The sequence below is a fragment of the Dama dama genome, chromosome 8 (assembly GCF_033118175.1).
Source record: "Dama dama isolate Ldn47 chromosome 8, ASM3311817v1, whole genome shotgun sequence".
NCBI classification, from domain to species: Eukaryota; Metazoa; Chordata; class Mammalia; order Artiodactyla; family Cervidae; genus Dama; species Dama dama.
The window spans coordinates 3,822,638-3,893,167 of record NC_083688.1 but is presented as its reverse complement, the minus strand read 5'-3'; the positions used below and the strand labels follow the sequence as shown (position 1 = coordinate 3,893,167).

Sequence of the window (70,530 nt, the reverse complement as noted above, 5' to 3'; positions counted from 1 at the left end):
TGGATTTCTCAGAGTACTCCCCCTTCCTCTTTTGTAAGCACAGAACACCTGTCTCTTAGAACACACCCACTTTTGAAGGTCATAGTCTGAGACATACTAATTTGAGATTAGTCACTGTTTTGAGACCATGGTGACTGAGGTAGAGGGAGAAAGCACTATCTGAGTCACCCGAGAGATCTGAAGTCACCCCCAGCTTTACCCTACCAGCCACAGGGCTCAATAAATGTCACGATGAGGCTCAGAGAGGACACGTGGCCTGCCCAAGGCTGTACATTGGCTGGAGGGAGGCCCGAGGCTCATACGCAGGACTCCCAGCCCAGGACTCCTCCACGTCTTCCATCCCTGCTCTCTCATTGTCAAGTAGAAGCGTGAGATCTTTTCCAGGGGGAGGAGTGAGTGTCCCTCATCCCTGAGATTGATGTGGTCCCCTCTGCCCCACTTCCATTAGCTTTTCATGCCCTTCAAGTGTTAGGCCACAGTGGCCATAAAGAATATATGCTTTCCTCCCCCCCTCCCAGGGAGAGGGAGGAGGTGAGAAGTTCCCTCTCTTCTCCCTGCTACCAAAGAAGGTAAAAGCTTAACTTACCCCCACCCCGCCCACCCGCAACAGGCAGAGTGACCAGGAACCTCTGAGAGCCAATGAATGTGTCACTGTCCCTGGTGCTGAAATATGGCTGGCACCTGGGCAGGGGTCCTCAACTCCAGACCTGGCTGGAGAATGGCTGTTGCAAAATCTCCTGAGGCAGAATCCATCATTATTGTGATTCCCAGGCCTTGCCTCTCACTCACTGAATCAGAATCTCCCGGGGTCAGTGCTCAGCTTCTGTACGTTTGAGAATCTTCTACGAGTGTCGTTTCGTATCCCACTTCTTTGGGGAATATTTGTGTATCCCAACCCTAGCCCACCTCTCCCGTGGATCATTGTTTTTCAGTTAAATTATTCTCTGATTTTTCTTAATAAATTTGTAGTTTTCATACCCTCACAGAAAAGCAAATCATTTTATATGTTTCATTTTCACAGAGCAGATTTTATGGGTGGTTGGCCATTCAATTACTTTTATAGCAGTAGCAACCATTTTTCTACTCTGGGAGTTTGAGGGTGCACACTTCTTCCTGATCCAATACTTGCGGTCCTCTGAACTCCACTCCGTTCTTTCCCTCTGCCTCCAGGCCTGGAGATTTAGGGAGCTGGAGTGGTTTTAATTATGTTCATGTGCTCTCCATCCCCACATTGAACTGCTCCAGGCAGAGATGAGATGCCTTTATTGTGGTATTTACTCTTCTAGATACTTCTCTTTCCCTGTGAGACCCTGAAGAGAAAATTGTCAGTGGAGGAATAGTCACACCAGACATTCTACCAAGACAGATGCCAGCAGGATGGGGCCAGAGAGCTTCACCAGCCTCTGACAGCCCCCTTGGGGAGGAGGGTGGGTTGGACCCTTGTAAGCTGCATTACCCTCTTATTTGATTTCCAGATTCCAAAGCGGCTAGCTTTGAGGTTGTCAGGAGGTACAGAATAGTGATCGCAAGCACAGGCTTTGGAGTCACATCCGGACTCAAAAGTTGGTTCTGCCTTTTGCTAGCTGTGCCATCTAGGACAAGCTGCTCCTACTTCCTGGCCCTCAGTTGCCTGGTGTGTGAAATATGGACATCACTATCCATGCCTCGACAGGGTTGATGGCAAGAGCACATGAGAAAATGCACATCAGAGTGTCATCCTGTAAGTCACCATGGGAACGTGAGAGTTTTAGTCACTCAATCGTGTCTGACTCTTTGCAACCCTATGGACTATAGCCCGCCAGGCTCCTTTGTCCATGACTTTCTCCAGGCAAGAATACTGGAGTGGGTTGCCATTTCCTTCTTTAGGGGGTCTTCCTGACCCAAGAATCGAACCTGTATCTCCTGCATCACAGGTGGATTTTTCACCATCTGAGCCCCCAGGGAAGCCCCCCATACATTATTATAATCATACAAAGGAATCTGAACCCAGATGATGGCTGCAAACTTAAGGGGGACATTTATCTGCATTTTATTATGATATTTTTCGTGTCTTGCAAACTTCCATTTCTCTCCCCCTTCTCTGGAGACCAGGGTCTAAAAATGAAGTTGAAGGTAGATGTTTGGGGTCATGGAAGGGCAAGGGTGTGTGTCCAGATCAGTGCTGGTCATTGTCCCTTCTGAGGCATCTTCTTGAGGTGCCTCCAAAGGGTCATTCAACCCAGAGGAAGACAGGGAACTGTCCCAGGTGTTGGAGGAAGTCGCCGAGTCTTCCCAGGCCCCTGCTGTGGGGGCCTTGTGTCAGTGGGGGCCTGGAGCTGCTCAGGTCTTAGGGTTGACCTGGAGGAGCAGAATGAAAAGTCAGCAGTGGGGGGCCCTCCCCACTTTGTTCAGGTGGCAAAATGACTTGACCCATACAGGCCAGGTGACCTGTTCCAGGCCACAGTTAGTTGGCAGCAGAACCAATGGAAAGAATCAAGTTTCCTTTCATTGTACCACACAGCCTCCTCAGCACAGTGCAGTGAGTCCAGCCACTGTTTCAGTCCAGAGCAAAAAAGAAAAGACTTGAGGGGCTACGGGTTAGCTTCTGGGAAGATGGGTTGGTTCTGCGTGGTTCCCGGGGGAAGCAGTAAAGCTTAGATGTTAGGAACATAGATTTTGGCATCAGACAGGCTGAAATACGAGTTCTGACTCTGCTATTCACCATTGCTAAGAGCTTGGCCTCCAAGAGGCTGGATTTCTTCACCTGCGCAGTGGGGCTAATAGGGAACGCTGCCTCAGTGATGTCGTGAGTCAGTAAGATAGCTAGGAGCAATATGGACTTTGCTCCTTTTATAATTAATTCTTCGGTTCTTTGTCTCTGCACATGCTAAGATGTTGAATGAGAAAGTGAAGAGCCAGGAATAGCCAAAACTGTATGCAAAATGGAAGGTGCACACACCTAATGATGAAACTACCTGTGTGATAGTGAGGTCCCCATCACCAGAGGGGAGCAAGCTCCTGGGGTGGGTGCCCCCAAGAGGATTCAGGCATCTGCTGGAGAAACGGACCGGTGCCTCTGCGGTTCCATGATGCCCACTCTCCCCCTTCTCACGTCTCTGGCTCCAGCTCACCGGGGGCCTGTGTTTTCCAAAGCAGCAAGCAGCCTGCATGGTAATTACTTTTGGACTTATTAAGCATAATTATCCCCTAATCGCACACAACCAGTAATTACTCTGGCTGTTACCAGGGGCTTACCCCTGCAGCACCGCCTGCAGCCTTGGGGTCCAACACCCAGTTGGGGCCTGACGTGGGGCTGGTGCTCGCTGCCACAGGGTTGGGGGCTCAGCAGAGATGGGGCCGCCGCGTCCCCCGTCTGTTCCTCTCCAGCCAGGGACCAGGCTGCTGAGGAAGCCGCTCAGACACAGCAGCCCCAGGGCTTCCCATCCGAGTGCTTCCCCATCCTGCGGTGCCTGCCCAGGCCACCCTGCCTTCCCCCGTGCTGCTGCCTCCTCCCGGGACTGTCTCTCCTTTTTATTCCCCTCCCTTCCCTCCCACCAGATCCACACCATTCTTCCTTTCCTCCAAATATTTTTGAGTCTGTTTTAGGTACCTGGCCCTTTGCAGGGTATTGGAGACACAGCAGTGGGAGAGGGGAAAGGACCGAATCCATGCTTTTGCGGAGGTGACTTTCTACCTGGGAGAGACAGGGAGGCAGAGAACAATAGTTCAGTTACGTGGCACATTAGAAGGGGCTGAGTGCTATGGAGGAGTCAAGCAGAGTGTTGAGGACGGGGAGCTGTTCTTTGTGGGGGTCGGGGATGGGGAGAACTTCAGTTTGAATGGAATGGTTGGCCTCATGGAGAATGGGAGATTTGAACAAAGACTTGAAGGCTAAAGCCTTGAAGACTTGTAGGTGATGGCTAACCTCTGATGGTTTGTGGGAAAAGAATTTTCCAGAAGGAGGGAAGAGGTAGTGCAAAGATCCTAAGGCAGGAACAAGTTTGGCATGTCCCAGACACAAAGAGGAGGCCGGGCTGGCTGGCACAGAGGGAGTGAGTGGGGAGAAGTTGGGGAGGAGGTCAGCGCCAGGATGGGGAGTTGGACGGTTCTGGATGCTCATGGCCTGGCGCACCAGTTAAGAATGTTGACTTTTCCTCCAAATGAAGCATTCGGGCAGAGGAGTGGCTTAATTTGACACACACACTCATATACATATTTTTAAAATTTAATTTATTTTTTGATAGCAGCCTTTCTGACCGGCGTGAGATGGTATCTCATTGTGGTTTTGATCTGCATTTCTCTGATAATGAGTGATGTTGAGCATCTTTTTATGTGTTTGTTACCCATCTATATGTCTTCTTTGGAGAAATGTCTGTTCAGTTCTTTGGAGGGTGGGATGATTTAAGAGAATAGCATTGAAACATGTATATTACCATATGTGAAATCGATCACCAATCCAAGTTCGATGCATGAAACAGGGCACTCAAAGCCGGTACCCTGGGACGACCCTGAGGGGTGGGATGGGGAGGGAGGTGGGAGGGGGGTGCAGGATGGGGGACACGTGTACACCTGTGGCTGATTCATGTCAATGTATGGCAAAAACCACCACAATATTGTAAAGTAATTAGCCACCAATTAAAATAAATTAATAAAAAATTTATTTATTTCTCTGTGCTGGGTCTTCCTTGTGGCACAGGAGATCTTTAATAGTGGCATGCAAACTCTCAGTTGCGGCTTGTGGTATCTAGCTCCCTGACCAGAGATCCAACCTGGACCCCTGCACCAGGAGCGCGGAATCTTAGCCACTGGACCACTAAAGAAACCCTGTATGTTTATTTTAAAATCTCCATCCTCTCTGCAGAGAGGCTGTTGGGGTTGAGGGAGCCCCATAAGGAGAGGTCGTTACAACAGTTGGGTGAGAAATAATGGGAGTTTGGGCTAACAGGGCAGCCAGGAGCTGTGTGGAACGATTCCAGAACCCTTGTCAAGGTAGAAAGGACAGGATTCCCTGCTGGGCTAGATCGGAGGTGGGAGGGAGAGGCCGCTGGAATGACGGCAAGGTTTTTGTCCCGGCAATGGGGAAAGAGGGAGCTGCCCCCGACCCACCTGGGGAGAATTTGAGGGCAAAGGGGAGGGAGGGCGGTTTGCCTCCGGATGTGTGAAGGTCTGGACATCCAAGAGGCCAGTGAGGCAGGGGCTCGGGGAGACAGGTCTGGCTGGAGTGTGTCCATGGGAGGCCTTCACCCAGGATAGCAGTTAAAGCCCCCAGATCAGATGTGCTCAACTAGTGAGCAAGTGAGGAAGGGTAAGAGGCCCTGGGATTGAGCGCTGGGGGCCCCCAAGGTTGAGCCATTTGAGGCCAGCAGAGGACCGAGGAGGAGCCATCAGAGGGAGGAGGAGAATCCAAAGGGAGAAGGCGCTCACCTCTACATCCTGGGGCGCTCCAGCCTGCCTCTGTGACTTCTGTCCTCACTGCCCTTTGCCTGGTTTCTGTCCTTTCCCTCTCCCCTCCCCACTCAGCCCCTGCGGCGCGGGGGTCCCCCAAAGCCGCCGGCACGTGCCAATCTCCCCGCGTCTCGGAACCGCTCCTGGGCCCCCGTGCCGCGCCTCCTGCCCGCGTAATGCGCTCTAATATTTATTTACATGCCTTTCAGACTATTATTTATTAAGGTATCGCTGCCAACTGTGCGCGGGCTAATTGCTCTTAATGTGCCCCCTCCCGGTTCCCACGGCGACGCCTTTGTGGCGGTGGCGGAGTCAGCGCCGCAGCAGCGAGGCAACCGAGGACCGGAGCGCGGAGGGGGCGTGGGGTGGGGGCGCCCGCGCGAGGTGGGGGCGCGGGGGCGCGGGCGGTAGGCGGGGCGGGCGAGGCCTAGAGGGTGCTTAGGAGCGCGCGTCTGAAGGGCCGGGGACTTGGGGAGCCCGGGGTGGGGGTCCCCGAGCCAGAGCGCGAGAGGCCTGCCTGAGCACAGTTTGGAGTCTTGGGAGTGGTGTGGGGGGTGCAGGGGCCCCAGCTGGGGGGTCTTGGAGCAGGTTGGGGACCTTGGGATGGAGGCGCGGTGCAGGGGCACCAGCTGGGGGGTCTTGGAGCAGGTGGGTACTCTGAGCACTAGGCTGGATGACGGGCTGCGCTTGCACCTCGAGAGGTTCACCTGGCTGTGTGCGGACTGACAGACGACGGCGGCGGGGGCAGCGGGGGCTGGCATCGCCTCCCCGCACCCTACCCGCGTAGGCGTCTGCCTTGCCTGGTTCTTCCAGCGTCAGCAGCAGCCGCCGGAGCCGGAGGGAGCGGTTTAATTGGCAGGATTTTGGGTTAAGGACAGATGTGGCTTCGCTGGGTCTGGAGGCTGGGCGCTCGGGGGCGGGGGCGGGTGGTGGTCGGAGTGGGGAAGGGGAGCAGACTAAACGGACCGGGAGAGACCCCAGCAGGGCGCCCCTGGAGAGAGGAGATAAGACAAGAGGAGGCGACGACTGGGAGACAGAGGCAGAGGAAGGGGACAGAAGATACAGCTGGGCGCAAACTGGCGAGTTGGAGGCTGGAGAGGGCCAGGAGAGGGGGCTGCCAGGCCGGCTTCTGCCCGGGACCACCCCCTCTCTCTATCAGCCCAGCCCCACCCTAGGCAGCAGACTTAGTGCGGAGGCCAGCTACTTTGAGGACCTTTATCCATTTATTTTACTACCAGTACTGTGGGTTCTGTGCTTAGTCGGGCTTCCCTGGTTGCTCAGCTGGTAAAGAATCCACCTGCAAGGCAGGAGACCTCCTGGGTGGATCCCTGGGTCGGGAAGATCCCCTGCAGAATGGACAGGCTCCCCTCTCCAGTATTCATGGGCTTCCCTGGTGGCTCAGTCGGTGAAGAATCCACCTGCAATGCCAGAGATCTGTGTTCGATCTCTGGGTTGGGAAGATCCCCTGGAGGAAGGCATGGCAACCCACTCCAGTATTCGTGCCTGGAGAATCCCTACGGACAGAGTAGCCTGGTGGGCTACAGTCCATGGGGGTCGCAAAATGGTCTCTGCCAACTCTCAGGCCTTGTAGGTGAAACCCTGAAACTGTGTCTGCTGAATGGGAACTGCAGTTTAATAAAACCCAGAGTACTGTTCCCCACCCCCACCCCACCCCAAGGACTGATTTAAAGAGGGGTGCAGGGATATGGGGTCCCTCTTCTGAGCTGCAGTGAGCCAAGTGCATTTCCCTCTGTGAACACCGCCCAGGTAGGCGTGATGGTTTTCCAGAAGAGCACACAGCATCTCTGAGAGGTGACATGACTCGCGCAGTTAGTGACAGGCAGAGGCTGGATGGAGTGGCCAGCCCAGAAGCTCACGTTTTTTTCCACTACCCAGGGCCAAACCTCTGATTGATGGTGGCTGTAATTTCATCAGGCTTCTGGCCCTGCGGGATGTTGGGGTGGCCGCAGAGCCTTATGGAACTGAAGCTGGTCGATCTGCCTGGTTGGCGGTTGCAGGAGGCTCCGGGCATGCTGTGTACACTGGACATTCCCCAGGTCCCCAGACATGTTTCTCCACGCCTGGACAGACGCAACCTTGCCAGGTGCTGCCCCCTGAATGCTGGGGGCCTTGTGGTCCATGGGGAGGAATCCTCATCCCCAGGAGAGCTGACCCAACCTCCAGGGGGCTGAGAGTCCAGGGTTTGGGAGGGGGGAATCCCTATCACCCTTTCATCCTGGAATGTTCTGGAGTCTGGGATCAGGATGTTAAACTCACATGCCTCAGAGGTGAAGGGAATCTTGGAGCCTGTCCAGTCCTCTGTCAATGCTGTCACTGAATGACAGCTGGGAGGTGCGGATGGCCCTGGGGCTTTCCCGGTGACTCAGCGGTTAGAGTCCACCTGCAGTGCAGGTGACGAAAGAGATGGGAGTTCGATCCCTGGGTTGGGAAGATCCCCTGGAAGAGGGCATGGCAACCTACTCTAGTATTCTTGCCTGTGGAGCCTGGCGGGCTCTAGTCCGTGGGGTTGCAGAGAGTCGGACACGACTGAGCGCACACGTGGATGATCCATCCCTCATCTTATTTCAGCCTCGGGGATCTGGGCTTTACTACAGAATGGGGAAGGCCACAAGATTTCTTTCCTGTATTTCCCAGTCTTCTTTCCAGCCCTTGCTCCCCTTCACCCAGTCCTCTCGGCGGCCTAGGACCCGTCTTCACTGGCCTAGGTTTCTAGCTTGCGTGTATTGCCCCTCTGAAATCACCTGTCTCTAGCTCTGACCTACACATACATGTTTTCCCACACCCAACAGGGGCAGGTTTTGCAGGACTGAGTGACTTTGGTCCAGGCTCTACCCCTCTCTGGGCCTCAGTGCGTCCATCTGTAAAGTGGGGTGCTGTGGACATTTGGAGGTTTGTAAGCACCCTTTGCAGCTCTTCCTTCTCAGGACTCACCATGGGAGGAGCAGCTGGGATCTGGGTCCCAGGCCAGGGCCCGCCTGCTGCTTTCCGTCCTGGGGTGTAAACAGTGGAGAAAAGACAAGGGCCTCTGAGCCCCAGGAAGCAGCATGAAGAACAAGGAGAGGCAGGAGCTGTTACCCATTCTGCTCCTGTGTCTTGAGCTTCCTGGCTCCTGGCTGCCTCCTGGTAACAGACAGCAAGAGCTGGGCTATGGTGGGCTTCTAGGGATGGTGTGGGCAAGAGAGGACTCAGTGGGCAAAGGGGCAGTGAGCCTGAAATCCCGGGACCTGAACTTGGAAGGGCAGTTCTTCATCTAATGTGGAAAAAGTGAAGCGCTCTGAAATAAACACTTCCCTCTTCTACTTGGCTGGGTTAGCCTAGCCTTGGGGTAGCTGGCACTCAGTAGACATGGCGGAGTGAATGAATGAATGAATGTCTTGGAGTAAAGAGACCTGGCCCTAGAGTTGGGTGGACTTGGGTTTGGGTCCTGCCCCAGCAGTTTCCGGTGGGTGAAAATTTCCTTCGTGTCTCTGAGCCTTGGTTTTGTCACCTATAACATGGAAATGGTACTTCCTAGGGTTGTGAGGAGTGAACAAGATGAGTCAATGGGAAGGTCTTAGAATCATGTCTTAGAATCCTTCTGACATTTTGGATCCCCCAAATCAGAGCTTCTATTTATTTTCACTAAAGAGAGAATGACTGGGTCGCCCTCTAACCTCGCACTACAGTCTGCAGTTACTGAGCCTGTATGATGTTCTAGGCACTGCAGAGGATCTAGGCGTGGCTGAGGCCCAATCTCTGCTCTCAGATTGCTTATAGTCTGAGAAGGGAGACATCTGAACATACAGCCTTGAAATATCTCCTGAGAAGTGCACATAACAGCTGTTACCTGGAGTCCAGAGGGCTGTGGGAGAGGCTGAGTCTGCTCTGGGGTGGGGGGGGGTGCAGGTCAGGGAAGGCTTCCTGGAGGAGGTGTGCTCCGCACTGAGCTTGGAAGGACTTTGCTTTTGGTGAACCTCCATCACAGGCAGAGAAAACATGGCAGACATGAATGGCTTGCGTGGAGAACACTCAGAATCCCGTCTTTGCTCTTATGTCACTTTCCCAGAAAGTCTTCTCTAATTGCGCTTGGATACATAGCACCCTCCCTTCCCTGTTATTACCTCCCCCCATACGGCTTCATCTTTCTGCCTTCCCTTTGGCTCCAGTATATGTTTATTTGATTTTGTGTTTCTTGTGTCTGTTGGCTCTAGGACATCAACCCCATGAGCCCAGTGCTATGGATTTAATTGAGTCTCCTCCCACCAAAAACATTTTCGGATATTGAATTCCTAACCCCCACTACCTAAAAATGTGAGCATATTTGGAGACGGGCTCTTTACAGAAGTAATCAAGTTAACATGAGGTTATTGTGGTGGGCCCTGGTCCGGTATGACGGGTGTCCTTATTCAAAGGGGAAATTTGGAGACAGGCACATACGCAGGGAGGATGCTGTTTTTGAGGACGGGGGTCATGCTGCCCCATGCCGAGGAACCGCCCGATGCTGGGAGAGGGGCCTGGAACGGATCCTTCCCTCGGCCCTGAGAAGGAGTCAGCGCTGCAGACACCTTGATGTTGGACTTCTAGCCTCCAGAGGTGTGGGACAACACTTTTCTGTTATTTAAGTTCCTGGTCTGTGCTGCCATTAGGGCCGCCCAAGTTCTTTCCCGAGTGTATCCCCAGTCTAGAGAGCTGTTCAGTCGCTCAGTTGTGTCTGACTCTTTGCGACCCCATGGACTGCAGCGTGCCAGGCCTCCCTGTCCATCACCATCTCCCGCAGTTTACCCAAACTCATGTCTGTTGAGTCGGTGATGCCGTCCAACCATCTCATCCTCTTTCGTCCCCTTCTCCTCCTGCCCCCAATCCCTCCCAGCATCAGGGTCTTTTCCAGAGTCGGCTGTTCACATTGGGGGCTTCCCTGGTGGCTCAGATGGTAAAGAGTCTTCCTGAAGTGTGGGAGACCCTGGTTCGATCCCTGGGTCGGGAAGATCCCCTGGAGAAGGAAATGGCAACCCACTCCAGTATTCTTGCCTGGAAGAGCCGATGGATGGTGGAGCCTGGCAGGCTACATTCCATGGGATCGCTAGGAGTCTGAACACGACGGATCGAGTTCACTTTCTTCACATCAGGTGGCCATTAAGTATTGGTTCTTCAGCTTCAGCCTCAGTCCTTCCAGTGAATATTTGGGATTGATTTCCTTTAGGATTGACTGGTTTGATCTCTTTGCAGTCCAAGTGACTCTCGAGAATCTTCTCCAGCACCACACTTCTAAAGCATCAATTCTAGTCTAGAATGGGGCCAGCATTTAGTAAGTAACACATAGTTGCTCCTGGTTCTCGAATGAATGAACCTTGCTTGTGACGTGCAGTGAGGAGGACCAGATCCCGGATGACCATGTAGCTGCAGGAGGAGACCTTCAGGACAGGATGGAGGTGTGGCGCAGACCAGGGGGCTGGTGGCTCCAATCCCTCACAAGCCTCCTCTGCCCGCGTTCTGCTCTCCTTTCCGAAGTGGCCGTCTCTCACTGATCAAACCCCATCATTCTCTTGCCCAGTGTGCCAAGCTCATGGGACTTGGGGGCAACTCAGATGCCCCCACCCTGGGGATGTGGGGGAAGGGGACTGGCCCCGGTCTGCTCAGAGTCTGAACAGAGTCCTGAAACGGGGGCCACAGGCTACGTAGGAGTTGCCTCAGAGAGTGCACCATCCGAGGGCGGAGACAGAGCCCTGTTTGGGAAACGCCCTGGTCTGATGGAGGAGATAAGATCGGTGCCCTTGGAGAGCCGCCCACCTAATGTGCGCTGGGGGAAGAGGTTTTCAAGGACGATGGGGAGACATACACGCATGCGTGCACTAATAAAGTCGCCCATCAGAAGCTGCTCCCGGGAGGCCTGGAAAGGCTTCCTGAAGGAAATGGATTTGCACAGAGTTGGGGTGGGCAGGAGGGGGTTCTACGTGGTGGGGAGGGGGAGGCGTGGGCAGAGCAGGGAGGGACCAGGTTGCCACCTCTCCTTTGCAGGCCCAGGTGAGCTGGTCTGGTGTCTGGACACGCGGGTGAATACGTGGCCGGCACAGCCTTTCAGTGGGCTTCTTGGCCATCACGAATCACCCATTTTTAGGAGAGAAAAAAAGACTGTTGGCAGGGGACAGGAATAGCTTCTAAAGCCTGCCTTCATCCCTGCTGCTCCTCTTTTCCCAGATGGCTCTGCAGGCCCGGGGTCTGGAAGGCAGTGCATGCCCACAGCACCCTCTGCTGGACAGCCAGCCCCCTGGTTTCCGGCTCTGGGGGAGAAATACTGGAGTCAGCTGGAAGGACAGATAGGCCCTGGGTCCATGTCTGGGAGGATCTGCGACCTGAAGGATCTTGGGGGCTCGAGAGTAGTGAAGGGAGAGGCTAGTTTGGCTTGGGATGACCACGCAAGCCATTGGGTTGCTTTGTCCCCCAGATCTCAGGGGGGTTCAGGAGCTAGGGTGGCCACCACCTTGGGTATCCAGGACTGCTTCTCCACCTCAGATCACGAGAGAGGATCCCCTCCCAGCAGATCCCCTATGTCTCGTTACATCCCAGGGGATGTGTGTCCCTTTCTTCCTCCAGCCTGGCATCTGGGGTGGCTGGACTTTGGGTGGGTGGTCGGGATGCTTCCAGGAGGGACTGACGGTAGGGAGACTCAGATGGGAACGAGAGCAAGTGTTCTGGATGGAAGAACAAGAGAGCTTGGCAGAGTCGGGCTGGGATTCAGTGTTTTCTCTCCATTTCAGGAGAATGGAGTCCAGAGGAGCTCAGGTGGCATCTTGAGGGTTTCCCAGGTGGTGCTAGTATTAAAGAAACCTCCTGCCAATGCAGGAGACATCAGAGACGTGGATTCGATGCTGGGGTTGGGAAGATCCCCTGGAGGAGGGCATGGCAACCCACTCCAGTATTCTTGCCTGGAGAATCTTATGGACAGAGGAGGCTGGCGGGCTACAGTCCATGGGGGCGCAGAGTTGGACACCACTGAGCGACTTAGCACACAGCATAAGGGAGCTCAGAGCCTTGGAGTGGGACAGAGGACTTTAGAGGCTCAGAGACCATGGGGTTCACTTCATTCTGTCCTCCTGCAGAGCTCCTGGGGAGACCCTGAGTCCCTGCTTCCCTGCGCATGTTTTTCCCTGTGTGAGGAACCAGGAGACCCTGATGGCCATCCCAGCGGGACACGTGTGTTCACACACACACACACACACACACACACACACACACACACTCCTGGCTTTTGCACGATGAAGAGGACAAAGCAGCCAGCTGTGAGTTTCCTCCAAAGGCGGAGGTGGTGCCTGGCTCACGTTAAGTCAGTGAGGTCTGAAAGGACTCTGTGTCCTCCAGCAGCTTGGAGCTGTGGTGGGGAGCAGAGAAAAGGGCGGGTCTACCTTAGTGAAAGCCATTAACCGGGCTGAGAAATCACCCATGGGGGCGGCCCGCGAACAGTGTTTCGGTTGACCGTTTAAGTTCAGCCTCTTGGCTCCTGGAATTGTTTTCATGAGGGGCTGTTGGCATGATGCTTCTGGCCCATTGGGAGTTCCTGTTTTAATCAAGTGTTCTCCCTGGACTCTGCACAGTGATGACTGATTTTGAAGAAATGAGACCAGCTGGTAGAGGACTTCCAAAGGAGCCTTAATGTCTTGATTCGGGGGGTCAGTGTGAGTGGATTCCCAGACAACATGGTGGCCCTCAAAGAAACATATTTTGTGGGATCACAGTGGCTGCTGAGAAGAAGCAGAAATGAAAGCTGCTCTGCAGAGATGCTGCAGCAGGTGCAGTCAGCGCCTCTCGGGGTCGGCAGCCTCAGCTCCGTTCAGCTCGGCGCACTGGGGCTGGACACCCACTGGCAGCTGTCCTTTGCCAGGCGGCTTTCTCCAGCTGCAGAAGTCCGCTTGGCTGGTGCACCCATGGCTGGCCACGGATGCCGAGGGGTGAAGGCCCCTGGGAGGGACCCTCAAGCAGTGGCCGAGTGGAGCTGGTGCACCGCCCCCCATTCCTTCCCTGTGAGCTCTGAGATGGGCATCCACTCTCCTTCCTAGAGAGTTTGAAACTCAAAGTCCCGCATCCTGGGAGGACACCCCCAAGCCCAAGCTCCAGGCAACCTGGGGGACAGTTGGTCACGCAAGAGAGAACCCAGATCAAGACAGATGTAACCATACTAAGTGAGGCAGAAAGATCGCTGAACATAGTTTGAAAGCCAAGCATGAGCTCTGAGAACAAAAGAGGGTCCACACCCAGAGTCATAACCTGGTTAGTAACGATCCCTCTATGGGTGTCCTCTGGGCTGTTATTTTAATTCCTCACTTGCCTAGGGTGTTTCCTGGCAGCATGTGAATACAGTATTTGCACTGAACCCTCATCTCAGGCTCTGCATCTGGGGGAACTGCTGTGACCAACTTGTCCTGATTTTCCTGGGATTGTCCCAGTTTTGAAACTCAAAGCCCCACATCTTGGGAGCCCCCCCCCCCCACAACTCCTAAGTTCCAGGCAACTTAGGGGGACAGTTGGTCACCCAAGAGAGAACCCACATCAAGAGAGATGTAACTGTACTAAGTGAGGCAAAAAGATCACTGGAACCTAGTTTGAAAGCCAAGCGTGAGCTTCGAGAACAAAAGAGCAGACTCGAGTATAATTTTTGTCACATTGTCAACAGTTTTTATGAGCTAAAAGCCTTTAAGAGAACAGTAGCCACCGTGTAATATACAAAGAAGCCATTCTGTTGAGAACAGGCAGACACATACAGCTCCAGGGTGGGATGTACTGACTATTGGTGGACATTGGACATTGGCGTCCAGGATTCCACAATGTCTACGTAACTGGCTACCGGGCAGAAAGGTGAGACGTGGTCCAAGGACGAGAAGTGTGGGGAATATTACAGGTGAGCAGGCAAGGGGGTGGGGGGAGCACGTTGTAGGCACTTGAGGCTCTGGGGTGGGGGGGGCAAGCACCGGCCATGCCACTTGAGCTAAAGTCACCTGGGCGATTACTGAGACTACACTGCAGGTGCGCCCGCATTCAGCCACAGCGAGGCTAGGCGCTTTGCCTTGGGAAGCGGCTGTAGGCTCAAGACAGCTGGCTCCTAGCCAAGGAGATTTGCAGCATGAACAGGAGAAATCCCACCTTGTCAGGTCACCTGGAAGGCAGTGCTGTGGAGAGGCTGGGGGCTGGGTGAGCACGTGGGTCAGGGAGCGCCATCGTGGGGGCTGGAGGCCCGGCCGGGAGATGCTGCCGAGTTCCTGACCTTGGGACAGATCTCTGTGGATCAGACTATCCAGCTGCAAAGTGCCGCGCCTGCCCCTGCCCTGGTTATTTTTACCCTGGCTCCGCAGAGCGTGCCACAGCTGAGCCATGCGCCCATTTTTGTTGTTTCCTCTAGTCCCTGCTAGATTGGTGGTGGGGGGGGGGGGGTGTAAAAAAAGATCTTCCAAATGCCATGGCAGTGAACACAAAACCTACTTCCAGGAGTAGCAACTCCCTTCCCTTTCCCTCCCCAGGACACCGTAAGGATGCAGAATGCATTTGTGTCTGGGGACCGCCTACATTCCAATATGCAAATAGCTTGAGGCAGTATTTGGACCCCACCAGTGGAAGCTGCCGGGAGTGTCACGCAGGTTCCAGCTAGGCAGGTGAGCTGAGTGGCTGGTCCCCTGGGGTAGGCTGCACTCAGATCTCAGGAGACCCCTCCAAATAAGGGTAGGAGCAAAACCCGGGGCAAGTCAGGATTTAGAGGAAACTTCCAGAGGCCTTTCTGGAAGCAGGAAGAGGAGAGGAGGAACCTGGCTTTCTCAAACATCTGAGAAGCAGAAGAAAACCCAGCAGCTAGTTTGGGAATCAACCACTCTTATCATCAGTCACAGAAGTGGAGGACAGTAGGTGACACTGGTTTGGTCCACAGGCAAGGGACAGGCTGGGAAACCATAAGTACTAGCTGGAAACTGATGCTATTTATTTCCAAGTCCAGTTTAAGTCTGCCTATGTGAGGGGCCCAGTTTTCCTGGGATCTGGAGTTGGTCTCCTCGGGTGAGGGGGTCTCAGAGAGAGGGCTCTGCCTCTGTGTGTAGCAGCAGGTTGGACCCTTGAAGCAGGGACTCCTCCTACTTCACCGGACAAGGAGGCCCCCAGCTGTTACAGTCAGCTTTACCACCCTCCACACACTAATGAGAAAGCAAGCGTAGGGCCATCTTCAGGGCCAATGGGGCCTGAGGCCACACCCGCAGGTGGCAGGACCACAGGGAGGGGCGTGGCCTGTCAAGATACACCCACCTGGATTGCCAGGAAGTGAGGAGACCATTCACAGAGGAGACATCTTTCAAATGCTTCTCTCCAACCTCCAAAAAGAACAGGAGCACCGCACTGCCCCATTGTGTCTGGCAAACAGTAGGCTTTCAATAAAGGCTTTTTATGGTGACTGCAGCCATGAAATTAAAAGATGCTTGCTCCTTGGAAGAAAAGTTATGACCAACCTAGACAGCATATTAAAAAGCAGAGACATTACTTTGCCAACAAAGGTCCATCAAGTCAAAGCTATGGTTTTTCCAGTAGTCATGTATGGATGTGAAAAAATTGATGCTTTTGAACTGTTGTGTTGGAGAAGACTCTTGAGTCCCTTGGACTGCAAGGAGATCCAACCAGTCCATCCTAAAGGAAATCAGTCCTGAATATTCATTGGAAGGACTGATGCTGAAGGTTCAATACTTTGGCCACCTGATGTGAAGAACTGACTCATTTGAAAAGACCCTGATGCTGGGAAAGATTAGAAAGCAGGAGAAGGGGACGACAGAGGATGAGATGGTTGGATGGCATCACTGACTCAAGGGACATGAGTTTGAGTAAACTCTGGGAGTTGGTGATGGACAGGGAGGCCTGGCATGCTGCAATCCATGGCGTCACAAAGAGTTGGACACGACTGAGCGACTGAACTGAACTGAAAGACTTTTTGAATGTCAGTGCCTGAAGAACCTGAAGGGAGATCTAGCAGCATGTTCCCAACTAAATAACCTGGGGAGAGAGACCCGAATCACCTCCTGGAGACTGACAATGCATACTTATACATTCATGGGACTGAGTTGCCCTGACTTCAAGAAATCTGTTTTCTTAGTACTTCCCTAACATATTTGCCTGCTGGACAGTTTCTCATGAATTGCTAATTCGCCTATCCACCAAGAAATAGCGCTGGAAATGCTGAGCTAGTGCCACCTCCTCCTCCTCCAAAGGATGAAATGGGGCCCAGAGGAAGTGGGCAACTTGCCAGAAGTCACACGGCACACTAGTGGTGGAGTTTAGAACGACACTTAAATCCCCCAGCTTTCAGCTCCGCGTTCTTTTGAGCTGTGCCATTAAGCATTTGTATCCTCCTGATTCTTGAGCCAGGCAGGACATAAATGACCTTCTGCATGACCTAGAAAGCAAGGACCAGGTTAACAAAGAATCCTGATTAATCCACATCAATCCTGATTACAGGGGCAATGGTTCATCTACACAAGACCTTTTGTACTATTTACCTAAGGTTCTTCCCTCTTCCTTAGAACTAGTCCCTTTGGTCCTTTGCTTGGCAATCCTGGAGGCAGATTTCTGAGACCCGTGCCATGTCAATACCACTGGAGTTCTTTAAACAAAGTCTCTTATCCAGAGGTCCCCCAAAGCCCTTGGGTTATCTGAAGTCAAGGAGGATTTGTTCTTCTGCATCTTTGGGTGCTGGGTAGGGGAAGTGGTAAGTGCAGAGGTCAGCAACTTGCTTGTGCATCAAAGCTGTCCAGGGCTCCAGCAGCTGCTCCTGGGGCAGGGTCTGCGGTGGCTCCCTGCTGGGCTTCTCAGTTCCTCCTTCCAGGGGTCTCACAGCACTGGTTTTATACTGGGCAGGTACTGGACCACCTGAGCCCAGGTCATTGTCCGCACTGAGCTTAGAGACCCAGAAGCAGGCTAACAGGAAGCTGGACAGCCCCGTCCCAATCTGGTTATGGTGGAGGGGGAAAGAGGCCCAGAAAGCACACGGGACTTGTTCAAGGTCACACAGACAAGCACGTCAAGGTCACCATCTCAGAGGTGGAGAATCTGGGACTGTCGGAGCAGGAGAAAGCCCCTGCTTCCTGGCTCCAGGGCACCCCTGGAGGGGAAGCCACTTGCCCAAACTAGTGCCAGGCGTTTCAGCTCTCAGCCTGACAGTAGTTCCATTCACGGGGGATGGCACGCCCGTCCTCCTTCCCCTGAAGCTGGGGCTGCTGGCTGCATTGGTGACGAGGTCCGGAGCTAGCTCCCAGCCCTCCATCCCTCTTCGGGTGGGTGACTGCCTGGCTGGGTTCTTCCCCAGCGGGCGGGTCTGAAGCACAGGGGCCAGCCAAACGGAAGATGGGACCTGATGTGAAATCTCCAGCCCCATCCCCGCCCTGAGGTGTGTGTCACCAGTTTCTAGGGGAGAGCCTCGAAGGGCGGGTGAGGTGAGAGCCGGCCTGGGAGACCTTGAAGCCCAGCAGGAGGACAGGGCAGGGCTCTGCAATGGGATAGGGGCGGGCAGGGCGGGGCACCACCACCTGAGCGGGCTGCCTTTTCTCCACGTGCGATGGGTGTCCTGCTGACCCTGCTCTCTCTCTCCCCCCTTGAGACCGGGCACTGGGTCTTCGTGGGGCTTCGTGAAGGTGTCTGATCCGTGGGGTCATCCAGATGTCCTGAAGGGGGACATCTGGCAAGGGGAGGCTGGGTCCTGGGCCCAGGGACCACTTGGTGAGGAGAGATTAAGGCCTTGGAGAGGGGAGTGGGCAAGGGTGTGGACTCAGCCTGGGGTCTCAAGCTAGTGGGCTTCCCGGGTGAGGTCCAGACCCACCCCCAAGGGAGTCTGCAGGCAGAGATGACTGGGCACGGGCCATGGGGGAATCCCAGGCTGGGACACACCTGTCCCCACGGCGGGCCTGAGAGAGGGAAGTCCCCAGGGGCTCTCTGCTTTGAAGTTTCAAGAGTCTTTCACTTTATTGACTAAATTGCGGCCCCCAGCTGAAGCCAACATCCCCAAACGCACTGCAGCCAAGCATGGGGCTCTGTTGCAAAGAAGGCCCCTCTCTCCCTCACAGCGTGCTATGGCAAGAGAAGGCCTCCACTGTCCCAGAATGCAGCTGACACCGGGTGCCTCTTTAGCCCCTCAGGACAAGTGGATAGAGCTTGCATTACGTCTTTCTGGAAAGTGTATATCGATTACTTAAGGAGTCCTCTGACTTCTCCACTGACTTCTGTGACCATGGCTCTTCTTTTGGGACCGGTTTTGCACAGAATGCGGCTTTATGCTAAACCTCAGCTTGCAGGGAATCTTCCCTTGTCCTCTTTTTAAATAGGAAGTCACAACTTGCAGACCAACACTAAAATATAGGGAGGGCTTTCAAGCCAAAATAAAAGTTCCCTGGGTGACTGTCGTAAAGTGCTCGGGAGGATGGTTCTCCAGGCAGTTTGTCGGTGGGATTTAGGGTCCTGGACTGTCACCATGGAGTCAAGGGCCTGTCCCAGAATGCAACTGGCGGAGGTGGTCTCCCCCTGCCTAGATGCAAGCTTGCAAGTCTGGTTATTTTCAGGTTTTGGGTCTGTTTATCCATCCTTTACCTGGGTCGGGGGTCGGGGGTGCTCCTCCTCCAGAGAGAACTGAGATTTAAACTGTATATAGTCTTTCCCCACCCCCCAGCGACAGTCAATTCCGTGGCTCCCCGGAAGTCCAGGCAGAAAGGAATCTGGACATTCTCAAGACCTAGTCCAACTCCCTCCCCTCGCCCACTTCTTTTACGGGTGGGGACACTGAGGCCCAGAAAGGAGGCGGGGCTGGCCTAAAGTCACACAGGTGGGTGGTAGCAAAGCTGGCGTTAAATCCAGGCCTCCCGATCGCCAGTCTGGGATTCCTTCTAGCAACAGTATATTGGCTGTAGTTTTCAGGAGTGCCACTTACCAGGCCCACGGGGTTCCCCTCCCTCTCCCACGCCACTCCAGCCTCCCCACCGCCCCCCTACACGTAATTCGGGTTATAGCAGAGCATATTGAACTCCAGGTTCTCGTCCCAGTGCCTCAGGAGCACGAAGAGCTGGCGGGCGGCAGCCTTGAGCGTGTCCTGCGTGCGGCCCTCGGGCACCTCCTGCTGTTCCAGCCACGAGCTGGCCTTGGCGGCCACCAGCTCCCACTCGACGAAGTAGGAGGCGGAGCTGTGCTCCAGCCATGCCAGCGCCACCACGGTGGCCCACAGCTTCCCCACGTGCTCCGCCAGCGCCCTGGGCTCCTGGCCCGGCCTGCCCTCGGCCAGGGGCTCCTGGGAGAGGCCGTCGTGGGAGGGGTGCGGGGGCGCGGGGCTGGTGCATGGCTGGGGGCTCGGGGGCTGGCGGGCTGTGAGCGACACCCGGTGGCAGGTGAAGGGCGAGGTCCACTTGAGCTTTTCCATGGGGACGCGGACGGCCTCGCAGAAGGCTTGGTTGAGCAGGAAGGCCCCGGAGGCCCGCTGCAGAGACACCTGTGTGTATGTAGGGGGAAGCCCCTCAGTGGGCCTCACGCTTTTCAGCCCACGGAGCCCCAGGCCACGGCCGAGCCTGGGCGCATGGAGCGCACCTCTTCCCCTCCCCCAGCCAGCTCGCCCTCCCCACCCGTGGGATTTGCGGGACCCCCAGACCAGCTGGGCATCGCCGCATCTTATCCCGGTGGTGCTCACATTGATGGCTGTCCCAAGTCCAGCTCAACGTCTTCACTCCAAACCTGCCTCTTGTCCTGGGCAGCTGGACCCGCCTCAGTGCCTGGGACCATCCACTGTGGTCCAGGCAGCTCACCACCAGCTTCCTCCCTCCGCCTCCATTGGTTTCCGAGTCCCAATGGGCCCACTCTCTAGACAGCTCTGCAGCCCGCCGTCTGCCACTTCATGCTGTCCCTGACTCTCCTTACCTCCCCTGTCCGTCCACCCCCACCCCATCCTTTCCGCGTCCTGAGGGGTCTCTGTAAGGCACAGGGCATGTCACTCTTTGGAGGCCATCCGCTCAGTAGTTTCAGTTTTCTTCCGGGATAAATCCAAGCTATAATCCCCAGAGCTCTGTCTGTGCTGGACTCTTTCCCCTCGCCACCGTTCTCCAGCCCCCAGGCGCCCTCTCTCCTCGGTAAACTGCCAGCCATGACTCCTTGCCCTTCAGAAGCAGTGCTTAACCGTGGCATCCTTCCAGAAGCCACGCCTCGTGTCTCCCCATCCTCAAGCCTGGAGTCGGTGTCTCCTCCTTCCCTCATTCTCCCCCCAGACCCCGTGTCTCCCGTCACGGCGCCCAGCGGTCAGAGCTGCCTGGTTCCTTTGAGATGTCCCCACTAGACTCTGAGCGACTGGAGCTCAGAGACGGCCCTCACCTGCTTCAAGGTTATCTCCCAGGGTCTAGCACGGTGCCTGACTCAACACATCCTTGTGACTACATGCCTCCTGCTCTATTGTCCGGGATGTTTGCAGACTCCAAGTGACCATAAGCACTTGGGTGTGCAGGGGCTGGGACAGGGCAGGGAAGCTCCCACCATCTCCATCTTTCCAGCACCTTCTTTCCCCAACTTTGCTGAGCCCCAGATGTGGCAAGACCAGGCTCCCTCGCTCCTCAGTTCAGAGACACTCACTCCTGGCTGGGGCTCCTCACCCTGCCCCGCAGGCTGGCGTGTCTGCAGAGCCACTTGCTAAACACGGTGCACGTCCCTGGGGTGTTCTTTTTACTCTCTGGTGACTCATTTCAAGCCTTTTGTTTTTTTACGTATTGAAAAACAGACACACACGGGTGGTGGAGTAGGACGAAAAATCCCCGGGAATTTTTGAAGCCAAGACAGCAGATTGAAAAGAACGGCTGTGGTGGTGACACTGGGTTTCAGCAGCCCTCCTCCACCCCCGGCGGGGGCCCGGGCACACTCCTCTGCTCCGCTGCTGTGTGGGCAGGGAGGTCTAGGTCTTCCCTTTGTGGAGACGGAGGGGTGGGTAGCCCCTCCGCTGCGTGTGGGGCTGAGGTCTGGGGTCTAGGGCACTCACCAGCGGGATGTAGTCAGAGCTCTGGTTCCCCAGCGCTGAGTCTGGAGTCTTGGTCAGTGGTTTGCCCAGGAAGCCCTTGGCTGCTCGTGTCAACAGCCTAGACTTGTTGAGACTCAACCTGTATGGGAAGAAATGAGGAGTGACCACCGCCGTCCCAGGGGTGTCCCTGGTCCCCCCACCCCTCCCAGAGGCCCCGCGACAGCCTCTGAAAGTCCCGGCCAGAAGGGGCCTGACCGATGATCTCCTCCTTTGACAGCGGGGGAAACTGAGGCCCAGGAAGTGTGTCTCCCTGAGGCTACTGCTCGAGTGAGGGGTGAGGTAGTACTCTTTTTAGGACCCTCTTTATTTAAAAAAGAAATGTTTTTAATTGGAGGATAATTGCTCTACAATGCCATGCTGGTTTCTGCCACACGTCAACATGAATCAGCCACAGGCATCCATCTGTCCCCTCCCACCCGAGGGCTTCCCAGGTAGCGCAAGTGGTGGAGAACCCGCCTGCCAATGCGGGATCATAAGAGACGCGGGTTTGATCCTGGGTAGGGAAGACCCCTCACTGGAGGAAATGGCAAACCACTCCAGTGTTCCTGCCTGGAGAATCCCATGGACAGGGGAGCCTGGCGGGCTACAGTCCATGGGGTCGCAGAGAGTCAGACACAGCTGAGCACACACACACCTCTCTCTTGACCCTCCATCCCATCCCAGGACCCTCTTTTGGCAGCATGTTCTTGGTCAGCCCAGTGGTCAGACAGTCACACGCCAGCCCTCCTGGGGGGACCTGCATTTGTAAAGAGACCGTGGAGGTGTGGGAAGGGAACCTGGGGCCGGGGGAGGCTTCAGCAGTGTTGACACCTGAAGATGGTGCTGTCTCTGGGCAAGGGTCCTTCCTGCCACCCTTCAAATTGTTCACGTTTGTGCAGTTGTCAGGCTGGGCTCTGGCCCCCCAAACCAGGGACAGTCCCCTGAAAATGGGTGGCAGTAGAGGGATCCCCCAGTGGAAATCCCCACGTACCTGGATCCAAAGAGAGCGTCTGAGGCCTTCAAGGAAGAAAGGGTGTTGGTGGTCAAACCTCGCAGGGGACCTGGAAAGCCACAGATTAGGATTAGGAAAGCCACAGATTAGGACCTGAGAGATGACCTTGTCCCACTGCTCACCGCCCCGCTAGGGAAACCGCTGGGGAAACAGAGTCCCAGAGAGGGGCGGGGGCTTGCCTATATGCCTAGGGATCCCAGCTAAGGATGATGCTGCAGGGCTGTTTCTGACCCAGTGGGCGTGGGGAGGGGTGAAAGATGTGGGTTCCTGGGTAAAGAAGCAGCCCTCCAAGTCCCCTTGGCTGGCGGCCCTTGCATTTTCTGGAAGTTTACCTGTGGGGACAGTGACAGCTGCAGGTCAACCCCCGCCTCAGCCCCAAGCAGGGACACTGACTTTCTTCTATGGGCACATTGCTAGAAGATTCTCAGCAGAGTGATGTGGGAGACTGGTCCTTCAGCTGGGAATTGGGAGGCCTGATTCCTGGCCTAACTCTGTCACCAACTTGCTGTGTGACCTTGGGCAAGTCATTCCACCTCCTCGGAGTCTCCATTTCCTTCCTCTAAAGCTTTAATACTATGGATCATGCATGGAGCTGTTTAGAGACTAAAAGAACCACCAAGGACTTTGTTGGGTTAAAACACTCTCTCGGCCCAAAGATCAGTTACTATTTTAACTCAAGGGAGAGCTGGCAGGGACTTCCCTGGTGTGGTCCAGTGGCTAAGACTCTGCACTCCCCAGGCAAGGGGCCCCCGGGTTCCATCCTTAGTCAGGGAACTAGATCCCAGGTGCTGCAACTAAGACCTGGCACAGCCAAGTGGGTAAATAAATATCAAAATAAAAAAGGGAGCGCCGGCAGACGGCACGCTTACCTTCAGGAGGAGCGTACTTCTCGCGGGCTGTGTTCTCACCAAAGGGCGCCGGGGCGCTTTCCTCCAGGTCTACAACAGAGAAGCCAGTGAGGCCTGAGCTACCTGGCCCTCCCCCTCACACCTCCCAGACCCCGAGGAGGATGCTTGTCGGAATTCACGGTACCTGGGTGGGGGACTAGGAGAGCAATGTCCGGGTTCCCATCCTGCTTGGATGGGTCTTCACCTCCCAGAGATACCGCCATGGCTGCACCACAAGAGTTGGACACGCCTGGGTTCCCATCCCAACCCTCCCAATAAGGTAGCTGTGTGACTCCAGGGAAAGTTACTTCCTTTATGAGCTTCAATTGCAAACCGGGGCTAATAGTATGGCTTGGTGTTGTTGTAAGGATTAGATGAGATAATATACAGATAGTGCTCAGTGCTTGGCCTGTGGTACGTAATCCATAAAGCCCCGAGCTATGGACTCAGCAGGTTAGTGGGAGCAGGTTAGAGGCCTGAGCATGGTGGTTGGAGGTGATGGTGGGGGGCGGGGGAGGTAGGTTCATGTCAGCTCTTCAGGAGGCACCAGAACATGGGATTGACTTGTCAGAGGGCTCTGAGCCTCAGTTTCCCCATCTGTAAAATGGGATACTGATCGCACATATTGTTTATTCAAACTGTGTACTGGGGAGATTATTCTTATGATTATTATTTAACAGCTGGAGAGTGATGGCAATGTACTATTCAGGAATGATCCAAATTACGGGAAAGACTTCACGCACAGATGTGTTCTGCCGAGCCTCTGTCTCCCCTCTGAGACTATTAGCAGCTCTTTGAGGGCAAGAAGCTCTGTTTACTGCTGGGTGCCCGTGGGCGGTGGGGTAAGGTGAGCACAAAAAAAGAGTGAACCAGTGGCTGAATGACGGAAGCAACCAGCAGGCAAAGAACATGGTGGTTAATTAATCTCACGGACTCTGGAGCCAGACAGGGCTTGTTCACATCTTGGCTCTATTGTGCCTCTGCTGTGTGCCTTGTGTAAGTCACTTAACCACTCTGAGCCTCAGTTTCCTCGTCTCTTAATGTGGAAAATGAAAGAAACTCTCTCAGATGGGTGTGAAGAGTCACGGATAATTAAAGTAGTGCTGAACACCTAGAAAACCCTCGGTGAGTGTTAGGCATTCCCTCCTTGAGGAGGGAAAGGGAGGGAAGGGCATGGGGTAGACTAATAAGAGTTTGGAAATCATGCACACCGGGTATGAATTAGAAGACAATAAGAAAAGGAGGGGTTTGTGATTTTGATGGAAGTCATGAGCCACCAAGAGCTGAGCTACAGAGGATGGGAAGGGTAGACCAGAAGTTTCTTCTAGACGGGGAGCCCAGTGTGACTTGGGGGTAGAGCAGGCTCCCCTTGGAGGCTCTGAGGGACCAAGGACTTGGCGAAACTCCTTAATCTCAGGAAACCCTCGGATTTTCACCCCCTCTCATACTATTCCTTTTTGAACCCCTCAATGTCCGTGAGCACTTTCTAATCCCTCAGATACAACAGGGCTATTGTCTGGGTGTTGGGGCTAGCAGCCAGGTAGGACTTCTGATGTCCTTCCCATGCGCAGAAGAAGGCAGGAGATGCTCAGGGTACTGTGAGGGCACGGAGAAAGGGGTTAGGATGGGTGCAGCGGTTAGGCTGTCTTTAGCGGGACAAAAAGACACGCAGACCTCCAGGACACAGGCTATCCTGTGAATGTGTGCAAGATCGCCAAATGATCAAATCATGGATCTTCAGGGACCCAAGCTTTGGGCACAATGAAATTTGGTGATGGTTGAAAGGAAGCTTTTCGGGAATCCTAGAGTAAGCAGACGGTGGGACCTGAACAGATGGAACTGCCTTTTCCCTTGACTTTTAGGTTTCCTGGCATTCAGGGCCTGGGAGGACTCAGGGGTTGGAAGCAGGGAACAGCCACTGGGGTTGCTGGACCTTGAAAGGGGAGAACTGGAGTGTGGTGTGGCACGTGGGCAGGGAAGCTAGTCTGTTTTCTGGTTCCCGGTGGCACACCTGGGCCGTGCTCAGCCCCTCTGCCCATCTCAGACCTTAAGAGTATTCAGGAAGTCTGGCCTTGCTCTGGCCCCATAAGGCCCAGAGTGGAGACTCAGAGAGAGTCTCAGACATGTCATGGCTTCAGACATGAGGGTGCAGTGACCCGGAGGCCTAGACGTCAGAAACCGAGGCAGTTCTTACTTAGATTCTGATATTTGCTGTCCCCTGCAACTGAGTCTTCTCCAAGCATGGTCTGGGAGCGCCTGAAACCAGAAGTGCCCTTCCACTGTCGAGTCAGGACCCGAGAGCTGACCATCCGCAATGCAGCACCTTCGGGAAGACAAGGAGAAGGTGGTCAGGTGGGTACAACTGTGCTAGACTTTTGTCTTGTCCCCAGGGTTTCCCTGGTGGATCAGATGGTAAAGAAACTGCCTGCAATGCAGGAGACCCGGGCTTGATCCCTGGGTTGGGAAGATCCCCAGGAGGAGGAAATGGCAACCCTTTCCAGTATTCTTGCCTGGAAAATCCCATGGACAGAGGAGCCTGGTGGGCTACGGTCCATGGGGGTTGCAAAAAGTCAGACATGACTGAGCGACTGACATGTTCAAGGCTGGCAGGAATGGTTCTAGCTTCAGCCTGTCAATTATCTAAAAGGAGGAAGGCATTGCAGAAGGCAAGACTATGAGCTTTGGAGCCAGAATGACCTGGGTTTGAATCCCAGCCCCATCTCTTACTAGCTGGATGGAGTGCTGACCACTCTGAGTCTCAATGTCTTTACCTGGAAAATGGGGATAATAATACTCACCTTGCCAGGTAAGTACTATTGCTGAGATAATGTTCAGAAAGCAGCAGTGTTGGTTAGAAAAGGTTGGTTTTCTCAGAAGCACCCCATTTCCCTTCCTCCCAGTCTGCAGTCTCAGAAACTGAGGTCTCAGTTTCCCCCTCCCCAGATCATCACCAGCACATCCCAGAGCATCACCATCAGGGATGAAGCTACAACACCAAACAGGATGTTTTGGGGGAACTCCATTCTTGGAGAACACGAATTTGTAAGTTGTTCCTAAAAATGAAGAGTTCTACTGAAGAATAAATTTTGAAGAAGTTTCATACTGTTAGTTGCTCAGTTGTGTATGACTCTTTGCAACCCCATGGATTGGGGGCCACCATGCTCCTCTCTCCATGGGATTTTCCAGGCAAGAGTACCAGAGTGAGTTGCCATTCCCCACTCCAGGGGATCTCCCCAACCCAGGGATCAAACTTGGGTCTCCCACATTGGAGGCAGACTCTTTACCATCAGAACCACTAGGGAAGCTTTATTGACTGTGTCAAAGCCTTTGACTGTGTGGATCACAACAAACTGTGGATTTTTCTTAAAGAGATGGGAATACCAGATCACTTTACCTGCCTCCTGAGAAATCTCTATGCAGGTCAAGAAGCAACAGTTAGTATTGGACATGGAACAATGGACTGGTTCCAAATTGGCAAAGGAGTGCAACAAGGCTGCATATTATCACCTTGCTTATTTAACTTCTATGCAGAGTACATCATGCAAAATGCCAGGCTGGATAAAGCACAACTGGAATCAAGATTGAGGGGAGAAATATCAATAACCTCAGATATGCAGATAACACCAAACTTATGGCAGAAAGCGAAGAGGAACTAAAGAGCCTTTTGATGAAACTGAAAGAGGTGTGAAAGCCGTGAAAGAGGAGTGAAAAAGCTGGCTTAAAACTCAACATTCAAAAAAAGAAGATACAACATCCAGTCCCATCACTTCATGGCAAATAGAAAGGGGAAACAATGGGAACAGTGAGAGACTTAATTTTCTTGGGCTCCAAAATCACTGCAGATGGGGACTGCAGCTGTGAAATTAAAGGACACTTGCTCCTTGGAAGAAAAGCCATGACCAACCTAGACAGCATATTAAAAAGCAGAGACATTATTTTGCCAACAAATGTCCATCTAAGTCAAGGCTATGGTTTTTCCAGTGGTCATGTATGGATGTGAGAGTTGGACTATAAAGAAAGCTGAGTGCCAAAGAATTGATGCTTTTGAACTGTGGTGTTAGAGAAGACTCTTGAGAGTCCCTTGGACTGCAAGGAGATCCAACCAGTCCATCCTAAAGGAAATCAGTTCTGAATATTCGTAGGAAGGACTGATGCTGAAGCTGAAGCTCCAATACTTTGGCCCCTGATGTGAACAACTGATTCCTTAGAATAGACCCTGATGCTGGGAAAGATTGAAGGCAGGAGGAGAAGGGGACGTCAGAGGATGAGATGGTTGGGTGGCATCACCGACTCAACGGACATGAGTTTGAACAAGCTCTGGAAGCTGGTGATGGACAGGGAGGCCTGGTGTGCTGCAGTCCATGGGAAAGAGTTGGACACGACTGAGGGACTGAACGGAACTCACACTCACACTCACACTAGTCCAGTCTCTGGGCCTCTTGATGTATACTAGCACCCTAAAGGCTCTGAGAAGTCCTGCAGTAAAGAAAACTTTTGAGCTTTATTTAATCCAGTGGTTGGGAAATGTTTTCCCCCAATCTGGTATTTCCTATCTTTTGTGCTGAGTGGCCATTAACAGGACACAAAACTGGGGTTCCAGTTTCCTGGAACACACTTTGGGAAGTGATGATCCAGACCTCAGGGGCTGTGAGACTTGGGTTAAGACACAGGCCTGGTCCCTAAAACTCCCAGGCTGTTTTTTTTAGCTATAGAGGCTAAAAAATCATCAGAGATGAGTGAGAGGGGGTGAACATCACTCAGGGCGACAGTGCCCAGTGGGTGAGAAGGCCAGTGAGTGACAGCTTCCGTGGCTGGTCAGAGTCTGAAACCAGAGGAATTGAGGCAGAGAGGGAGGGAGTGAGGGAGGGAGGGAATATTGAATATTTTGGTGCCATCGACTTTTAAAAAGCAGGGCAGAGGGGCAAGAGGAATGAGAAAAGGTGTATTTTATTTCCAAATACAATTCTGTCAAGAGGTCTGCTTTAAAAAGAAAAGGCTGCAGCAAAGGACAGGAAATGAAATTTAGGAAAGAAAAATTACACAGAGTTTATAAACCTATGAAAAGTTTTCAACAAAGAAGCTAAAGAAATTCCGCAAAGATACTTTCTTCCCCTCTCAGATTGTAGGTTTAGAAAGATAAACAATTTTCAGTGTTGGTGAGAATGGATAACACAGGATAACCTCTGAAGGCAGGGCTAGTTTGATAGCTTACATTACAATAATTTAAGGTGGGTCAGGACTTCCCTGGTGGTTCAGTGGTTAAGAATTCATGCTTCCACTGTAGGGGGCATGGGTTTGATCCCTGGTTGGGGAACTAAGATCCCACAGGCCCATGCAGAGTGTTCAAAAGATTTTTTTTTTTTTTTAAAGGGCCAATCCTTTGATATGCAATCTTAGTTCTGAATGTCAATTAACCCTGAGGAGATAACCAGACCATGTACAAAGATGTCCTTGGCAGCATAATTTACAATACTCAAAAGGGGGAACAAACAGAAGGTTTAATAATAATAGTGTTAGTCGCTCAGTCATGTCTGACTCTTTGTGACCCCATGGACTGTAGCCCGCCAGGCTCCTCTGCCCACGGAATTCTCCAGGCAGGAATACTGGAGTGGGTTGCCAATCCCTTCTCCAGGGGACCTTCCTGACCCAGGGATCAAAGCTGGGGGCTGGTTAAATAGGTTGAGATAGACCTTAAGCGGCAGTGGAGAGGGCTAGCAGAGGGCACAGACTCTGAAACCGGGTCACTGGGGATTAAAGCCTGACTCGGTCCTTTGTGCTGTGTGACTGTGGACAAGTGACTTACCCCCTTTGCCTCTGCTTCCGCATCTGTAAAATGAGGGTAACAGTATCTTCTTTGCAGAGCTGTTTGAGGATTAAATGATTTAATATATATAAAGTGCTTTGGAACACTGTCTAATTGGCTGTTATGATGATTGTTCCCTGCCATGTGCTCACTCTTTGTGACCCCGTGGACTGTCGCCCACTAGGCTCCTCTGTCCATGGAATTTTCCAGGCAAGAATACTGGAGTCGGTTGCCGTTTCCTACTCCAGGGGATCTTCCTGACCCAGGGATTGAACCCACGTCTCTTGCATCTCCTGTATTAGCCGACAGCTTCTTTACCACTGGAATTGTTACTATTAAAATGAAAAGTGGAAACATATTTCCCACACCCAGAGTTTGTAAGATATAGCACATATGGGTATGATTCAATTCATGCAAAATGATCTATCTTTTGGTTTCTCTGCATGTAGATACTCATAGAAGTCTGGAAGGATGATCACACCAAGGGGGTAATTAGTACTCATTTCGGGATGACTGTCAGTTCCAGGCACTTTTATGTGGTTAATGTCTTTCTATATTTTTATTTATTTTCCACTGAAGTGTAGTTGATTTACAATGTTGTCCTAGTTTCAGGTATACAGCGAAGTGATTCAGTTATACATATCATTGCATTTAGGTTATTATGAAATGTTGAGTATAGTTCCCTATGCTATACAGTAGGTCCTTACTGTTCACCTATTTTATATATAGTAATGTGTATCTGTTAATCCCCCACTTCCCCCCTTGAGAACCATAAGTTTGTTTTCTATGTCTGTGGGTCTGTTTCTGTCTTGAAAATAAGTTCATATGTATCATTTTTTTGTAGATTCTACATATAAGTGATGGCACATGATATCTGCCTTTCTCTGTCTGGCTTACTTCATTTCTTACCATCACCTCGACGTCCATCCACATCTTTCTATATTTTAGCATTTTCTACAGTGATACATACCAAATGGAAAAGAGACAATAAAATCAAATTCATTTAGTAGGAAAAAAGGGAGTGGGATGGTTTTGCAGCCCTCTGCAGAGCAGTAGGCTGGGGGCTTGTGAGCCCCCCACCCCCTGGTGGTCAGACCCTCTCCCTGGGGCTCTTTCGCTTCTAGGCCTTTCCCTGCACCCCTTCCCACCGGTCTAGGCTCCTCTGCAGCCCAGCCCCCTCCTCCGGCCCACTGGGAGGACCCTGCCTCTGCCTTACCGGCGTTGGGGTACCCCACCACGGTGGGCAGGTAGCGGCTCTTGTTTATGTCCACGGGCACGAAGGCCGTGTACTTGCTGATGACGTTGCAGGCCTTGCTGGCGTGCACGGCGTTCACCTGGTAGCGGCGGCTGGTCCCTGCAGGGCGAGAAGCCGAGGTCACTCTGCGCACCCGGAAAGGCCTCCCTCCACAGGGGGCTGAGAGGAGGGCTAGGTCGGTGGTCCCATCTTCGGAATTCAATCAGGCCTTACAGTTAAGGAGCTACCAACTTGCCATTAAGCACATTAAAAAAATTAACTCTCAGAATTATTGAAACCTCCACCATCATTTCATAAAATAAGGCTATTTTAATGTAAAAGAGGTAAGATAGCTAATAAAATGACAGTTACTTTCCTTAAATAACTTTAGTGTTATTAAAAAAACCCCGAATCTCTGTGTTGGCAGTATTTTCTACTTTCATTTTGCAGCTGTGTGCTGAGAATCTTTCTGCAGGATTTCACAGGTCCCCTGGCTGCATGGGGACATAGATCTGCCTCATAGAGACAAGCCAGAAAGGGGGAGTGGGGGGCACAGGGTGACACAGCAAGTTAGGAATGGACCTGAGATCAGGACTCAGGATGGCCTGACCCCAAAGTTCAGACTCTTCCTACTGAGCAAGTGAGGAGTCTTCTTGGCATGAATGATGGACAAATGTCCTGTAAACTATAAGGAAAAGTGCTCATGGGAAAAAAAAATAACATATACGAAACTACAAATAATATAAAACAAAAACCATGTAGTATTATTATATAAATAAGGCATATATTATAACAAATAATAGAAATATTCTCTATGTATATCTGTTCTCCAAATGCACTTCATCAAGAGCTCAGCAATCACTTTCTTGAAAGTTTGCCCCAGTTCCTGGAGTAAGTGAGCCTCCCCATCATCCCTGTTATACAGTTGCTTGGATTCCTGTGTTTCTTCTTAATAGCATTAGGACAAATTGGTCCTGAATATTCATTGGAAGGGCTGATGCTGAAGTTGAAGCTCCAATATTTTGGCCATCTGAAGCAAAGAACTGACTCACTGGAAAAGACCCTGATGCTTGGAAAGATTGAAGGTGGGAGAAGGGGACGACAGAGGATGAGATGGATGAGATGCACTCAATTAGTGGTGTGTGTAACTATTTGATTCATGTCGGCCAGTCTCCAAGCTAGTCTGTGTCAAGCACTCATAAGTAAGGACGGGGATGACAGTGGTCACTAAGCTGTTCAGCCTGACCCCTAGCTGATCCGCACTCAATAAATGTCCTTGAAGGGTGACTGTGTGGACCGATTAGGCCTAGAGGGTTCTGTGGGAAGAGAGGTGTGGTCCCAGAGGAGCTAGGGAGGTGGAATAGGGCGGTCCTCATGGTAGTGTCTCCAGAGTCCTACAGTCCAGTTCAGTTCAGTTCAGTTCTTCAGTCACGTCTGACTCTTTGCGAACCAATGGACTGCAGCATGCCAGGCCTCCCTGTCCACCACCAATTCCTGGAGCTTGCTCAAATTCATGTTCATTGCGTTGGTGATGCCATCCAACCATCTCATCCTCTGTCGTCCCCTTCTCCTCCTGCCTTCAATCTTTCCCAGCATCAGGGTCTTTTCTAAAGAGTCAGTTCTTCACATCAGGTGGCCAAAGGATTGGAGTTTCAGCTTCAGCATCAGTCCTTCCAACGAATATTCAGACCTGATTTCCTTTAGGATGGACTGGTTGGATCTCCTTGCAGTCCAAGGGACTCTCAAGAATCTTTTCCAACACCACATTTCAAAAGCATCAATTCTTCTGCACTCAGCTTTCTTTATGGTCCAACTCTCACATCCATACATGACCACTGGAAAAACCACAGCTTTGACTCCTGCTGTTGCTGCTAAATCCCTTCAGTCGTGTCCACCTCTGTGCAATCCCATAGACTGCAGCCCACCAGCTCCTCAATCCCTGGGATTCTCCAGGCATGAGTACTGGAGTGGGTTGCCATTTCCTTCTCCATAGCTTTGACTAGATGGACCTTTGCTGGCAAAGTAATGTCTCTGCTTTTTAATATGCTGTCTAGGTTGGTTATAGCTTTTCTTCTAGGGAGCAAGAGTCTTTTTAATTTCATGGCTGCAGTCACCATCTGCAGTGATTTTGGAGCTCAAGAAAATAAAGTCTGCTACTGTTTCCACTGTTTCCGCATCTATTTGCCATGAAGTGATGGGACCGGGGGCCATGATCTTAGTTTTCTGAATGTTGAGTTTTAAGCCAACTTTTTCCCGTCCCCTTTCACTTTCATCAAGAGACTCTTTAGTTCTTTGCTTTCTGCCACAAGGGTGGTGTCATCTGCATATCTAAGGTTATTGAGGGACCCATAGCAGAGGGGAAGGAGGGAGGAGAGAACAGATCACAGGGCAGATCACGCAGGGGGTGGAGCCCTCGGCCGTGTGTGTGTGTGTGTGTGTGTGTGTGTGTGTGTGTGTGTGTGTGTGTGTGTGTGTGTGCGTGCGTGTGGGTGTGTGTGTCGGTGTGTGTGTGTGTTGGGAGGGGGACAGTGGGGGTCAAGGGAAGCACATGGAGGCAGCGATGGGGAGGTGAGGTGGAGCGCTGGGCGGTGGCAGAGAAGTAAGGGGTGGGGCCAGGAAAGAGGGCGGCCCCTGAGGGAGAGGCAAGGGTCGGGGCCGCTGTGAGGGGCGGGGCCGCGATGAGGGGCGGGGAAGAGTCAAGGGGCGGGGCTTCTCGGAGGGGCGGGGCCACTGTGAGGGGCAGGGCTGTGACGAGGGGGCGGGGCCGCGCGGAGGGGCGGGCCCGCGGCGCTCACCTTGCTCAATCTCACCCTCTCGCTCCGCCAGCTGCTCGAAATCCCGGATGATGGCGCGCGCTGCCAGGTGGTGGAAGGTCTCGCTCCACAGGTCGGGCTCTTGCGCGCCACTCCTCTCTGGGCCGGGAGGCCCCAGCTCGAAGCTCACTTCCCACTGCAAATGCTGGCTGTCCCGCAGGCCCTTGACCACGGCCTTGCCCAGCACGGGGCCTGGGGTGGCGGGCCTGCTGGGGCTGGCCCACTCCTTGGACTCGGCCAGGGGCTCCCAGTCCAAGGACGCCTCCGTCGCGAAAGCAGAGGGGTGATGGGACGGCTCTGCGGGTGGAGGGACAAGCGGGCTGAGATCTGAGCTGCAGGACAGAGGGTCCACTCCCAGGGGACATCACATACCTCCCCAGGATGCAGACACTAAGCAAGGACAGTCCCCTCTCGCTCCTCCCGCCCCAGGGAACCCACAGCTCTCCTTAGGATAACAGGGGTAGCACGGGCTTGTCCCCAAGAATAGGGCAGATCCCCCTCCCAGGAAGCCAGTACCTGAGGGGGCCAGAGAGAGCGGGGAGCACTCTGCAGGGGGGACGTCTGGGAGCCTCGCAGGTAGCCCAAAGACCAGGTTGATTGGGAAAGAGGGGTCGGTGAGGTCCCTGGCAGGGATGGGCCACAGCAGACACCGCTCCACCTCCCCCAGGATGGGCTCCAGCCTACGATTCCTCCCTATCTCCAATCAGGTCTTGGACATTGTGGACACTTACCCAGGTCCCCAGGGCTGCGGCTGTCTGAGGCAGGCTTCAAATTGGACCCAAGATCCAACTCTTTCATGGGGCTCCAGGCCTGGGTCTCCTGGTTGGAGGGTAGGAAGGGCTGGCAGCCTTGGGGCAGCAGAGAGGGCCTGCGAGCCCCTGGACCCCGGAGTTTGGGACCCTGGCTGAGGTCCGGGCCACCGTTCAGCAAGGGCTAAGAATGCAAGAGGAAGAGGAGAAGGCTGAGCTCCTGGCGGTGGGCCCCCTCCCATCTGCCCCAAGCCACAGCTCTTCCTGGCACATCACAGCTCCTCCCTGGGGACTGCCCCCATAGCGCCCAAGGACACTGACCTACTCTCCACTACCCATGAGAAACATCGGCACAAATAACCCCAAATCGTGGATAAAGTCCAAACCACAGAAAACCATGGGAAAATCATGTATCATGGATAATATTCTAAACCCACTATTTTTTTTTTTTTTTGGTTTTGTTTTTGGCCATAAAGTTTAAAACTGTGTGTGTGGTTATAATTATCAACCTTTCCCCTTATGTCTTACCATTTGTCAAGCTAAAAAGTCTTTCCTAATAGAAAAAAAATTCTAGAATTTTTGTGATTCTGTTTTTGTTTAAATCTTTAATTCACACAAAAATTATTTTGGTGTAAGAAATAGAAAACAGCCTTTTCTTTGATTTTCTGAATAGTACAAATGTCATCACCATTTACTGACGACAGTTCATTCATCGAGTCCCTGCAGTTTATCAGTTCTCCGCCTCTATCCTGACAAAGCTGTCATGAGCATTTGGTTTTATTTCTGGACTTTTGTTTTGTGGATTTAATCTGTCCAACGCTAGTACAAAACACTTCAAAAGGCAAGAAGTCAACTGGGAAATATATTTGCAGCATGCATGACAAAGATCATTTTCAACAAAATGCTTTTATGAGAAAAGTATTATATAAGCCTGTGAAAAAATGCTCAGTCTCAGGAGCATTGCTCTAAATTGAAATAAGTTATGAGTTTTCCATCTATGGATTAGCAAATATTTAAATGTTTGATGACACCCTTGTTGCCAAGGAGGAGGCAGGAGTTTCTCATGGACTGTTGATGGGACACTGCGCTGAAGCACTCCTGTGGGAGAACGATTTAGCAATGTGCCATCTGTCAACATTGAAAATGCACAAGCTCCTTTGACCCAGCGATTCCACTTTTAGGAGTTTAATTCTGTGGCAACACACAAGGATGAAAATATCCATGTGCATGTACTGTATATATATATTGTGGGACTTTGAGAAAGTAAAAATCTGGAAACTTTCTAAAAGGCCATTTATAGGGGATGGTGTATAATCATGGTTGTGGTTTAGTCGCTAAGTTACGTTGGACTCTTTTGCGACCCCGTGGACTGTAGCCCACCAGTCTCCTCTGTCCATGAGATTTCCCAGGCAAGAATACTTGAGTGGGTTGCCATTTCCTCCTCCAGGAAATCTGTCTGAACCAGGGATTGAACCTGAGCCTCCTGCATTGCATGCAGATTCTTTACCACTGAGTCACCTAGGAAGCCAAAATACATTATGGTACATCTGTGCAGTGGAACATCATACAACACTGAGATAAAAGTGATGTGGGTTTTTTCCATACCAATACAGGAAGATGTCCAAAATAAAATTTATTTAAAAAAATTTCAACTGTTTCACATTTTGATTGTGGAGAGAGTTACATGACTACACGTATTTGTCAAAACTCATAGAGATGTTCACCAAAAAGAGTAATTTTCACTGCATATAAAAAGTTAATTAAAAAGACATTTAAAAAGTAAATTGGAGAGCAGTTTGTATATGTGATTATTCAAAGCATATACGTGTGTTGCAATGTGTGTTTTTGAGTGCATGTAGTATTTCTGGAAGGAAACACCCCAAACCAAGTGGACACAAGGCAGAAGAGAGGGGTACTTTTACTTTATATTCAACCAAACTGTTTGAGGGTTTTTTTAAATTGAGAACACTAAGTATGTATTACTTTTGTAATTAAAGAATATTAAATTAGTTAAAAATAAAATTTGTGTCTCTGGGAACATGTACACCTGCCTGGAAAGAGGAGGGTGGGGGGGAACAAAGACACTTATATGTAACAGAGAGAAAAACTGCCCCTTAGTTTTTAGACTAATGGTTAACTACAGAGTCTTTCTCATCTCCATCAAATATTTACTGGAAAGAGGACTGTGCCTCCCCAGTAGAGGGGGCTTCTTGGGGGCAGGGGTTAGAGATGTCCTTCCTGTTTCCTCTGGGCCTGAAGTCCTGGGGATGATACAAGGGTGTGGGAGATGGAAGAGACTGGTCCCTCTTAGGAAGGCCTCAGTGGGAACGGGTACCCAGACAAGGCTGCTGAGTCCCAGGACATCCTTAACCCCTTTATCCCCATCAGAAACTGGGATTTCCCCTCACTCCAGGATCACCACCACACTGAAAAACAGACTGCTGCAGTTTCCATAGCAACAAATTAGTCTAAGATTCAGCCCCCTTCACCCATCCGTAGGCTGCAGGGAGTGTGTACGTGTGTGTGTGTGTGCGTGTGCATATATATGCATTCACATAAGTATGCTGGGGATTATCACATTGAAAAAGAAATCAAGAAGGGGATAGGGAGCAAAGATGGGCCAGAAGTGAGCAAGAGAGAAGCCAAGCTGTCCAGAGCTCTCAGCAAGCAGAACTGTGTTTAAAGGATACCATTTCACACAACAATCCCACTACTGGGTTATATACTCTGAGAAAACCATAACTTAAAAAGCCACATGTACCCAAACCTTCACTGCAACACTATTTACACTAGCTAGGACATGGAAGCAACCTAGATGTCCATCAACAGATGAATGGATAAAGAACTGTGTTACATATGCACAATGGAGTATTACTCAGCCGTAAAAAGGAATACATTTGAGTCAGTTCTAATGTGGTGGATGAACCTAGAGCCTATTATACACAGTGAAGTAAGTGAGAAAGAGAAAAACAAATGTTACATGTTAACATGTACGTATATGGAATCTAGAAAGATGGTACTGATGAACTTATCTGCAGGGCAGCAATGGAAACGCAGACAGAGAACAGACTGTTGACAGGGGCAGGGAAGGAGAGGGAGGGACGAATGGGGAGAGCAGCCTGGAGACGCACTCACTGCGCGTGTAAAACAGCCGGCCAGTGGGAATTTGCCGTGTGACTCAGGGGGCTCAAACCAGTGCTCTGTGACCACCTAGAGGGTGAGCTGGCTGAGAAGTGGGTGAGGTTCACGAGGGAGGGGACATACGTTTACCGATGGCTGACTCATGGTGATGCGTGGGAGAAACAGACACAATATTGTAAAGCAATTACCCTTCAATTAAAAATAAATGCATTAAGAAAAAGAAACAAAAAAATTAATAAAGGACACCTACTGTGTGCCAGGCGCTGCACTAGCTACTTTATCTCTTATCAGCAGATGCTGCAGGAGTCTTCCACCTACAGTTGGCTCCCAATAAACATCTGCTGCTGATTCTTAGTCCAATCGTCTGGCAAGCTAGTCTCTCCTTTGCGGAGATGAAAAGCTGGGGCTCAGAGACGTTAAGCAACATGCTTAAGGAGCAGAGTCTGTCTGACTCCAAAGCCAGTGTCTTCTAGCCGCATCGAACGGTTCCTGGCTGAGCACTGGGAAGCACCTTTAGGGACAAGGTGGCAGTGTTCCCATTGCTGGGGAGTGCAGAGGGCTTAGGTATATGTGGAGATGGGAGGGATAGGGTTATTGGGGGGAATGGGAGGATGAAAGGCTACTTTTATGGAACCACAGACTCACAATGACAATGCTATGCAAAGCCCATTTTTAAGAAAATGGGCTAAGGCATATAGATCATAGCAAACATCCATTCGGGTTACCACGGTGTTTCTCAGACCTGGTGATTTTGTTGCCCTGCCCTGGGGACCTTTGGCAGTGTCTGCAGATATGTTTGGTTGCCCCGACCAGGGATGGTAGTATTACTGACAACCAGGGGATAGAAGCCAGGGAAGCTGCCCGACATTCTACAATACATAGGACAGCCCCACAACAGAGTTACCACTTCAGTAGTGTGGGGGCTGAGAAACCCTAGTCTGGCTGGACGCTGGATAACTGGTCCTCCTATGCCTCTAACTCTGAGATGATCTCCGCCGTGGATGAATGTACAACCCTTGAGGTTTGCAGAGGGTGCAGAAAGGGAGGAAGAGGGGAAAGCAAGGGCTTTGCAGGCAAAAGGTCCTGGGTTGCAACCCTCTGACTGGCTGAGTGACCCTAGGTAAATCACTTTACCTCTGTGACCCTCACTTTCCACGTCTGTACAGAGTGGGGGTGGCTAGCTCCTACATTGCCTCCTTTCCAAGGGGGTACTATAAAATCACACGAGAGTGCAAATGGAGTACTGTTTGACAACTGGGAAGTTCTATGAGAAGAGAATATGTGATGTTATTGACCAGTGGGTATCATTATTAGGAAGGTGTCAACTGTTTTTTTCTTTTTCCAGGTTTTTTTTTTCATTTATTTTTATTAGTTGGAGGCTAATTACTTTACAATATTGTAGTGGTTTTTGCCATACATTGATATGAATCAGCCATGGATTTACATGTGTTCCCCATCCTGATCTCCGCCCTCCACCACCTCCCTCCAGAAGGTGTCAATTGGAGGTCAGGTAGGCAAAGATTTGGAAACAGGAGGAAGTGACTTATGTCAGTGTAAATTGCAGTCAAGCTCCATCCTTCTGACTGAAGCAGGAGACACGGCTCCTCCCATCTACAGCGATCCCTAACTCCAAAATTCCCTGCTAGGGTACCTGCAAATCAATCTGCCACCACGGAGCATCCAGGCTGGTCTGGGTGGTGAGGTCCTGCAGCTTGGTCTTCCGCAGTGGGTATCTCCTGGTAGCCGTTGTGGGGTCACTGGCTGTGAGGGTCCTTGGGGTAGGCTTATGGTTGGTGATCTGGTTGGTGCTATATGCCCGCCGTCGCGGGGAGAGGTCTAGACCTGGGCAGGAGTGATGACAGAGAAGCAAGTCATCAGGGTGGAGAAAGAGAGAGGGGCTAATAGACCCCTTGCCTGCTTGGATGCTTCTTGAGTTTTCCACTGCTTACCCATTGGGTTGGGAAAAATCCCCTGGATAAGGGAAAGGCTACCCACTCCAGTATTCTGGCCTAGAGAATTCCATGGACTGTATAGTCAATGGGGTCGCAAAGAGTCAGACACGACTGAGTGACTTTCACCTTCACTTACCTGTTGAAATGTGTGCAGGTGTCTCACCTCACCTGGCATCCAAAGCCTTGCCTCACCTAGCGCTAATCTCTGCCCAGCTACTCTTTCTCCTCCTTTTTCAGGCATTCTGTGCTCCAAATATACCAGCTGTGTGTGTTCTCTAGGCACGACGCCTTGACGTCTTAGCTCAGGCAGTTCCTGCTGCCTGGAATCTCCTCTCCCCACTCCTAAGCACTGGTACCCTCATTACGTCTTTGCTAATATCCTCTACCAGATGTTCCTTTCCCTGGGATTCCTACAGTTTGTTGAAATTTCCTATGGTCCTTGTCACTCTGCTTTCTAACAGAATTAAGGACAATTGTGTCTCTCTTGAAGTCGGAGGGCTTCTGAGGGACAGGTACCACGTTTGAGCCATCTCTGCTTCCCATTCTGTGCTCAGGACCTAGCCTTAGTAGGTGATCAGTAAATACGCTATGAATGGCAACTAATGCCATAAAGAAGTTTTGGAGGAAGATGGATATAGACTCTTTATCTGTACTCTCCCTCTTTCAAGTTCCGTGAGGTTAGCTGAGTTGCTAAAATTCTCCAAGTCTCAGTTTCCTCGTCCGTAGAGTTGATGTAACAGTACCCACCTCCACAGCTGCTAACCACTAGCACATAGTAGGTACTCAGTAAAAATGTGGCAGTCATGGCTTCCCTGGAGCAGGGCATGAAGCACAAACCGCACCAACTAACCAGGGTTGGGGGCAGAGTCTCCGCTGGACGGCTGGGCATCTTTGGCCTGTCTCGGGTTGAGCGGTGCCCCCAGGCTCCTGACACAGTCCCCGCTGTCTGGGTTGGGCTCCTCATCCTGTGAGTGGGAGAAGACAGAGCTGCCGGACTCCTGAGAGGGCAGCATGCTGTATCGTCTTCTCTTGTCCTGGAGGGAGGGAGAGGAAAGAGGACTTAGAGTGAGGCTAGGCGTCAAGAAGGACATCCAAAGGGCGGCAAGGGGTGTGAGAGGAGACGGTGGAGGCTCCACCTCTGAAGAACCAGAATAATAAGCAATGGTTTTGCTTGCTTGGGGAATTTAGGCAGACTGCTGTTTAAGGGATGATGAATGGAAATGGTTTTTCATATCACTTATGCTGTTAATATTTATAATTGTATTCTTTGTTAAATTAAAAATGTAATTCTAAATGCTATTGCTGTCTCCAAATAGATAAACAAAAACAACGCATGAACCATCTGTTGCTCTCATTCCATTCCCCATGATATAAACATATAAAAAATATAAAGGTTTTGGTGGTCATCTTGTATTACAAAGTCTGGACCATATTACTTACATTTTGTCAGTAGCTTGAATTTCACACTTAAAACATTTTGGAAATCTTTCACATCATCTACTCTTTTAAACATTTGACTGTATGATATTGTACCACCCCTTATTATGAAGCATTTGCTTTGTGGCCATTTATTTTTTTGCCACCATAAAAAATACTACAATAAATTCTTGGCCACAAATCTATTACATTACTTTTGTTTCTATGTATTTGACTCTTAGGAGGTTTTGCTGGGTTGAATAGTTATCTATGTCCAATTTTATTAGTTATTTCTAGATTGCCTTTCAGAAGGATAAGTCGTGATCACACTCTTTACCCAACAACTCTTCTAGTAGGAGGAGAAAGCGTTGCTAGTCTCATGCGTAAGGACAAGAGAATGGATTTGATAACCCCTGCTGGTAGTACAGTCTGTGGATGACCCACTACCTCCCAGACCTCCATGCAGGGCCCAGTCTGTGTAAAGTCTCGATCAGCATTTGGTTTAGCGTGTTTTCTCTGCAGTTGAACACCCCACTCTCCAGAATACACTTAGCATTACTGACCGTGGTTCTTAAGAGATTCCTTATCTTTATAAAATCTGAAAATTCCAAATAAAATCCTAACTTTTCTTGAAAGATTAGAAACATGTTTAACACAAGGTCTACATTCTTCCATGGCAACCCTTTGTTAGACCTGAGTAAGGGCTGACAGTTTAGACAGGGTGTGTGTGATCCAGTTTGCTATATTCTTCACCACCACTCATTTCCTCTGTCAGGAATGTCTACTATCCTTCATGATATTTTCCCCTTCAATTTTTATATCAAGTTCATTTCATTCATTTTATACCTGCCCAGTCCCTCTGGGCATTGAGTTCATGACTCTGGTTTAAAAACAAAATAAGATGACAAATCCTTTAAAGGGGAGATGAGAGACTTACAAAAGAGTAAAGAGGGAAGCTAAGAGAAAATATCTGAGAAAATAGCTTCTCGGGCAATCTGATACATTTTAGCATTTAGGATTTCATCTCCCTTTGAGAAGTTCCTTACTTTTATCCCACTTCTGCCACCACATACAACAGAATTATCCATGTTAAGAAATAAAACACAAATAAGGACAAATGGCTGGATTAGAGTGTTTGGGGGAAGGAAACGTGAGTGCTGTTCTGAACTGAGTTGTTCATCAAATATACCCATAACCTACTTTGGGCCAATTATGTAAAATGCATATTCTTGGGCCTTATCTGCTAAGTTTTATTCAGTAGACCTGGGTTGGAGCAAGGGCTCTACCTTTTAAACATGTTCCCCAAGTTCTTCAGCTGCAGGGGACCTAGAGAACCACAGACTGAGATAGTAGCATTTATCCAAGCAGTGTCACCATTGACTGAATGCCTATGGCCTAACAGCTATACCCCACAGCAGTAAACCCAAATCCAATTGGCTCCTGGCTGCCACAAGTAAACAGTCTTTCCAGCCAAGGATGGCTTTGTGGGCAGGGTTCTGGACCCCCACCGCCTCCTGGAATTTCTAAAATACTTACAGTTCTAGGATTGGAGATGTATAAAGAGGCATCGCATACAATGCCATATCCCACCAGCCGTTCTCCAGGGAAGAGGGAGCTGGTGCTGACAGGTGAGATCAGGACCTCAGCGGTCTCAGGGAAGACCCATTCCACAGTCACATCACTCAGGACCGGGGCCATAGCCTTCTTCAGGGATTTGACCATCTGTTGGGCAAGGTGAGAACACAGGTTGGGGGGATGTGTAAGTGGGGATATGCACACGTGAGGAGCATGAAGACCATGTGAGTGTGAGCATGAGGAGAATATCAGAGAGGAAGTGACAAGAGACTGTGGGGTGGCCTGTTCTGCAGTGAACATGCGTCTGTGCTCTTAGACTCCTAGAATGTTAGAGTTGGAGCAGATCTTTGCTGTCACCTCTAAGCTTAGCATTTTATAAATGAAAAAAACCCACGACTCAAAGTAGGATTATGATGAGCCAGGGGCATACAGAAAGTTGTGTGAAAACATGGGCTAAATAGTGATTTTGAGCAAGTCAATTTGCCTTCCTGGGCCATAGACCTTCCTGGGTTCCTTTCTGTTAAAGGGAGTCGGTAATTCTCCACTCTCAGTGTAGCTGAGAGGACGACCTGGATACTGCATTTCAAGTATCTGCTACAAGACAGGTGCTCAACAAATGACAGCTAGTTTAGCACTTATTGGCTTAGCATCCCCTAGAGTGATTTCCTCAAATGTACTGCAAAGGTGGAGAGAAAATGATCTGGGGAGTATGGCAGCCGTAGAGATGCACTTTCAATTTTCCCTTTGAGACAGACTGTGCTCTTTTGCTGCAAGGAATGCAGTTAGGCGGCAGTCTCCACGTACAATGCCTCAGCTTTCAAACCAAGACCACACCTCTCCCTGGAAGCCCCCAGGCAACAAATGAGCAGTGCCTGGCCTTTCCACCCAACACAGATGACCTAATGGGCAACTCTTGCTCCAGAGATCCCTGGTGGGTTGCTAAGACCTTGCCAGACCTGCACTGACGTCCGAGGCTCTCCCTGCTCAATTCTTTTTCCCTCCTTCCCTTTCACAAGTGCTGCATCTGCACCCAGACTAAAGAGTTTTCCTCCCTGTTTCCTCTTCCCTTCCACAGATTTTAATCCCTCAAGAAACTTCTTGCTCTTCAGCCTTGTTGTTTCTTGTCCCTGGAGGATATCGACCAACACAGAGACTCTCTAAGGGCTGGATTACTTGTGCCAGTTATGCAGGAGATGGAGAGAAGACTAATTGCCTTGATTTCTTCTGAGCCCTTTAGATTCTCCTGAGCCATCATTTATCATCATCAGGAACATGTCCAGAAAGGACCCCAGACACAACTCTTATCCAAGAGGCAGTGATTCCTTTGGCAGCCCCAATCCTACCCACCCAGGATGGATGGAACATATGACCCAGTGGATGGAGACAAGGGTGATCTAGTTTCCTGTACTAACTCCAGAAATTGCCCACTCTATGCCTCCACCTGTGATTCTCCGTGGGGTGCAATGTGACCTAGTGGAGAGCTCAGATTTGGGGTGAAATCCCAGTTCTACCCCTGAGTTGCTGTGTGGCCAGTCTGAGCTTCTGAGGTTCCAGCACCAGAAGAGACTGAGGTCCTTCTGCCTACCTTGGGTTGCAGCCGCTCCCCCTCCTCCAGGAACTCAGCGCTGCCCTTGGACACAGTTGCCAACCCGTTCACCAGTCTGTGGCAGACGTTGGGTCCAATTCCAAAGCTATAGCACCTGGGAGAGGGGGAGAAAGAGACTGGGACTTCCCACCCTCTCTGCCATTTTGTCCCCTGATAGGAAAGGGACAGATCATGAGCTATCTCAGAGCTGGCCCTGGCTTCAGGCAGAGGGTGAGGGAGAAGGAAGAGGGGCATCCATGGACACTCATTCACACATGGACAACTCATCACCTCCCCCCAGTGGAGAGCCAAAGCAGGAAGGGCTTCCTCTGCTGAGGCTGCTCTTTGGGATCTGGATGCAAGGTCGTGAGCATCTTATCCTTCCTGAACTGTTGTGGGGCAAAGGCAAACTTTGAAGTCAGCCACACCACCTACAAAGGTCTGTCTAGTCCACGCTATGGTTTTTCCAGTAGTCACGTATGGATATGAGAGTTGGTCTGTAAAGAAAGCTGAGCACCGAAGAATTGATGGTTTTGAACTGTGGTGTTGGAGAAGACTTTTGAGAGTCCCTTGGACTGCAAGGAGATCCAACCAGTCCATCCTAAAGGAAATCAGTCCTGAATATTCATTGGAAGGACTGATGTTGAAGCTGAAACTCCAGTACTTTGGTCACCTGATGTGAAGAACTGACTCTTTAGAAAAGACCTTGATGCTAGGAAAGATTGAAGGTGGGAGGAGAAGGGGATGACAGAGGATGAGATGGTTGGATGGCATGACTGACTCAATGGACATGAGTCAGTGGACATTGAATAAACCCTGGGAGTTGGCTATGGACAGGGAGGCCTGGCGTACTACAGTCCATGGGGTCACAAAGAGTCAGACACGACTGAGCGACTGAACTGAACTGAACTGGACACCACCCTGGAAGCAAAGCTCTGGAGGAGTTGTGGGTCCTCACTTTTCCTTCTGGCATTTTCCACGTTACCCCAGGTCTGGCATCCCCAGCCCAGGGCAGCCCAGAAAAACCGAGCCCTAGGCCTTCAGCCTGTGCCCACCTGGTGGAGAAGGCGTGGTTTCGCACCAGCTCCAGCACCTTCCCCGTGTTGTTGACGGCACCGTCCGTGATCAGGAAGAGAAGCCTCGGGTAGCCTCGGAGCGCTGGCTGCCGGATGACCCACTTGAGTGGGGAGAGGATGTTGGTGCCACCCATGTCAGCTCGCATTTTCTGGATGTTATCACAGGCCATGGCCAAGTTCTCCTACAGAGAAAGGTCAAGGGCAGGGAGGTCGTCCCCAGGTTGTCATATGGCATGGAGATGCCCAGCACCAGGAGGATGAGTCCTTTGCTGCCCTGAATTTTAGTTCAGTCTCACTGGAGTTGACTCCTTTTACCGGTTCCATCTCTGCCTCATGTGCAGGAGGAACAGGTGGTCATTTTCTGGTGTAAGCTCCCTAATAACACCATCTACCAATGTCCCAGATGCTACCACTCATGATGTATTAACTCGCGGTTGCCCTTTCTTTGTTCCTCTTTAAAAATATAAACATCCCTGGAAAAGATGGCATGTCAGATCCTGATTGCTCAGCACAGAGGAGGTTTCCTTGTCTGGGGAGTGAGGCAGGAGGTGTGGTGGAAAGACCACTAGTCTAGAAATCTTAAGACTCGAGTCCTGGCTCGACTGTGGCACTAAATGCCTAGGATACTTTGAGGAAACCATTTCCCTCATCTGGGCTTCAGATTTCTGCCCTTGTGGACCAGTACTGTGAGACCCAGTTGGGCAAGGGTTCCTGGCATTGGATGGACGTCACTGAGCAAGGACAGATTCCTGCTGGATGTTACGTGCCCTCCTGATCCTGACTCACGAAGAAGCTCTTCCAACATGCACACTTGGAACGATGGAATACATCAAAAGTCCTCAAATGTATGTGTACCCTTTGAACCAGCAAGACTAGAAATTTATTCCAAGGGAATCATTAAGGATGGATGCAAAGCCTTTGCTGCAAAGATAACTAGATAGAAAAAAAATGGGAACAACTTAAATGCTCAACTGTAGGGGTTTAGTTAAATAAGTCACAGTCTATCTGCATAGTGGGATGCTAAGCAACTATTGAAATTATGTTGCAGATTAATACTTACTGGCATGGACATATGCTCAGGATATGTTGTTCTGTTAGAAAAATAGGTTACACAGACAGTAAGGGAGGTTTAATCCTATCTCTATTGAAAATGTGTGCAAGTGCTTAGAACAAGAAGGGATTTATACTAAGCTCTTAATAGTGTTTTTTTTTTCTCTTTTTTTCTGACTAATGATGGGAGATTTTCAAATTTTTCTTTTCGACTATCTAGATTTAAAAATCGTGGGACAATCAATATATGTTATTTCTGTACTGAAGAAACCCATAAAGAAGTTATTTTTAGTTGAAAAGGAGTTCCTATGTCCCTCTTTTCTCCTTTCCTACACCTTCTCCCCCTCTTTCTCTCTCCCTCCCTCCCTTCATTTCTTCCCTCCTTTTCCCTTCTTTCATCCATCCCTCCATCCTTCCGTTCCTTCTTCCCTGTGTTCAACCAGGGATGGGGCCTGGGCCACAGCACTGAAAATGCAGAATCCTAACCACCAGGTCAGGAGGGAATCCCCTAGGATGCTCCCATTCTGAACATCCTGCTGGGGCTGAGGTCTTTTTGTTCCAAACTGTACCCTGTGGTTTGGAAAGACTTTTAGACAGGTGGTCTTTCCACCACACCTCCTGCCTCATTCATCAGAAAAGGAAACCTCCTCTGTGCTGAGCAATCAGGATCTGATGTGCTACTTTTTCCAGGGATGTTTATATGTTTAAAGAGGAACAAAGAAAGGTCAGCGGTAAGTTAACACACCGTGAGTGCTGGCTGTGTGGAGCTGTGTGGAGCGCCATTCCCAGCCCCCCTGTCCACCTATTCTCTCCTCTGCCCCTTGCTCTTCACGCCTTCCCTCAACCTTGCCTGAGTCCATCGTTCTAACGAGAGGGAGGCTTCAGTGGGTGGGAGGCCTAAGGTACCCTCTCCCTCCGTCTTCCCTGTGCTCCCTCCCTGAGCACGCCCATCCTTCACCCCACGTGTTCCTTATCTTACGGAGAGGGGAGGTCAGCAGATGGCCTGCAAGGGGAGAGCCTCCTCTGTGGTTGTCTGCTCCTGGCATCACCAGCTAGGTTCTACACAGGATTAGGGTTAGGGTCCTATGAGGGCAGGCCTTGAGGTTACCTCCTCTTTCCTTTCCCTCCCTTGACTCTGCTCCTCACCACCCAACCCCTCTTGGTCCCAACCATGCCCCCTCCTTACCTCACTGTAGGTCTGACTGGAAGGGAAGAGGGTTTTAAACGTGGATCCAAACCCAATGATGTTGAAGAGGCAGGTTGGCATGAGGCTTTTAAGAGCCACCAGCATGGCATCCTAATAGGGAAGGAAGGAACTTTTAGGATTCCAGAAGGAGTTCTTCCCTTGGTCATCACACAGCACAGAGGCAGCCTCCAAGGAAACCTTTCGCCCTCTGCCTGCACCCGACATCGCTTCCTCCCCCAGAGCAAGAAATTCACTGATGCTGACCAGAGGCTGGGCCAAAGCCATCATCATAAAACTCCTCATCCGTGTAGCAAGTCTGATTTCTCAAAGTCATTCTATTAGTTTGCCAGTTCCGTTTCACCTCCTACTGACCCTGAGTGGTAAGGAGAGCCGGAAGTATGCATTCCCTTCTGCCAAAAGAAAATTGACATCTAAGAGAGACACATGGCCTGGTCTCGCTGGCGATGGAGCAGGCCTCCGTGTGGCTGTCATCCAGGGCCTTTTGTATCAGAAACCCCCTCACTATCATGAACTAGGATACATTTCCTAGGAAGAGTCTCTTTAGCTCATATCTGTTCAAAGCCCAGAATGTACTTTACATGCATTATCTCACATAACCTTCACGATAACTCTTTGAGGCAGGCACAATATTATTCTCATTTTATTTAAGAGAAAACTGAGGCACAGAGAGGTGGAGTGACTTGTTTGTGAGCATCCAGATTGTAAATTAGTGGAGCCAGGACTCAAATGTGTCACTCTGACTCCAAGCCTGTGAACATTAAAGGGTCTGAACCGATCTGACTAGGAAACACCAGGAGACCTTCATCAAGGTATTTTCTAAAAAAAATAATGACGCAGAGAGAAGGTGGAGATGACAAGTGGGAAAACGATGGCGTTGATGTTGATGACACAATGCAATGATCAATCTCAAGCAGTCGCTACGTGCTAAGCACTTTATCTCTTTTCGTCTCTATAATATACATCATAGCAGAGTGGTTAAGAAGACACACTTTGAAGTTAAACATATCTGGGTTTCAATCTCACTTTTACTAACTTGACCTTGGGTTAGCTATATCATTTTTCTGAATTTCAGCATGGCACACAGTAAAACACTCAGTAAATGGTTATTATTACCTACCGTATGAAATACATATTAATAAAAATACTGCTATTTTACAGATAAGGAAACTGAGGAATTGCACTGGATCATAAAACCTAAGAACAGGGCTGAGTCTCTCAAAGCACAGCGCCGAGATCTTTAGTCACGTTGGCTCTGCCTTGGCACAGAACTCGGGAATGAGGGGCTTTTCCCCACCCTCATAGAGTTTATTGATGGCATCCCAGGGATCTCGGCATAGCTTCACAGAAACAAACTGTTACACTCCAAAATCTAGAAGGAAACAGTTGCAAGTAGATCCTGGCAACTTTCAAGCCATATGGTCTTTCTGGCTCCACAGCCCTTCAGCCCCTCACCCACCCCGCTTTGTAAATATTAACATCAATGTTCTGTCCATCTCCTTTTATTACTGTGTCAATGCATTTTGTTTTTCTGCAAAAGAAGTCAATCTCTGTTTATTTTTTCATTAGCTGCTAATGTGTATTGCTGCTAGCAGGAGACTCTGCTGATCCATACAGATTGTCTCTGCTCACACCTATCACAATTTTTAAAGCCATGATTTTGGCAGCAATTGGTAGTTGAAGGAGACCAGTTGCAGGAAATTAAATTGGCTGAACTTTGCCCTTTGGCGTGAGTGTTTAGATTTCTATTCTCTCTTATATCCCAAAGCCTAGCTTTTCCTAAAACTTCAACCTGATGGGCCACCTAATGACTTAAGCAACCCCTCAAAGGCCTCATTGTCAATGGGGAAAGGGACCTGTGGCTTGAGTAATTTCTGTGACTTTTTCTAAAAGGGGCACATTTAGCAGAATGGGTTGTGCCAACACAAAGCCATTTGTGAAAGGATGACCTTGAGCTCCCTGAGCTGAACTGGAAAAGAAAGCATGAGCGACTCCAAGGGGAAAGGGACTGAGACACGAATCAGAACTAGAGAAAGCTGTTGTCAGGGAATTCTGACAATAGGTCTTTAATTCAGGGACTGGATTTCCACTCATCAACAAACTCCATTGAACTGGTAGTAACTGCCTGGGACACCAAGCTGAGAAGGATATACAGATTGAGACCAGGCTCAGCACTGAAAAAAATGGCATGGTCAATTATATTTTTATTTTAAAATGAAACAGAGATGAATATTTTTTTAATGATAAAAGGTACAATTCACAAAGAAGATGGACATCATAAACCATTAGATATAATGGTCAATTATTGATGTCTGTCTGGGCTTGGGAGAGGGGAATGGAATGATGTGTGACATATGCTTGCCCTCCCTGAATGAATCCTCCCTTCTCATCTTACAGAAAGAATAAATGACGCCCAGAGTTGAGAATCAACTTGTCCAAAGTAACATAGTAAGTCTGTGGCAGAGCTGACCCTGCAACCCAGGCATTGCTTTTCCCACAGAGCTATGCAGCAAGAATAACAATCAGAGAAGAGAGCTTTTCTTAGTGGAAGAGTCTGTATAATTCCCTGCCAGCAATGTAAGGAAAATGAGCACTGAATCAAGATACAGAAAGCTCAGGTTCACGCACCAGCTCTGTGATGTTGGGAAGAACACTTAGCCTTCTGTGACCTCAGTCTCTTTACTTGGAAAATGGCGGGGAAAGGGGATTAAATGCTCTCTAAGAGATGTTTTAGGGATATGATCCCATGATACTCTAGAGTAACTGAAGAGATGTCTTACAAATTGGTACAGCTGTGGAATGGAATACACAGGGCCACACAGGCCTGCAGTGTGTTTCAGCACTCTAGCCCTGTGGACAGCTCCCCATCTTGCTGCTTGCCTTTGATGGTGGGCAGGGCCGGGGAAAAGGTGCCAACCAGTCCTGCACCAGAGTGTCAAGAGGCCTCAGACAGGAACTTGGATCTGATATATGACTGCTCTGTCATACTTCAAGAGCAAACCCAGTCATAGCAAGGCTGAGGACACAGTTGACATCATGGGTCCCACTTAACCCCACCCCTCCCTGCTGATCCTATTGCCCTGGAAACAAGAGCTTGCTCCAAGGACAACTGGGAGAGGGATAAAATTTCAGGCAACAGCAGAGCCCTCTCCTTGGCCCCTCACCCCTTGCTCTCTTGAACTGTAATCCTTTACCCAGTTCAATAAACAGCAACCAAGGGCTCTTCATGCACGAACACAGAGCTAGACCCCAAGGGGAGAGAGAGATGAGGAAGATCTGCTCTTTCCCCTCAATAAGGGAATAATTCCAGAGAAGGAGGCAGACAGCTGCACAACTGAAAATACAAGGAAGAGTTGGATAGTGCTGTAATTGAGGTGAATGATCTCCTGAAGGAGATGGACTGCTTCTGGATGTGTAGAGGGAGGGTTCTATTCTTTCACCTGCACTCCTTCAGAACTCTCCAAAGCATCAAGACCACGCTCCCAGGAGCGCTCGGTTACCAGGGCTGCAAGCCTCACGTGACTCTGAGCTTCTTGGTTTTTTGTTTTGTTTGGCCACGCCACATGGTGTGTAGGATCTTTGTTCTCCAACCGGGGGTTGAAACCCCTACCCTCAGCAGTGAAAGCGCCGAGCCCCAACCACTGGACCACCAGGGAATTCCCCTCTGTGAGCTCCTTGAGGGCAGAACTATATTTACAGCCTGCCCTCTTTCCAGACAGTAAAGAATCTGCCTGCAATGCAGGAGACCTGGGTTCGATCCCTGGGTCAGGAAGATTCCCTGGAGAAGGGAATGGCTACCCACTCTGGTATTCTTGCCTGAACAACTCCATGGACAGAGGAGCCTGATGGGCTACAGTTCATGAGGTCGCAAAGAGCTGGACATGACTGAGCAATTAACACTTTCACTCTTTCTGGATGTCCAAGCATCGAGCTTTGCACATATTAGGCATTTGAAAAAAAGAAAAGATGAACCAAATCATTTCACTGGATTCGACACATTCCTTGATGGCAGGGGCCATATCTAATGAGTCTCTGATGTCACGTGGTAGAAACAGACAGCCAGATAGGGGTTTAATTTTAGACCATAACCTTGGGTACATTACTGAAACTCTCAGGATGGGTTTTCCCATTTGGAAAATAGTGACAACTGGACCAACCTCACAGGATGACTATCTGGATTAAACACCAAACTGTGCATTAAGTGGCTGCACAGAGTCTGACTCATAGCAGGTCCTCAGCAAATGCTAATTTCCTTCCTCTTTTCTCTGTTTCCCTCTCCACTGAGTCCTTAGTGAGGCATTTTAGCCAGCGCAGGCATACAACAGAGCTGTGGAGAATTCCAAGGGAAGCTACTGATGACTTCATCCCCTGAAAATGGACAACAGTTAACATCTGCTCATATCACCGAGCAGAGAGATCTCTGTCTAAACTGATACCAAAAAAAAAAAAAATTGCTCATCATGTGTCTTAGCCAGAGATGGTCACTTAAGGAAGTGGCTCAGATCTCTGTCTAAACTGATACAAAAAAAATTGCTCATCATGTCTCTTAGCCAGAGATGGTCACTTAAGGAAGTGGCTTAGATCTCTGTCTAAACTGATACAAAAAAAATTGCTCATCATGTCTCTTAGCCAGAGATGGTCACTTAAGGAAGTGGCTCAGATCTCTGTCTAAACTGATACAAAAAAAATTGCTCATCATGTCTCTTAGCCAGAGATGGTCACTTAAGGAAGTGGCTTAGATCTCTGTCTAAACTGATACAAAAAAAATTGCTCATCATGTCTCTTAGCCAGAGATAGTCACCTAAGGAAGTGGCTTGGGTGTGGAAGGAGAAAGTGCTGAGAAGCTGGTTACCCTGGAACCCTAGATCCTGGGGGTAAATGTACCTTGACGCGTTGGATGTTGGTCCCATTCATACTGCCACTCCTGTCGATGAGGAAGATAAACTCCCCACGGGTCTTCCTCAGGCTCGGCTGGACTGATTGGAGGTCGGGGCAGAAGTTGAGCATGATGACGGAATGGTGGGGGATGTCCTTGTGGAGGCGTTTCCGGATGATTTCTGTCTGGAGGGGAAAGGAAAACTCTCACTTGAGCATTCAAGGGGCCCAGAGCTACTCCTGGGGGCTCACCCTGGTGGCCTCCAACACTCTCCAAGTTCGATCAGACCCCCACCCGTCCTCTGCGTGTGAGACTTCCAGGCCCCTGGCTCCTCTGTTAGATGTTCGCAGGCTGCAACAGCGACAGGGGCTTTGGAGGCAGAAGACCTGGGTTTGAATCTCAGCTATCACTGTCCAGCCGTGTGATGTCGGGTCAGTCCCTCCTCAGGGTCTGTTGCTTCTTCGGAAAATGGGACAAATAAGGCCCATTCCTCAGGGTGGTTCTGAGGATGAACTGGGCTGGCCTGCAGATGGGAAGGCCCTGACATGCGTGCAGGCCCTCAGCTGAGTAGTGGTTTCTTTCCCGTCCACACGCAGGGATGAGCCACTCTCGGGCTCACGTTGGCTGTGAACTTGGCTTCTCTGGTTTACCGATTCTCTCCCACTGATAAACTTCCTACTCACGTGTCAAGTTTTACCTCTTTGGAAATCCTGCCTCCATCTTACATGGACTTAATTACCTAGCTTCCTTGTCCATGGAACGAGGACAAGAGTACATACCTCACCGGGCTGTATGGACTAAATGCAGCTCATGTAGGGCGCCGCCCAGCAGAGTAGCTGTTGCCAAACAGCAACCATCGCCACTCTTGCTACTTGCCGTGGGGATCCAGGCATTTCTCACACTGCGAGTTTTTTTGCTCATCTCTCTGTCTCCCCTCTAGTTTGGGGGCTACTTGAAGGCAGACCCTGCTTGAGTCTCTTGCATCTCCAGGGCTCCACATGGAGCTCGGAATAAAGATGGGCTCAGGAAACATTAAAAGAAGGACATCACCACAATTCTGTATCTTTTCATGGATTCTCTCAGCTGGCCTTCTCCTGCTGCTACTGAACTGTCTTTGACTCTTGCAGTCATCTCTGCACCAAATCTCTTTTTCTCCATCCTCTCTGCCACCCTGTCTCACTATCCTATCTTTCTCTGTCTCTGTCTCTGACTGTCGCCGTGTGTACATGTCTCTCTGTCTATTTCTCAGTCTGTCTGGGTCCCTTCCTCAGTTCAACAGGTGACATCACCATCCACCCAGGTGTTTAAAGCAAAGACCCAGCAGTCATCCTTGACTCCTCCCTCTTCCGCATCCTATCGATACCTACTCCCTCAGGAGAGGACCGCCAGCTCTGTAGCTCAAATACCTTCTGAACGTGTCCTCTTCTCTGTCCCCACTGTAAACACCCAAGTTGGGTTTTCCTGGTGGTACAGATGGTAAAGAATCCACCTGCAATCCAGGAGACTTGGGTCCGATTCCTGGGTCGGGAAGATCCCCTGGAGAAGGGAATGGTAACCCACTCCAGTACTCTTGCCTGGGAAATCCCATGGACAGAGGAGCCTGGCAGACTACAGTCCATGAGGCTGCATAGAGTCAGACACGACTAAGTGACTAATACTTTCACTTCACTTTCTTTTTTCAGGACCTTTGCCTGGACCTGTGCAATAGCCCCTTCCTGGCCTCTTTCCTCTCCTTTTCTCTCCCTGTGGGCTATTGTATACAGAGCAGGCGGTGTGATCATTCTTGTTATTCTCTTGCTTAAGCGACAGTGTCCTCTCATACCCATGCCAGGGCTCATGAAGCCCCTTATGGGTTGACCCCTGCCTACCTGTCCACCTCGTGTTTGCCCCACACTTCAGGCCACAGGCGGCACATTTCTGTCTTCCAAGCACATCACCATTATTCTGCCTCCAGTTCTTTGCACATTCTTCCAGGGTTTCATAATCCACCAGGTCTCATCCTGAGACAAGCTTCCTCTAAACACTTGGCAAAACAGCTCCCAGGACTCAACACTCATTATCCTATCATCCTGTTTTAGGTCTTTCACAGTCCCTAGCCCTTGCTCGACTGATCTTGCTCATATGCTTGCTTCTTGTCTGTTTCCCTGTGCTAGAATGTAAGCACCAGGGGGAAAGGATGTGACATTTTCAGTCTCCCCCGTGCCTAGAACAGAGCCTGATGCCTGCTGGACACTTACTGTTTGTTGAATGAATAAATGAGAAGATGAATCTCTGTGGGCTTTTCTGTCTGCTACTGACCTGTGCACATCATTTTTTTTTTCCAGCCTGTCTCTCTCTCTTTTGTCTCTGCCCTTCTCTGCATTTCCATCTGTGTCTCCCTCTGTGTCATTTGCCCCCACTTTGTTAAATCACAGTTTTTGACAGCTCAGCCCACCCAGCTCTTCCTGATTGATGCCTCTGGGTGCTCCCCTCCCTCCCTGGTGAGGGATCAGGTCCTCCCTCCCACAGGGAGGTCCTTCGCCAAAAGCTACTGCCCGCGACAGGGCTCTCTAGATGACAGAGCCTGAGGCAGCAATGGCCACGTCAGTGACAGGAGCCTGATTTTTGCCTCTTGGGGGGTCGGGGTGGGAGCCTCGGGCTCAGGATTCTCTGCTGTCTCCTTGAGCTGCCATTATCCAATTACAATAAACTCATCACTTCTTTTGATGGCTGTCATCCCTGAAGCTCATGAGAATACAGGGTATTTGCATAACCAACCCAAGGTGGCAAATTAATTCTCATTTGCTCCGGTGGTCCCAGAGCTAATTGATTTGAGGCTTGGCAGGCAGGCAGGCAGGCAGGCAGGCAGGCTCACCGCCGACTCCCCCTGCCTGCGCGCTGCGGTTCTCGGAGCCCAGTGGCACCCCGACATTGCCACCCCTGCTCTTGAGAACCCAGCTCCAGCCTCTTCTCCCAACTGACTCACCTGGGGGCTCCTCTGGGAGAGCAGATGTTTCCAGCAGGGTCTCCAAGGTAGGGGTGGGCCCTGAGCCGTCTATACCTTCCCTTCACCGTCTCCCCCACCTCCCCCCAAGCAGGGGCCTTCGGGTGGGAGCTCTACCAAAGGGAAGGATATCAGCTGTAGGTTTTCTCTGCATTCCTGTCTGTTCCTCTCCACCGTCCTCTGCCCATCAGACCAGCAGGGGCCAGAGGGGCCCTTAAATTCAGTGCAACCGCCCCACAGGAGCGGGGCAAAGTCCTTAGCTCAGTGTCACGAAAGCCAACTCCCTTTTCCCAGCTCACCCGTTATTGTGGGTGCTAAGCCGCAGTTTTCCCATCTAAAAAGGGAGATGACAAAAAGCAGTGTGCCCTGATTCTTGAGCCTACCTTGGCACTCAGGACCCAGGGCGCTGTGCAGCGACCTCAGCAGGAGGGAGACTGCGGGGGTGGCTTGTGGCTGAGGCTCAGCATGCTCTTACCCCCTTCCCCACCCCCAGCCCCTGCTGAGGACCCCCTTATCCATTAACTTCATGGGGTAGAGGTGAGCAGAGGGAGAGGGTTTCCCTGGCTTCCCCAGCTCTGCCTTTATTCTTTACCTAATAGCAAGCAATGATCCCAGAGGAAGGCAAATCAAGAGACCCAGGAGTAGAGATGGAGCCGGGAGGGCACCTAGCCGGAGGGCCCTTGGTGCCTTTTAGGGACAGACTATCCTGAAGAAGACCAAGGTCATTTTTGCCAAGAGCCTAGAACTTTCCTAGCTTAGGAATCTTGATGGGCTTCCCTGATAGCTCAGTTGGTAAAGAATCCACCTGCAGTGCAGGAGACCCCGGTTCAATTCCTGGGTTGGGAAGATCCGCTGGAGAAAGGATAGGCTACCCACTCCAGTATTCTTGGGCCTTCCTGGTGGCTCAGCTGGTAAAGAATCCACCTGCCATGCGGAAAACCTGAATTTGATCCCTGGGTTGGGAAGATCCGCTGGAGAGGGAAAGGCTACCCACTCCAGTATTTTGGCCCAGAGAATCCCATGGTCTGTATAGTCCAAGGGGTTGCACAGGGTTGGACATGACTGAGCGACTTTCACTTTCATACTTTCAGGCACCTGGATGGCACTAGGAGCAGGTGACCTCTCAGGAGGCGGGATCATCAGCTTGCTGTGTGACCTCAGGCGAGTCCCCCCACCCCACCCCTGGGCTCAGGCTTCTCACGGGTCCAGCGAGGACCAGTGCCCAGAGCCACCCCAGTTCTGCCACCGCTGACATTGCTCAGTCACCCTCACCTTTCGCTCTGCACTGCTGTCCTTCTTCATCCCTTTGATGAAATCTGCTCTTCCCTTCAGGTGCTGGTCGAACTCCCCCAGGGTCATGTCCCCTTTCTCCATCAGGACATGTGGCATGTGGGGCTCTGCAGAGACGAGACAGCACTGTCGGAGCCTGAGGGCAATGCAGGGGACCTTGGTGGAGGGGTGGATCTTCACTGTGGGGAGGACTTCCAGTTGGAAGAGGGGGATGGGCTCCCTGGCCATTTGAGGCATGTGGGGCCATGAAAAGACTCCTGATCTGGGAGGCAGGAGAGTGCGTGACTAGACTTTACCCATCTATAAAATGGGAGTGATCCTGGGCTCTGATCTTTTTGCATCTTGACATTCTATGAATTCTTAAAGAGAAAAAAGAGTTGCTCCCTGGGGTTCAGAACTGTTGGAGTCTCACTAAGCTTAGGTGTTCAGCTGGCCTGAGAGCAAAGTGCACCAAAGGGTGGGTGAGACAGTGGGGCCTCAGGAGCTGAAATGGGGCAGGAGACACTCAACTCTGCCAACTAGAGCCACGTTTACACGGAAGCAAGTTGTTGGCCTCCTCTCCTCTGCCACGTAGCCTACCCTGTCCCTGGCCATGAGGCAGCGGGGGTGGCAGCTGTCTGTGTGCCCTGGGACCAGCGCCTCCTCCCTCCCACCAGCAGCCCTGGGGGCCCCGCTGGGGGCACAGTACCGCTGGGGTGGATGAGGATCTCCACGGGCCGGTCGAAGGTGTGCCTGTTGGCCAGGGTGACGATGATGCTCTCGGCCGAGCTTGCGGACGGGGCGGCGTCAGCTCGGATCTCGTGGGTGGGACTCTCTACCCCTGAGTGACGCAGAAAGGTGGGATAGGTTCAGGGGTCCCCAGAGAGAGAGGCGCTTGGTGGGGGACCTGGAGACCCAGGCCGGACATGACTGCCACTCCAGCCCCATCAGGGGCTCCTGACCTGCTGGTGTGCAAAACTGTGGACAGCCCTTCTCAGTTTCCCTGTCTGCAAAATGGGAGTTTATCGAGACACGGTCGGATAGCCCCTCCTGCCCTGACCCCGGGACCCAGTGGGGGTTAAAGGGGTGGCTTCCTCTTAGGGGACAGAGACAAAAGGAGCTCCCAGCTCCATCAGACGGCCCTCCATCAACACCTCACGTGTTGGGATGTGCACTCCATCAACGTCTCTCGTGTTGGGATGTCGGCTTGCTCTAGGAGAACACTCATGGACGAAACCACATTCTTTTAAAGCCTTGACCGGGAGGGAGATGGGGACCTTCAGAACATCGGTGCCCGACTCTGGCTCCTGTTAGAGTCACTGGGAGCTTTGCAATGGTTCCAGTGCCCAAGGCTCTCATCCCACACCGGTGTCATCATCAGAAGCTCTGGGGTGGGATCTAGGTGGCTGGATTTGGGAAGTTACCCCACTGAGGAGGAGGACCCCTCACCCCCACCCCAGGGGAGGGCCGGAGAAACATCTCTGTGGCTGTGGCCTCCCGGAGAGGACCTTGGACCTCCAACCTCAGACTTTGGACTGCTAGGCCCTTGTGGACATTTCCCCAGGGAAGCCATTGGTGAGGGGCATTGGTGGGCACAGTCTTAAAATCTGTCGTTGGGAAAGAGTCCTGTTGGACTGTAGGTTGGCCACAGGCTGTTGTCCGCCTGGGCCGGCCAACTTTCTCTCCCTCCCTTCCTCTCCCCACCCCGGGACCTTGAATCTTCTTTCCAGCCCCGTCAGGGTCTAGGCAGCGCCTCTCACCTGCGAGCAGGCAGGGCCCACGAATCTCCAGCTGGAAGTTGAACTCGTATTCCATGGGGTTGGACACGTCGGTGTCCAGGAGCGTCGAGAGGCACAGTCTGTTCCAGGAGTCCAGGGCCCGGCTGCCAAAGCAGTGCTTGTCTCTGCTGGGAAGGGGGCCGGGAGGAGGGGAGGGGGTAGGAGACTCAGCGAGATGGGAGCACTGGCTTCAGTTCCCACACATGCACTTGGCAGAGCATACATCCTCACCCGGGTCTCTCGGACTCGGCCGGGGGACGGTTTGCATAACGTCGCCTCACATCAGGACTCCCTGCTCTGTCTCTGGGAGCTGGGGACCCTTGCCTGAGACACTGCTCCTCTGAGTCCTGGTTTTCTCGTTGAATAGGGAGCACAATGGCACAGCTTTCTCCCGTGAGTGCTCAGCAAAGTGTCATCTGCTGCCTGCTCGCTGTCGCTGGCCCTCTGTCTGTCCCTCACCCGTCCCTCATCCCGCTCTATTTCCCTCCCCTCCACGGCCTTGCCCCCTGAGGTTTTTGCTTTGTGTTCTAAAAATGCACGTAGCGTTGTAAGAGACATCCTGACATTTGGTTGAAAAGATGGCATTGTGTTAGGAATCTCATTCAGCTGCTTCCCTTTTATTTTCACCCAACGCTGCGTTTTAAGGGTCTGAAAACCTTCTTTGCTGCTGCTGTGGTTCAGCTTGTTCCCCTGGTGGCTCGTCGGTAAAGAATTTGACTGCCGATGCAGGAGACTCGGTTTGATCCCTGGGTGGGGAAGATCCCCTAGAGGAGGAAATGGCAACCTGCTCTAGTATTCTTGCCCGGGAAATCCCACAGACACAGGAGTCTGGCAGGCTACAGTCCACGGGGTTGCAAAAAGTCAGACATGACTTAGCGACTAAACAACAATAACAACAATGGTACGGCCTGAGGGCCTCTGTTATATTGTCCTGGTTTCTTCCTGCCTCCACACCCCTGCATCCGCAGGCCACCCCCATGAAGATCCTCATCTGTGTTCCCTTTTTGGGCCTTTGGAAGGATTTCTCTGGGATCCCTGGGTCAAAGGGCACACATCAAGTGTCGCCAGATTGCTTGGCAACGTGGCTGGCCAGTGTTCACTGGGCCCCAGCACTGAATGAGAGTTTCTTTCCCTCCTCATCCTCACTAACGTTTGGTATGGTCTATCTCTCTTATTTTTTCTCGTGTCCCTCTGTCTAAGCCACTTTTTCATCGGAATTTGATGCAGGCAGGTGTTTGCATCCCCTGCAGTCCCAAGGGTGTCTCTGTTAGCTCTTTCCTGCTGGAATGGGCAGGAATCAAAAATTTATCAGGGCCACCTCAGGGGAACTGGGCACTCCTCCCAAGCCTCTTGTTCCTTGACTCACTGAGGTCTGAATGTCCCCAGCTCTGCTAGGTCTTGCCTCTCAGATGTACCAGGCCTGCATTTACAAATGCACCACGGCAGCATTTACAAAGATGACACGTGAGCTGGTACTCACTGGCCTGAGCCTGGCTGGTGCCACCAGCTTCTCTGCTGTGCCAACAAGTGTCCTCGCTCTAGGTTTCGAGGCCCCCCGTGGTCTGACCCCAGCCTTCCTCCCCCGTTTGCTCTGTTCCTACGAGCCTCCCTTCTGCTCTTCAAACACACCGAGCCTGCCACTGCCTCAGGGCCTTTGCACTTCCTGCCCACCCCACTCCCTGCTCAGAATGTTCTTCCTCCACATGATTTCCATGGCTTGCTCCCTTCATTCAGATCAGGCCTCAGATGTTGCCTCGGTTCAGTTCAGTCTCTCAGTCGTGTCTGACTCTTCGTGACCCCATGGACTGCAGCACGCCAGGCTTCCCTGTCCACCACCAACTCCCGGAGCTTGCTCCAACGCATGTCCGTCAAGTCAGTGATGCCGTCCAACCATCTCATCCTCTGTCTTCCCCTTCTCCTCCAGCCTTTAATCTTTCCCAGCATCAGGGTCTTTTCAAATGAGTTAGCTCTTCGCATGAGGTGGCCAAAATGTTGGAGTTTCAGCTTTAGCATCAGTCCTTCCAATGAACACCCAGGACTGATCTCCTTCAGGATGGACTGGTTGGCTCTCCTTGCAGTCCAAGGGACTCTCAAGAGTCTTCTCCAACACCACAGTTCAAAAGCATCAATTCCTCAGTGCTCAGCCTTCTTTATGGTCCAGCTCTCAGATGGTGCCGAACCCCTGTCTCTTCTAACCAGCACCCACCCCATCCTGTCCCTCTCCAGCCTCAATGATGTTTATCTCCATAGAACTCATCACCTAACATATGACATATTTGTGGGCTTATTTCTTTATGGTCTGCCTCCTCCATTAGAATACTAGCTCCATTAGGGCAGGGACCGAGCCTCTCTGGTTCACTGCTGTGTTCCCAGCACCCAGAATAGTGCCTGGCCCACGTGAGCTTGGTCCTGTCCCATGGTAAGTGTTTAATTGCTATTTGTGGAATGACTGAGGAGTGCCCTCCAGGCTGGCCCCTTATGGGAGGCTGCAGTAACCCCTCCCCGCCAGCCTGGCAAATCATCCCTTTAACCTGCGGTGTCTTGGGGTCTGTTGACCTTGTCCTCTGTGACCCAGTGGGCATGTGCCTTCAGCTGTCCCCAGAGCCCGACAGGGTATGTGTATGAAACTCCTGGATATATACAATGTTTACATCTTCCCAGATTTCAACTTGGCTCCAAGATTCAGGACGAGAATAGGGGAGGGGGAGTTAAGGAGTTTGTTGTTTAGTCACTAAATCATGTCTGACTCTTTGCAACCCCATGGACTGTAACCCACCAGGCTGCTCTGTCCATGGGATTTCCCAGGCAAGAATATTGGAGCGGGTTGCCATTTCCTCCTCCAGGGGATCTTCCTGACCCAGGGATTGAACTCATGTTTCCTGCATTGGCAGGCGGATTCTTTATCGCTGAGCCAACAGTGGAGACCAAATGATAAGATGCATCAAAAGACACCTCCCGTATTCAGCAGGCCTCTTAAACCTGGCATCCTCTCTCCCTGTGGAGGAAACGTTGGTCCCCCTGGGTCCACAGGTGGGGAGATAGGAGGATCCCTGATTTCAGCTGCAGGTGCCTCAGGCTCTGACCCCCTTTTCCCTCCTCCCCACCCCCAGGGAAAGTACAGAGAAACTCTCCTGGAATGACCTACCCGACCCTGCTGAAAACCCTTGTTAATGGGTCCTTGTTGCTCTGGGGAGAAAGCCAGAGTTGGCCAGGGCCACAGGGTGTCCTGTATCTCTGCAGCCTTATCTCAGGCCACTTCCTCTCTGGGGCCCCGTCCTTGCTGCCTTTGCCCTTGCCATTTCCACCTATAGGAACGTTTCTCTCTGTGCCTCATCCGTCTGCCTCTAGGCTCAGCCCTCAGCTGAAACATCACTCCTCAGAGAAGACTGACCTGGCCCCTGGACCCCAGGGGTTTGGTCCCTCTTTTATATTCTTAGCCAATGGACGTCTCTTCCACTGCACTTCCACATAATTAATTATGCATGCAAAGTTCACAAACAGTTTATATTAGTTGTGTTATCGGTTGGACAACGATCTCTTCCACCAAGTTCCGAAAAGGCAGGAACCGTGTGCATTTGTCCCTTCTGTGTTCCTAACACCCACCCCAGTGTCTAGCACATAGCGCGTGCTAAGTCGCGTCAGTCGTGTCTGACGCTTTGCGACCCCATGGCCTGTAGCCCGCCACTGTCCTCTGTCCGTGGGACTCTCCAAGCGAGAATACTGGAGTGGGTTGGGTTGCCATTTCCTTCTCCACTAGCACACAGTAGGTGCTCTGAAAATGCCTCTTGAGTGCATTAAAGTATAAAGCCTGGATATTCTGATCCCAGTTCCAATGCTTCTGATCGGTATCAACATCAGGCATTTCAGGGAGATTCTTATTTTTTTTCCCCCTTGGCTGCACTGCATGGCTTATGGAATCGTAGTTTCCCAACCAGGGATCGAACCCATGCCCCCTGCATTGGAAGCTCGGAGTATAAGCCCTGGACCACCAGGGACGTCCTGGGGAGAGTCTTAGGCGCTCTAAAAGTGAGCAGGGGAGGGGCAGCTACAGCGCTTAGCATCACCGCCCACCTCTATCTCCCCCACCCCGACCCCCCAACCCCACGGCCCTGGCCTGTCTGGCCGGGGCTCCTCACCCGTGGACCTGCCGGCTGGGGGCGCCGGTGCTGTCCGTGCAGAACTGGGGCACGGTCGGGGCACAGACAGCAGGCAGGAGGACCCGCACGGCCCCGCTGGGCAGCGTTGGGAGCTCCGAGGAGGTGCTGACGAACACGGTGACGTTCTCCATCGGGGCGATGGTCCCCAGGTTGACCACAAAGAGGATCCGCTCCAAATCCTCGTCCAGAGCCACCTTTCCTGGGATAATGGAACGTTTGCAGAATGGTTCCTACATGCCAGGCCTGGAGGCAGGGGTCGTGGGCATCTCTCTCAACCCCTCTAAGCTTGCTGTGTGTTAGGTTAGAGGAGCTTGTGCGCTGATGGGAAAACAAGCTCAGCGTGGGGGCACAACGAGTACAAGTTATTTAACAAATAACTAATTTATTGAACCAGGATCTGAACCTACGTGGGCCTGACGCCAGGCCTGTGTACTTTGCACTGTGCCCTGCCGGGAGTGGGAGGCTGGGACCCACTAGCCCCCAATGGAGGGTCACAGCTCCATCCTCAGACTCTATGTTCCCCCAGGATTTACACTGGAGCGTCTCACCTCCCCCAGAATCCGTGCTGTTTCTTTCCATCTGAAAGACCCATCCCTTGTTATTTCTTAGCCCGTCTTACCCACCCATCCAATCTCCCTTGTTCCACGTGGCACCTTCTTTTCCTCCTCTGACATTATCTGGACCGTTTTTGGCACAACCACTTTCAACTTCTTATCATAGTCACTTCCTGGCATGCCCTAGCTGTTCTCCCAGGCTGGGATAAGTCCTAAACTCCTGGGGGGCAACTTTGCATCTTACACAGCATGGGTGTTCAAAGGTTCTTGAACATCGATGATCAGGTGAACAAACTTCATTTCCATCACAGACCCAATGGTGAGAGTCTCTTATATCTGGACTCAATTCTTGGCTCTGCCACTAACATGCTCTGTGACCTTGGGCCGGTCACTCACCCTCTCTGAGCCTCAGTATCCTCCATAGCAGGAACCCATATAGCCATTGTGTGAGTGCTGACTCTGTACCAGCAACAGTGATGAGCGTTCTGCATGCTCTTTGTGGAGATTTCGATGGATTATTAGTTACATTCTACAAAGCAAGGCTTCACTTCTTATATAAGCTTGCAAGCCACAGGACCAGCAATCAAATCTTGGTATGACTCACTCCACACCCTCTAAGCTTAAAGGATATGCTTTTCTGGTTTTTACAGATGTCTTAAAAACCCTTTTGGTTGCCTCCTTTGACCCTTACCACTCTTTCCAAGTGAGAGGAGAAACAACCGCCTGTTTTACAGACAGTAAGGTGACGTTCAGAGAGGTTGATTACTGGGCCACGGTCACACAGGATTCCCGACTCTTAGCACAGTGCTCTCTCCACCTGATCCCACTGCTCCCCTTTCGGTCTGCCCGAGACTCCAGCCACGCCCAGGTCCTGCCACTGCCCCTCCAGCCCTCTTACCTGTGACAGTCGCAGCTCGAATGCCGGTAGCCTCAAAGTGGCCACCCTCTATTTTGGCTTTGTCCTTGATCTGTACCGTCACGACACGGTCCGCGATGACCGCCTCAAAGCCGATCACCGTGGTGTACTCATCCAGCGGGTACACGAAGAGTCCTGGCAGAGCAGGGCCCGGCGTCACGGGGCGACCCAGCACCTCTCGGCGTGCCCACCCCCCGGGACGGAACCAGAGCCCTTGGTCTCCGTTTGAGCGCGCCATAGCATTCACTGCCACTGAGAGCGCCCCCGAGGGGACTCGGGCTGGGCCCCCGGCTCGAGGGCTGGACAGGATGCGAAGGGTGGCAGGCTCTGCCTCGGTGGTGGGGCAGCTCAAGGGACAGTTTCTCCCCCGTCCCAGCCATCTCTTCCTCCGGCAAGCTCACCACGACCACCCAGTACTCTGCCCACCTGCCCCACCCCTCGCAGCCCCAAGGGGCAGAAAACAGAATGAAGAGACTGAACCTCTAACACGGGCAGCCTCATCCACCCTCTTTAGGGTGGAACTGGACTCACCGCGGGGCAGGTGCCAAGATATGCCCCCCCAGTGGCCCTGGCCTGGGGCTACTCTCTGCAGAGCCTTTGGGAGAAGGGGGCGCTCCTGCGGATGCCTCCATGGACTCTGGGCCTCTGAGAAATGTCCTGACCACTTCCTCCCCAGAGATTTGCCTCCACCTTCATCCCAGGTTTTAGAGTCCCCCATCCTTCTGGTGCCACTGGTGCGGCCGGGGTTTCTGATTTTTCAAGAGAGAGCGGCAATCTGGATTTTTATGTGACCTGTTGTGCGGGTCTAACAAGACACCTCTGCGTGGTGTCTTATCACCCGCGGTGCCCAGGAGCTGGTCTTTGGAGGAAGAGGATCAGGGTTCTAATCCGAGCCCTGCCCCCTTCCCCAGTCCGGTGACATTCAGCATCTCTAAACCTCAGAACCCTGTCTGAAAATGGGGATGATGGAGTCAAACTCAGGGTCGTTATGAAAATGGGAAAAGCAGCCACCATTACTGAGCCCCCTCCCCCATGGGGTACATCCTACGTTATGTCTCAGCACAGTGCTCCTCAGACTTTAAGAAAACGTGAGTCACCTGGCAGGGTGGGGGGTGGGTCTGGTTAAAATGCAGATTCTGATTTGGTAGTTCTGGGGCAGGGCCCAAGATTCTGCGTTCCTAACCAGCTCTGGGTGATGCCGATGGCTGAGGGAACACGCTCGGAGAATCGAGGTCCTATCTCGTTTAATCAGCCCACTAACCAGGGGGCAGCACAGTGCCAGGACCATGGCTAGCTTTCCATAAATCCCAGTTTCCCATCCCTCTGAGCCTCAGTCTCCTCATTTATAAAATGGGGGGACTGGTTTTTCTGCACATGGAAATCTAAAAGACTGTCTTAAAGCTGTTCAGTAATATAGTCTCCTTGGTTCCCTGTGAGTCTCACGTTAAGCCATCCTCTGTAGGTTTCCTGAAACAGAGGGACAGCATCTTTGTTCTGCCTGGAAGATTTCTGTGGGGAGGAAAGTTTCCCCTGTAGGTTTCTTTTGGGAACTCAAAGGATTGCAGACACTCAGGTCAGGTTGGAGGGTGGGTGCCCCAAGACGTGAAGTTTGGGAGTTAGGAGGCCCACACCACTGTGGATGAGAAGGGATGCAAAGCATATCTAGCCTTTATACATGAGTTTCCTGGCCAGGCTTCCTGTAACTCCCTTCCTTAGGTGCAAAGACAAGAGTGCAATTTACAAACAGCTCTCACAGGGGAACGCCGGTACACCCTCCTGACTGTTGCACACTGATGGCTCACGTTCGCAGACTGTTTTCCACTCCATGCTGCCCTTCCTCACGCATTACCTCATCTGCCTCTCCCTCAAACCCTGGCGTCCAGATGGACAGCGGCTTCCCCAAGGTCGCGGGGATGAGAGCCACGCTGAGCACTGGGAGCTCCTGGCTTCCAGTGAGTCCAGACGCCTCTCTTGTGAGACTCCCTGGGGGACATGGAGGACTGACTATCTGACAGGTGAGCGTGACTTGTGGACATCGAGAAGGCTGGGACAGCGGGCTGGGGCAGAGCCCAAACCTGGCTTCAAATCCTGACCTGACTTGCCACCGGCTTTAAGACCTGTTGGGCAGAAATGGTATTCCTACTTTGCAGGTGGGTAAACTGAAGCTCAGAAAGGTGGTGTGACTTGTCTGATGTCAGTTGGCAGATGCGTGTCAGGACGGGGGATTCAGCATGCCCGTGGTCCTGGGGAAGCCCCCGCAGGGCCCCTTACCCTGGAAGGGCTGGGCTTCCAGGTTGCCGTAGGTGAGGGAGGCAGTGAGCCCCAGGGCGTAACCACTGACGAAGGAGGTGACGTCGGACGCGGTGAGGGGCAGGGCCGCCCCTGTGATCTGGTTTAGCAGACCCGGCATCTCGCGGGTTCCTCGGCCTTCAGGACCTGCTAGAGATGGCAAGGCAAGAAGTGGGGAGAGGCCCGCCCTGCCGCCCGGCTCAATTCTCCCCCTTTAGCCTCCACAGGCAAGCAGAGTATCATTCTCTCCATTTCCCCCAGCCACTTCCCACAATGATGCCCGACCACCGCTCGGAAGAGAAGGCGTGATTATTTCCTTTGTTTTCACCTCACAGGAGAGGAACTGAGGCCTGCAGACACGCGATCTGGCTGGATTCACTGTGGGTCTCCCAGCTTCCACGCATCCCTCAGATGAGACCCGTGGGCTCTCAAACCTTTGTCCCTGCCACACTCTACCTGGAAGGATCGCCCCTTGAGCCAAAATAAGCCAGCCACCCCCCACTGCCCTTAGCTGTCAACCTAGGGCCCCCTTTGCAGGGAAGCCAGTCCACCCGTGCCAGGCTATGCAGAGCCTAGCCTCTCCCCTTCCAGGAGTCCGTCGCGATTCATCCTGTCTCCATGAGATTACGTTATTCACGTCTATCTTCCCCTTTAGGAGAAGGAAATGGCAGCCCACTCCAGTATCCTTGCCTGGAGAATCCCATGGACAGAGGAGCTTGGCGGGCTACAGTCCATGGGGCCGCAGAGAGTCGGACACGACTGACTGACTCAGCAGCGGCAGTCTCATCCCCCTTGCAGAGAATGCTCCTGGTCTATTCTTTGCTTTGCATGGCATCCAAAGTGCTGATTGAACACGTAAAAGCATGGCTGGGGACTCCCCTGGTGGTCCAGAGGTTAAGAACCTGCCTGCCAACACCGGGGACACAGGTTCGATCTCTGGGCCAGGAAGATCCCACATGCTGGGGAACAACAAAGCCCGTGGGCCACAACTACTGATGCCCATCTGCTCAAGAGCTCATGCTCCACCACTAGAGAACCCGCCACAGCGAAAAGCCTGCAGACTGCATCAAAGAAGAGCCCCGCCCTCGCTGCATCTGGAGAAAGCCCATGTGCTGCAAAGAAGACCCAGCGCAGCCAAAAAAATCCCACAAAAAGATGGCTGTCATCATTCCAACACCAGTGACTTCCCAGCGCATTTCAGGGCAGGGTGCCGATTCTCTATGAGGTTCCTGAGGCCCTCCCAGGCAATCACCTGCCTTTGAGAGGTGGGGGTAGGAGCGGGAAGAGAAGCCGACCAAAGGGTGCAGAATACGAACTTGAGGTCCTTTTGGGGTCTTCTTCTGGGTGATGGATGCGCCAGGTGAAGCCACAGCAGGCTGGCAGCCTGTTGCCATTTATTTGCAAGGCTGTTCTGTGACTGCTGATGACCCTGTCTTTTCTCTGAGAAGGGAACTCTGTGCTTTAACATCCTTGTGTTCCCAAGCAAGGATCCTCGGGTGCTCCCACCCTCTCTGCCAGCCCAGGAGTATCGTTTTAATTATGTTCTCTCTGTGGCTCCAGCCCAGACAGCTCTCAGCCCCCCGGCTTATGTGCAGCAGGCTGACTGACAGCAGGAGGCAGATAAGGAGCCAGGAGAGAGGGCTGGATTCCCAGCCGCCATCTCCCGGGAGTTTTCTGTCTCAAAGCCCAGGGTGAAGCCAGGGGCAGAACCGGATGTTGGGGCTCCTTTGCTGAGAGAGTCATGTCCCCTGCTCTCCACACTCCTTCCCTCCACCTCCTCCTCCTGGTTCCCTCCTGTCCAGAAGGCTGATGGTGAGCCAGCCCCCAGATGTGTGGGGAACTTGGACTTCAGCTTGGGTTCATCCTGGGGTGGGGCTCCGTGGGTAAAGAATCTGCCTGCAATGCAGGAGACACAGGAGACTCGGGTTCAGTCCCTGGGTCGGGAAGACCCCCTGGAGGAGGACATGGCAACCTACTCCAGTATTCTTGCCTGGAGAATCCCCTGGACAGAGGAGCCTGGCGGGCTGCAAGTCCACGGGGTTGCAAAGAGTTGTATGTGACTGGGCGACGAAGCACGCATGCTCAGGGTGGAGTTTTGCCAAGGGCTCCTCAACCAGCCCAGTCACGCCACACTGCATTCATTCACCTTTCCCTCCCCTCTCACCTCACCAGCCCATTTTCCAGACCCTGCATCCCAAAAGTTTGGGGGAAAGACAGGTGCTCTAGCTGATCAGGAAAAGATGAGGAGGGTAAATGCCTAGTTACATACTGACCCACTGAGATCAGCCCCTGTCACTCTACAGACCAATTCACACTGCTCTGTTCCTGAAGCCAAGCCTGGCTTCTCACACCGTCCAGGGGGGCGCTGGCAGCTTCCTCCCCACGAGGTCGCTCCTGGGTGATGCCCACCGGGCCCCAGGCTGGCATGGTTGGAGGGATGATGCTCAGCGCTCCTGGCGCTGGTCCCCATCTCTCGCAGGGATGTCCCTGGAGTCCTGCAGGAGGAAGTCCCACCCACGCACCCCTGGAACCCATATGCCCTTGGGGGACCCCAAACTCATGTGCAAAACACACACACCTCTTTGAGGGAATGAATGGACTGGCAGAAGGAATGGGAGGGGCCCCTTGACCTCAGAGGAGCCATGAGGAGAGTAGTGGGTGGAGAGAGGGTAGCAAAGAAGGTTTCTAAGAGAGGGAGCCACTTTAATCCCTGGCTGTTCACTCCCTCTTTTATAAAACCAGGTGAGGACTTCCCTGGTGGTCCTGTGGTTAAGACTCCATGTTTCCAATACAGGGGGCATGGGTTCTATTCCTGGTTGGGGAAGTTCCCTAAGCTGTGCAGCACAGCCAAAAAAAAAAAGGGGGGGGGGGCGGGGGGGAATAAACAAAAACAAAAACAAAAAATCCCAGGTGAGTGGAAGGGCCAATAGGTCCTATCTCACTGGCCCTGCAGATTAAACCAAGTAATGTATAAAGTATCCAGCACAGTGCCCAGCACATAGCAGGTACTCAATAAATATTTGTACAGTGAAATGAACGAATGAATGCAGGCTGTCTCCCAGGGACACTAACCTTTGGTGCTCACCTATGTGCTGGGCAGATGGTGGAGGACAAGGCCGATGTGGGATACGAACTAATGGAGGTGACAGATACCAAATAAAGTTGCAAGCCAACAGATTCACAACCTGACTCCTTGTCTCTGCCACTGCTGCGAACTGCTTGTCCCCCAGCGAAGTCTATTCCCAGTAAAGCAGCCAGAGGGGTCCTGAGAAGTCAGGGGTCCAGTCATGTGGTCCCAGAGTTCACCCCCCTGCCAGCTCTCCACGCCCCTCGAGACCCCGGATCCAGGCCCCGCACCGTTTTCCTCTCCGGTCTCCCCACTGGTGACTCCACATGGCTTTTCTCCCACGGGAGAGCTTTCCCGCAGGCTGTTTCCACTTCTAGGGATGCTTTCCCCCTAGTTCCCTCCCTCCTTCAAGTCTTTGCTCAAAGGACACCTTCTTCTTAATCTTGGATTTAAACTTGTTCCCCCAGCTTTACTTCCAAACCCTCATCCTGCTGTTTTATTTTCCCCAAAGCACGTGTTACTAACATCCTCCATATAAAATGTTTATTATGCTTATTGCTTATCATCTGTCTCCCCTGCACGAGGGCAAAGATTTGGGGCCTGTGTTTCTCACTAATATGTCCCGAGTGCCTTGAGGGGTGCTTGTACTGTTAGTAGTTGGTGAGTAAATATTGTTGAATGAATCAATCGATACATATAGTCACAGGGCAAAGCTGGCCATTTCAGAGTTTCCCAGTTTTCCAGGGGAGGGAGAGAAGTCCTCTGACCACCAGGTCCAGGGCGGCTCCTCAGGGAAGATGTTGGAATTAAGTGCATCATTTACACTTCCCTCCCAGAGCTTATCAGTCAGGGGCCCAGATACACCCTCCGGGCCAGCATGGCGGTCCCGCCCATCTTTGAACAGACCATCTGCCGGTCCACAGAGGATGCTCTGTTGCCCTGCCCCTGAGCCAACCCCTGGCCAGCTTCTCCCTCTCCTAATGGCCCACCACTTGGCAGCTGGCAGGCTCCTTGAGACGCTCTCTGTGTCCTTATCCGAGGACCTGCTTCCCTCCTTCCAGCAGGGGCCGCTTATTCCTTGCACCCCCTAGGTTGGGAGGCTGACGTCTCTCGGCTACATCCCCCACCCCCACCCCGCTCTATGTTGCTTGCCATCTTCAAGGCTCCAACCACGCCCTCCTTTTAGCAAACACTCGGCCCCTGGCTCCTGGCTTCCCTGCTCCCCAAGCCCTGCCGTTGCCCAGGGGGACTTCAGCACTTGTGGGAACCATGCATGCAGCTTCTCAGGCTTCCATCCTCCAAACCCCACATCTCAGGAGCCGCCGCTGCCTCTCCAGCTCAGCCTCCCATTGCCATGCAGTCCTTGAACTTGAGACACTGCCTGTGGTCGCTCCATCTCCGGAACCTGAGACACTCGCACTTTTAAGAGCAGCCGCTCAACACGTCCCAGCTCTCTCTTCTTGTTTGTTTTTTCCTTTGCAGTCATCACCCTCGGATAGACTGTGTCTTCTGCTTCTGTATTTGTTTAACATGTCCCCCCGACTCTCTAGATGACGTATAACCTCCAGTGAGGGCAAGAATTTTCAGCTTGTTTCTTGGCTCTATCTGCCTCCCAAAGGATATTATGGGGTACAGTAGATGTTCAATAAATATTTGTCAAGTAGCTGAAACATCATTGCGAGCACTTTACATATAC

At 51.7% G+C, this 70,530-nt stretch overlaps 1 protein-coding gene across 1 annotated transcript; it reads right to left on the bottom strand.

Moving 5' to 3' along the window:
• Positions 1–19,385: 19,385 nt before the first annotated feature.
• On the bottom strand, positions 19,386–65,888 carry VWA5B1 (von Willebrand factor A domain containing 5B1). The gene is made up of 21 exons (XM_061149134.1): positions 65,750–65,888; positions 63,461–63,613; positions 61,988–62,207; positions 57,834–57,979; positions 56,783–56,914; positions 56,077–56,201; positions 51,830–52,006; positions 46,928–47,038; positions 44,671–44,873; positions 43,616–43,730; positions 41,992–42,177; positions 39,890–40,073; positions 38,739–38,929; positions 33,929–34,130; positions 33,180–33,494; positions 30,367–30,504; positions 25,542–25,670; positions 23,330–23,398; positions 22,440–22,509; positions 21,431–21,548; positions 19,386–19,906 (listed from the first exon to the last, which is right to left on the bottom strand). Exons 1-21 carry the CDS (start codon positions 65,886–65,888, stop codon positions 19,412–19,414), a joined length of 3,618 nt encoding a protein of 1,205 aa, XP_061005117.1. The 3' UTR covers positions 19,386–19,411.
• Between the last annotated feature and the right edge of the window lie 4,642 nt (positions 65,889–70,530).

Bases quoted from the DNA above. Each gene is read 5' to 3' on its own strand.
- VWA5B1 (XM_061149134.1), bottom strand. From the start codon at position 65,888: ATGCCGGGTCTGCTAAACCAGATCACAGGGGCGGCCCTGCCCCTCACC. The intron at 22,510-23,329 runs GTAAGCGTGCCG...GTGGCTTTCCAG, and splicing joins GAAGTACGCTCCTCCTGAAG to GTCCCCTGCGAGGTTTGACC. The intron at 21,549-22,439 runs GTACGTGGGGAT...CTTCCCATACAG, and splicing joins GACGCTCTCTTTGGATCCAG to GTTGAGTCTCAACAAGTCTA.